Source organism: Hippopotamus amphibius, chromosome 7 (assembly GCF_030028045.1).
Source record: "Hippopotamus amphibius kiboko isolate mHipAmp2 chromosome 7, mHipAmp2.hap2, whole genome shotgun sequence".
Classification (NCBI taxonomy): Eukaryota; Metazoa; Chordata; class Mammalia; order Artiodactyla; family Hippopotamidae; genus Hippopotamus; species Hippopotamus amphibius.
This window is the reverse complement of record NC_080192.1, coordinates 147,465,331-147,535,357: the sequence shown is the minus strand read 5'-3', so window position 1 is coordinate 147,535,357 and position 70,027 is coordinate 147,465,331. Positions and strand designations below refer to the sequence as shown.

Genomic DNA, 70,027 nt, shown 5'->3' with positions numbered 1-70,027 from the left:
CACCCTCCCTTCCTTTCAATCTTTGGGACTAAGGAACTAAAATCTGAGGCCTTAAACATTATTAATTAGTCTGTTTAATTATCACATTAACATGTGTCACTTTTTATAAAACTATGTTAGTTTTTATCATCTTTTATGATGTTGCTCCAATTAATTGTGTTGAAAAAAACATTGAACCTGAGCTTCAGAGAATAAAGTGCTAGTTTTTGAAGTAAGTGTGTTTGATAATGGGGTCTTCTCAGATTTCAGCATCTGGACATGGGCTGGTGCATCATTTTACGTGTTTACACGTGTATAACAATATAGATCTGTATTATACACGTAGACAGATGGACACAACACATACTGTCATCTTACTACCAGCTGACATCTGGAGTAGCCATTGGTATATAGTCTATATTTCTTTCCTTCAGTTGGCCTCGAGACACTATTTTTATCACTTCTCTTGAGCAAACATCGTAAGATTGAGACTTCACTGGAGTCTCCTTCTGAGATCACTTGGCATCATGGAGCGAAGCTAGGAACTACTTAATGAAACAAAAAAACCACCAGCAGCAACACGGCTCAAACACAGTGCAAGTTTACCTCTCACCACGTAACAGCATGGAGAGCTCGGCCATCAGGAGTCCCAGGCTGGGGCGACGCTGCCGTCTTCCGCAGGAGGCCCCCGAGGCTGTCCAGGCCTGTCTCCATGCTGGTGGGAGGATAGGGCCGTGCGTGGAGCTTTCCCTGGACCAGGCCCAGAAGTGGCCCAAGCACTGGTGCTCACATCTTGTGAACTAACCTTAAGTCTTGTTGTCACACCCCATTGCCAAGGAGGCTGGGAAAGCCCATCCGCTGTGCGCCCGCGAAGGAGAAAACGTGAACGTTGTGAGAGCCGGAAATGTCTGCCGTCGCTGCTCAGACACTGGGGAGACAGAAGCCCTCCGTGAATCTAACCACGGGTGGAAATGAATATTTTCATGATGTGGAGAAGAGCTTCATGAACATGCAAACAGCCTTATGAGACGTGTAAATCAGTAGTGGTGTTTTTGCTGGGGGTGAATTGGGGATTGCGAGCCCATAAATACGGGGGCTCCATGGTGCTTCAAGGTCCCTGCAGACAGTAGTGAGGCTGAAACTCCTGGATGGAACCCACCCCTTTATCCCTGCAGACGTGGACCGGCGGTCTCAGCGTTCGACCTTGATCTCCGTGGGGAGGATAGAGGACCCACCCTTCTTATACTGAGAGGACTTGGGTCACGCAGACCCACAGGCCAACGGCAAGCCCTGTTCATGGACGCCAGGACACGCAGCACCTTTAAGGTAGCTGCAAGCTCAGAGGGAGAATCTGACTTTGGGGAGTTTCACACCCGAGGCGGGAGATGCGGTGGGGAGAGGAAGAGGAACTTGGGCCTGAATCCGAGTTCTGCTGTTGCATTTCTTCCATCATTCATTCATTTAACGAGCATTTGTTGTCAACTGTATCCTGCAGTGCTTCAGAAATAAAATCAAGACCTCTGTTCTGTTGGGCTTATGTTCCAATGCGGAGACACCCGGTAATAAGTAAAGCAAACAAGGCGGGAACGGCCAACTTGTGGCCGGAGCAAAGGCTGAGCCGGCTGACGCGGAGCCAGGTGCTGAGTGTCCACAGCCCCTGCGGGCCCAGCGCCCGCTCATCAGTGTCCTCGCTCTCTTCCCTTTAGAGACCATCCCTCCTGAGCTCTTGCTCCGAGCAGCTCGGGGGCAGGGGGCCCTCACTCGGCTCTGAGGTGGGCACGCGCCCCAGTGTGGACGCTCAGTGCTCAGCCAGGAGCTCGGCTCCAGGGCAGCCCAGGCTGGCGGCCGGGCCAGGCGGCTCCTCCCAGGACCTTTCCCTAGGAGACCAGGAAAAGAGCCACCTCTACGGCAGCTGCAAAGCAGGGCCACACACGCCTGAAGCCATGCCAGCCCCAGTCCTGAGCACACGGAGGAGACCCCCCGGGCCCCCACCCCAAAACAGGAGGCGTTGAGGCCCCCTGCAGACAGCCAGGAGGAGGGCTCTCAGGCAGGAGGAGGTGCCTTCTGATGGGTCCCTCCGTGCGCCCGGGTTCAAACCCAGCCTCCTCTGACTCCCCAGTTACAGGAGCCAGTGATTCCCATTTCCCTCAAGTCAGGTTGAGCTGTGGTTTTGTTTTGGTTTTTTGGTTTTTTGTTTTTTTTTTGAAGAACTGTGGTTTTGTAATTTGCAAGGAAGACGCTTCTAATATCGCAGCAAGGGTGGGGGGGTGGGGAGGGCAGGCGGCAGAGACACAGCGTCAGGAGGGGACAGCTGCTCTGGGCACACGGATAACAATGACACAGCCGCGTGATGAGCTGGAGGAAGCAAATTCCAGGAAGGAGCAGCAGAGGCGAACCCCAGGAACTGGAGAGCACCTGGGGTGTTTGGGGCTCAGAACAGAGCCCCTGGCAGCCGAGCAAAGGAGCCGGGAGGAGCCAGGTGCCCACGTTTCATCCTGGGGGTGATGGGCTGTCACCAGGGGGTTGGGGGCAGAGAAGTGACAGGATCTCATTTATGTCACGAAAGCACCCCTCTGGTGAGCAGAAACAGAGAAATGGCTTCAAAGACTAGACCGCCGCTCAGGAGGGCTGGCCCAGCCTGGGTCAGGTGGGGGCGGGCACGGGGGTGGGGGGGCTTGAGAGTATTGAAGCCTCCCTGGCAGGTAGAGCCTACGGGACCTGCTGGTGGCTGTGATGCGGTGAGGGGGGAGGGAGAGGTGACCCCAAGTCTCTGGCTGGCGGGCGCAGTGGGCTGGTGTGCCTTCTCCTGGGAAGAGATGGCAGCGGAGAGAAAGGGCTTGGGAGGTCTGCGGTGGCCACGTGGATTGCGATTCTGATTCTCAGGCTGCAAACGTGATCGCTGAATGATCACTCTGAACCTTAGTTCTCCGAGAATGAACACACAAGCTCTCTCATGACAATTAGGTTGGGGCAGCAAATGTAAGTGTGACAGAGGCCGTGCCCGCCTACAGCAGGGGCTCAGGGAACACTGATGGACTGCGTGTGATGGGGCTTGCAGAGGCGGGCGGCCCCGTGACGGCCGCAGACCCCCAGCACGACCACAGTGGTCCACGCTGAGCTGGCCCAGGACTCAGACACATCTGGGCGCATGGGGCTGCCCAGCGAGCGGCCTGATTCTATTTGCCGGAGGACCTGAGCTGCCCCCAGGGAGAGGGCTCACGCTGAGAAGAGGGAGTTCAAGCCGACAGTCAGATGACACTGCTGCTCAAGTTCATCTCACAGACCGAGACAAGAGGCTCAGGGTGGGGCGAGGACAGGGAAGGAGAAACGCAAGAGCCGTCTCCCGACACCTGGGCTCCCCGCAGGGGCACCCCCTGGCTCTCGCAGCCTGAGGGCCCTGGAGCATCCGTGGGCCCCCGCCAGCTGGGTGAGCTGCCCGGACGCAGGTGCCCAGCAGAGGTGGCAGCACCGGGCCTCTCAGGCAGAATCCGGGTGGATTCCGGGAAAGGAGCGGCCCCACCCCAAGCCCGGTAAAGCCTTGGAGGGGCACTCCGTGCAGGGTGAGTGGGGGAGGAGAGAGCAGCTGCGGCCCCCGGGCGCCCAGAAGACGTTGTTTCAGATGAGACGCCTCGTGGAACCCAAAAGAAGAGGAAATGCGCGGGAGACTGTGCCGGGGGCAGAAACTGAGCACCTCACCAAGCTGCACCCGCCGTCAGCCCGCTCCACCGGGGGCGCCGGCCCCGTGCCGCCCCTCGGTCCTGCGGGGCCCCGCTTCTGAAGGTGGCCAGCCTTCCACGGGTGCTGCCTCCCTCCCCGCGCTGCTGGAAGTTGCCGTTGTTCTCACTCAACAATGTCGCATCGAATCCCAAAAACAAAATAATCAGGGTGCCCCCACAGCTTTGCAGAAGCGTGTAATTAACCACTTCCGCGAGTATCTTTCCTTTACAGACGTCTTAAAACTTTCACAGATTTTTTTTTAAGTTCCTTTGTAATAAAGAAGCTATTTTTAACCAAACATAAATACTGGTCATTTTACTGGTTTGGACAGAGTGGTTTTAAACGAGGCGTAATGATTTGCCTCTAGAAGTGCCTCAGCTGAACGCCGGGACCAAGACGGAGCCTGACCGTGCTGAGATGCACCAGCCCTTAACCAGGGGCCCGGCGCCCCGTCTCCCACTCTCCTCACCCCCCCAGCACTCTCCCCAGGAGCCATCTCCTGAATCATCTGCCCCCCACCCTGGGAACCCCTCAAGGAGCTGTGATGGAGGACCAGCTACCTCGATCAAGCTTTGTTTTTGTAAAAGCCAGATATGCTCATAGCAGAAAACTTAGGAAATATAGAAAGAAGAAAAAAGCTCGAAGGAAACAAAAATTTCCCATCACCCCAAACCCAAACATAACCTTGGCCTACCTGAGCCTCAGTTTCCCTGACTAAAAGAGGCATACTGTGTCAGGATACATCATAGTAAATGGGGGGCTGTGCACACGGGAAGCCCACCTCTCCCAGGGTGAGGGCCCAGCTCCCAGGGGCGCCCTTTCCTGAGACCCGTCTTCCCCACTCAGGGATGCATCGGACACACGCCTGCACCAGCGGCCTGTGGCCCCGGCCCTGCTGGGCGGATGGGAGTGGAGGGGCAGCTCTCTTCCCCCGCCACGTCACAGAGCATTGGAGGAGCTGTGTCCAGGGCCGAGACGGGCAACAGACAGAACAAGGAGCGAGAGATGAGAGACGGTGCCGCTGGGAGGCCGTCTGTCCCAGCCTGGTCCTGCCTGTGCTGCCCCGGGAGCCCGTGCAAGCCTCAGTCCGCTCTCCTCAGCTGCCGTTAAGGCCCCCGCAGCCCGGCCAGGGTCCAGCTGTGCCCTGCGTGACGCCCCATGCCGTCAGGATGGACACCGTTCCCGAGAGCTTCCCTGTGGGGCGCTCACCCAGGCTCCAGCGCAGGAGCGCGACCAAGTCCTCCCACATCCCCGCAGGGGGGTCTTCTCCATCTCCACGTCCCCGCAGAGGAGGGACCGCAGTCCAAGGTCACCGCCAGGAGTGACTGGCCTGGGATCCGCGGTCTGGGACCCGGGGCCCATCCACTCCATCACCAACAGCAGCAGTCCAAGGCTGGCAGACAGCAGAGTTCTGTGTTCTAGAACATTCTCTGCCTCCTCCCTCTTCTAGAGGTTAGAGGGGCTGCCCGGTCGAAAGCTCTCGGTGCATTTTGACGCGTAAGCACTCTGTACCAGGCACCGTCCCAGACCCAGGAAATCAGAGACAGAGGAGATGGTGTCCCCTCGGCCCAGGGGCAGGCGGGGTCCGGGGGAGGGGCCCGCTGGCGAGCACGGCGGGGAGGGGCGGGAGTGGGGGTTGGCGGGGGGCCCAGGGACCAGGGCTCAGGCGAGATGGCGTCCCCACCCACGCACGCGAGCCCGGGATGCCCCTCCTTTCCGGCCTCGGGCTGTTCCCGCAGATGCTGCGCGTGGAGTGGCCACCAGCCCCGGGGCCTGAACTGACCTCGGAGGTGCTTCCCTCCCGCTCTGCCGACCCGAATCCCACCGCTCACCCCCCACGTCCCGCCCCAGCCGGGCTGCCGACCCCCCCCCCCCGCCCCGTCTATCAGCCCGCCCAGCCTCCGGCGGGCCCTGCCCGTTCAGTCAGGGACACCCCGGAGGCCCGAGGCGATGCTCGCTAGAACAGGGCTTCTCGCCGTGTGAGTGTCTTCAGGACACAGCCCCCTGCTTGTGTGCTCTAGGACTGTGGGAGACAGAACTTCCTTCACGTGCTCGACATTCGACGTTGACGTTCAATATCGACGTTGCGGTCGAGGGACCTGGCACTCAGCTACACTGCCCTCAGCCACCTGTCGGGGCATTTGGAGGGAACATGCAGGCATTTCCGGGAAGGAAAGGAGCCCCATAACCTTTGCAGCCGCCAGCTGGGCCGGGCTACACACACCTTGGCCGTGGTATGTCTCTCCAGGATCGGGGAGGGGATTTCCTCTTCAAACGTCAGTTCATGCGTCACCTCCTCCAGGAAGCCCTCCTTGCCTTCTCGCTCTTGGCCCTTACCAACAGAGCTGCGTCATTCTTTCTCTGAGCTACCATTATTCCTCTTCAATATTTGTGTTATTTTGCTCGTAATACTATACCAAAATGACTGTTTATATATCTGCTTCTCATACTAAATTATAACGTCCTTGAGGCCAGAAACGAATCTCACCCATCTTTGCAACCCACACCGCTGGAAGCCTGCATGGCACCAAGTAAGCACCCCTGGCCGGCAGGCTCTAAACTGGCCCCAACACCCCCTGGTACTCACACCCCTGCATAACCCCCTCGCCTTGCTGCAGTCTGGACTTAGGGATGCTTTTGTGATCAAGAGAACAGAGCAGGAAGTGATCGATGTCACTTCTGAGATTCAGTGACAAAAGGTAATGACTGGTCTTCCTCGCTAGTGCACCGTGGCCCTCAGACCTCGGCCCCGGGGAAGCCACTGCTGTCTCGTCAGCCCACGGGCAGGGACCCTGGGCAGCTGGCCAGACTGCAGGCCTGCCTGGAGCCCTTTGAGGTGACCTGGAAGGAGCTGCTCCCCAGTCCTGCCCAAGATGGCTACAGAGGCCCCAAGAGAGGCCCCCTGGCCCCCCAAAACTGGCAGACACGCGTGCTTTTCTTTTCAAGCCACCAAGTTTTGGACTAATTTATTACATAGCAATAGCGCCCAACCATTCATTCAATAATCAATAGTGAATTAAATTGAACGGAACCCCTTCCGTGTGTGAGGCAGACAGAGGGTGACAGGGAACTCTGCCTGTCCACCAGTTTCCAAGACCACGGAGACCCCGCAGGGAATGCACTCCTGGGAACCCAGAGGACGTTGCTTCAGGACAAACAAAACCAACCTCTCATTGCATACGATGCGACGAGCCTGACCCGTGGCAGGAGCTCCCACCCGAGTCCTGCCGCACGAGGTCGTGGGGCCCAGAGCCCTGTCTACTCAGCGCACCTTCGGGGCAGCATGGTGAGACTCGCTCTAGTCAATACTTAAGAGATATTCACTAATAATCACTGCTGTGCAGGCTCTCTGCTAGGAGCTGGGGACCCGAACACACGTGCACAGCACGCCCTGCACTCAAACCTCACATGAACATGGTCACAAAGGCGCCACGTCGTCTCCGAGACCCAACAACGGTGCATCCTGCTTCTCTCTGTGTTTGCTCTTTGGCTCATAAGAGGTTATAGGGGACAAAATTGTTTTTTAATAAAATAAATTTCTGTTTGCCATGGTCCTTGATTAATGTGGGTGGGAGGCCTGGACCACTCTGGCAGCTACCTCACCCTTTGAGGGGGTGCTGATGAGGGGCCGCGGGGATGAGAAGTGGGGTGGGATGCTGGGCCCTAAAGCAGAGCAGCGTTCCAGAAGGAATCCGCCTCTGTGAGCCCCAGGGTCAGGAGGGAAGCCGGAAGAAGCCGTCTACTCAAACCTCCCTTCCGCGAGTTCACTGTCGGCCGCCACGTCCCTGAGGAGCAGCCCCTGCGCGCCCGCAGCGCCGGGGTGGCCCCCTCTCCCTGCAGCCCCGGCAGCTGGACACCCTCCCCCAGCTCCCCGGGTCTCTCCTGCCTCTCCCACGGGCCCTCAGTGGAAAGAGACGCCTAGGACCCAGCATGATGCCAGTCTCCGGATGAAACGCCCTTCTCTCAAATATTCAGACGAACTTAAAGCTTGGAAGCGGGACCGTGCTCTCCCATGAACAACCGCGTCTGTCTTGTGAGACTCTGTAGCGTCTATCCTGATGGGAGCCGGGACAGGGCCATCCCAGAGCGGAAGCCCCACCCACATCATCTCACGTGCTTTGTTGCATTCGATTTCAACCGTGTAATGAACATGATACCTGAGAAGACTTTTGATTATTTCATCTACAATGAATAGTGTGACAGACAGAGAGACAATGACCTTCTCTTCCACATCAAGCAAGACCTGAGTGTCAGGCTGTACCCAGAACTGAGCCAGGGAGTGGGCTTGGGGCTCAATGGGCTGAGCCTGTCCCATAAGGGGGACAGCGACGACTCCGCAGGCAAACAGCTCGGTGCCGCCCCAGCGCTGCCGCCCTTCTCCCCGGGCAGCAGCGAGTTCCGCTGGGAGGGGATTCAGGCAGGGCAGGGGCGGGCGGACAGGGCCCAGCTGCCTGGCTATGCCGCCTCCCTCCCACGCCGCTGCCACCTGGTTGGGAAGAACAGTGAGAACAGAGCCTCAGGCTTCCTCTAAGACAGAGCTGGGGACCAGCGGCACCAGGGAACAGGGAGGTGGGGGAGGCTGCGCCTCCCCAGGGCCCAGGCAAAGCCCCCGCCCTCCAGACTCTGCAGGAAAGTCAGCGGGGAACCTTGGGGGAGCAGTCCAGCCCCCAGAGCGCCTGCCCAGCCAGGAGCAGCCCTCTCACTGCTGAAGAACCAGGCGGGCGCACAGGCTGGCCCTCCACTTCCAAGGCAGAGTCTCTGGCGGGGACTCACCCTCCCGTTCCCTCCTTTGCTGCCAACATCGCAGCGTATCACCCAATAGTCACGACAACACCTCCCAGCTTTGCAGCACGCTGACCTCGGGTGTCTTTTCGCAGGGACAGCGGGACGCGGAAGCACAGCACGGGAGGGGCCGCCCCGGCCGCTCCCCAGCTGCCCTCCCGCCCTGCCCAGGGCTCCGCACGGTCCGTGGCCGGAGAGACCGCAGGCGGCCGTGGGAACGGGGGCGAGACCCTGCCTCAGACAGCGTGTGTGGAGCAGGAGGGGGCTGGGCGCCAAGGGCCTTCACGTCCGCCTGGGAGCCACGACCCCCTGCCCCGCGGGACAGAGTCCACAGGCTTCCCGTCCCACAAGGAATGAGGCCGCACGCACAGACCGCCTCTCTTTCTCAAAACCGCACTGCCCCCGTGGAAGTTCAAAGGGAAGGGAGGCGGGAGACATCCGCGGACAAGAGGTTTCGAGGAACCTCTGGAAACCGCAGCCCAGGGAAGGAGCTGCTTGACCGAGAAGAGAAGGAAAGAAGGGACACTTGGCGCCCCGGACCTGAGAGAGATGCAGCGCGAGCCCAGCCCGTCGGCCCGGAGCCCTGGGAGGCCCAGCCAGGGAGGCGGCAGGTGGAGATGGGGCGTGAGGGCAGGATTCGTGCAGAGGCCACGTCTGCCGTCTTCCGGCTCCACCTCCATGCTGGCCTCGTCAGGGAGCACAGACAGCCTCGCCATCACCAAGCTTGCAGCCCAGCTGGGAAAACCAGGTAACAAACGAGCAAATAAACATCTAGATAAAATGGGATGGGAAAGGCATAGATGGCGCTCATGCCGGGTGGAGATTTCAAAGAGAGGGCTGAGTGGGGCCGGGTTCAGGGAGAGAGTGACCCACCAGTTGGCCGGAGCAGGACCGGGGTCCGGCCCCCGAGGGGAGCATGGGCGTTTGTTCTACATCAACGGTCAGGGGAGGCTCTCCACCACGGGGACATCTGGGCCGAGAGCAGCGGGAAGGAAGAGGCCAGTGGGTGGAAATCGGGGAGGAGAGTCATCCAGGAAGCAGGGGCAGGAAGCAAAGACCCAAGAATGTGAAGCAAGACGAGCTCGGTGGGCTCTTGGGGCCCGGCGTCCAGGAGCATCTCAACACATTTTACTTAACAAATACCTTCCGAGACTGCGGGCACGGCCACGGTGCCACACGGGAGGCCAGGCATGTGGGCTCTGCGAACCAGGGTGTGCAGGCCTCACCCCCATCACAGATCAAATGGGCAGAAGCCACCATCCTCACTGTGACAGAGACTCAAGGTCACGGGTGGACACGGGGCGTGGCTGCACCAGGGGAATACACACTCTGGGCCCTGCTACGCTACGCCTCTCCCAGAGACCTCTCCCAGAGACAACGAGAGAGGGAGATCGCGTCTCCTGTCCCGCTTGCTGGGCACACTCTGCTCTGGTTCTCGCTACACCTGCAGCCCCCGGGCAGCTGCTCCAGGACATTTGGGACAAACCAGGCACGGCTGGAAGGACGTCGCTCTGGGGCACACGGCTCAGGGGGAACTTGGCCTGACTGTGGCCCCACGAGAAGCCCTTGGCAAACAGATCTACTGCCAAATCCAACAGTTCAGCTGCCACCAGTAAGACAAGTGATTTTTGCCTCCATTTCACGTATTTATTTTTCCCTTGTGTTTAGAATCTAGATGGAGAAGACAGGCACCATGTATTGGAGATTCCTTCAGAAATGCCGACAGAAGTAAAAGGACCACAGCATAAAGACATATCCAACCGTAGATGCTTCTTGAATGAATTAATAATGTACGAAGTTCTCATTGTCGTTGTTTTGACCGGGAATTGGAAGGAAACTGAATGTGCATCAATTAGAGAGAAGCCGAGAGGATCTATTACAACGGCGGCGGCGGCCATGACACAGCCATTAAAAATAATCCGCTCTACGGGATAATTTAGGGAGATTTCCACAAGTTGTTTCTCCATGAGAAAACAAGAGGTTGAAACTATATATTAGTGATACTATTTTCATAAATAAAGGTTGAAAATATGTTGTATGTGTATTATAGGTGAGGAAACATGAAAAGGCAAGTCAGGTTATTTAATACGGCCTCTGGCTTGGGGAAGCAGATTCACTGATTTTCTCATTTGTTTTGTTTTGATAGATGGGGAGTCAGAAGTCATCAGTTAGGTAGATAATCAAATATCAGAGACAAAACTATATTTAAAGATATAAAAGTAAATAGAGGAAAACAAGAAAATAAAAATGTGATGATGATAAGACATAGAGAAGAAGAGAGGAAAAATATTTTGAAAATAAACTGTAATCATTTCATTGCTTATGGTAGGAGATCAGTAGATTCAATCAAAGAAGTAGAAGATGAGAATTTTCTATTAAGTTACATTAAAGAGTCGCTATTGGGATAGAAATACACACCTTAAAATATCAGAATGCAATTCAACAGTAAAAAGACAGATAACCCAATTATAAAGTGGACAAAGAATTTGAATAGACATTTTTCCAAGGAAAATACATGAAGGGCAAGTAAGCCAAGGAAAGACGCTTTAGGGAGATGCAAATCAAAGCACCGTGAGATCCCACTTCGCTCCACGAGGATGGCCAAAATCGAAGAGGCAGATAACAGCACGTGTTGGTGAAGATGTGAAGAAATCAGGACCTCACGCACCCCTGGTGGGAATGTAAAATTGTGCAGCTGTGCTGGAAAGGTCTCGCGGGTCCTCGACAGGTTACACTGGAGTCACCACACGGCCCAGCAGCTCTGCACCCAGGTGTCCACCCAAGAGAAAGGAAACACTTGTCCACACGGAAGCTTGTACGTGAGTCCTTATTCATAACAGGTAAAAAGTAGAAACAACCTAAACGTCCAACGGAAGAACTGACGTGGTTGATCCGTACAGTGGGATGTTATTCAGCCGTGAGAAGAGGTGAAGTTTGAGGTGACATGCAGGAGCCCTGAGCACGTGATGCTAAGAAAAGAGGCAGACAGGAAAGGCCACGTGCTGACGATCACCTTTACATGAAACGTCCAGGACAGGCGAGTCCACAGACGGACCGTGTCCTGGCGGTCGCCAGGGGCTGTGGAGGGCAGGGAGGTGAGGTGTCATGAGTACAGGCTTCTTTTTGTGGTCATGAGTGATTCTAAAATTAGGTGGTGGTAGGAGTTCACCGCTCTGCACACAAGCTAGAAACCACTGAACTGTATGCAGGTGACCATCGCGGTGTGTGACTAGTACCTCAATAAAGCTGTTGTTAAAAATCAGAACATATGTTACACACACCCACGGGTGTGCACACCTGGTGACCGTGTGGCACCAACCAGGGCGCAGCTGCAGGAAATATCCCACTTTGGCCATTTTAAGGAGAAAGAGTTTTACAACAGAGACAGAGAGGCTCACGGATGCCCGGACCCCGGAGAGGTGGGCTTGGGTCCTTTGCTCCCACAGTCACATACACGTCTGAGGATGTGAGCAGCAGGTAAAGTGCGGAAGTGACTATACAAGCACGTGCCCCGTGGCACTGTCTGTCTGAGCAGGAGCTGGACCCCTGCGCACCCATCCACGGGGGACCGTCCACTGCAGGACTTTCCCACAGCAGGTGTTTATGCAAGAGTAAAATACGAGGCAGCTTAATCTATACATACGTGGATTGATCTCCAAGATATATTTTTAAATTTTAAAACTATCAGGATAACTTCCTGTCTCTAGTATGCAGCCACGTGCTCGCACGACGGCACCTGCAGGTGCATAAGAGGCCCAGGGGCAGCGGTGTCCCCCGAGCCGGGGGAGGGAGGCTGGCCACAGGGAGGGGGCCCGGCCACTGGCAGGACCTGTAGAATGTTCCGGCGTGTGTGTGCGTGTGTGTGTGTGTGTGTGTGTGTGTGTGTGTGTGTGCGCACACGTGTGCAGGTTACGGAGGGGCATGATGCTGACACATCAGGTAAGAACAGATCCAATGTGGGGACATACAGCACAGAGGCCAGACACGTGACGTGGGGGGTCCTTGTCCAAAGCTGGTTCAGAAGCCGGAGGAGGTGGCCTAGAGAGGAGGCGGGATGGGGAAGACCGGGCTGGACGCGCTGCCTGCGTCGGCCCTGACGGGGCGCCGCTCCCCCCACACCCCTCTCCACGCGCCCCACGCGCTGGCCTTTGGGAGGCCCTCTGAGGAGTAGAGCGGCAGGGAGGAGGGCCGCACCGAGGCTCAGGGCCGGGCGGGGGGCAGCCGGCCACACCCTCCCCCCGCAACCCTGCCGGCACCGCACACAGAAACCTCTGAAGAAACCCCACGTTCTCCGAAGAAGGACCTCTAGGGACCGGCACTTGGAGCGGCCCCTGCAGACGGGACGGCCGACACCCCCGCGGACCTGCCTCCGTACAGTCACCCAGGGGAGGATCTGTGTAGACGCACGGAGCCCGCGCGGGACAGAGCGTCCGGGGCGCCCGGAGCTCAGGTCAACAGTCCTGCGGCGCCTGGCGATGCTCTTCCCTTCTGCGCAGCAGCCTGGACAGGACAGAGAGGGAGGCCTGAGAAGACAGCCCTCCTGTGGACCACGTGGCAGGTCCACACCTCACTCCGTGGTGTCTAAGACCAGGAACACGTTCTTAGGGACATAAAGTTAAACATAAAAAATTCTAGGAGAGGCGGGAAATGACGGCCCACAGAAACTGCTGTTTCCGTAAGAAGCCGCCTGACACCATGGGGGCTGCCGGGGGTGCCCAGCGGTCAGCACCCTTCCTCCCACCAGAGCTCTGGGCCAACGGGCACCCAGCAGACCGCGGACAGACCCTGGACAGGCGGGAGGAAGAGGATCCAGAGTGCAGAGCAGGCCTCCGGTTCCCAGCCCCAGACGTAGATGGACAGACAGCCCCGCACAGCGAGCTGCTCCCACACAGCCCACGGCAGGGACACCAGCCAGGTGTGCTCCCCCCAGGAGGGCGGCAGAGGGCCGCCCCAGCCTCCGGGCACAGTCACCCCTTCAGAGAGCCGAGAGCCGGGGTGACGGGTGCGGGAAGGCCTCTCCGGACAGACCTCCGAGGTGGTAGCAGGAGTGGGACCCCACGTTTTCCCCAAAACACACAGCCAAGGGGGGGCAGCACTGTCCTGCCGCAGACCCTGCCTCCCACCGCCCGACCGCGTGCCCCTCGGTCCCCTGGGCCGGGCCGCTCGGACGGCCCTGGCAGGGACCTGCTGCGTCGCGGGGAAGCCGGGCTTGGAACTCAGTGTCCCTGCCGATGGAAAGTCGTGAGCTGAGCCCACTCGCCAGGGCCAGAGGGATCTGAAATGACCCCCAGGCTGGCCGCCCGCCGCCTCGGCCACCTCCCACCGCGAGGGTGCCCGCGCTCCCCGGCCCCGAGACGAAGCGTGGTGAGCCTGCAGTGTGAGAATCTTGGCGGAATCTCCGCTAATTAAAAAGCAGATGGAGATTTAAGAAAAAACTACCCAGGCTGCAGGCTTCAGATGATTATAAACCCGGGTGCGTGTATATGACCCAGAGAGAAGCTGAACATAAAGGAGAACAGAGCCTCCTTCACCGTCAGGAGGGGCGAACACCTGGCACTGGCCCAGCCCGCGGTGGGCGCGTGATGCCCCTGCCCTTGGCGGGCGGCCGCCCTCAGCCCCGCTGGCCGAGCTGGGCGGGACCCCGGGGCAGCGGGCTCCGCGGGGTGGGAAGGAGGGCGCGCCCGTGCAGGACCTCCGCGGGACGGCTGCCCGAGGCACGGAATCCAGCTGCACATTGGACACGGCTTCCTAAAAGGAGACCTGCCACCCGCAAAGGTGTCGCCTCACCGCTAATCGGCCACCAGCCCTGGAAGACATCCAGGCCGCGGTGGGGACCCCACAGGATGACTCCTGAGCCGGCGGGGAGGCAGGACGCCTGCCCCTTCCAGCAGCGTGGCCCCAGCCTCTGTGTCCCCCGATCACGGATCACTGCGTTCTTCCTCTGGACTGAACACCTCACATCCGGGCTTTTCTTTCCCTCAGTAAGCTTCTCGTTCCTCCCCGGAGGCCACAGCCTGCGTGGGGGGCACGCGCCTGCCCTCCAGTGACAACTTCCTATGTTACCTTGTGCCCAGGGTTGAGTAGGGCACCCCCAAGTGCACCCAGACCTTGGGGTCGGCCAGGGCCCTTGGGTCCCCAGAGAGAGCGGCACGTGGCCGTCCCCCGTCCTCAGACCCCCCCGGGCAGGGAAGCTCACAGGGCAGCGCGTGAGGCATCTCCAAACACCCCAGGTGCCGTCAGAGGAGAGAGACGGATTCTCCAGAGCAGGGATCCCGGCGGAAAGGACAGGAGAGGTTATTTGGAGTCAATGAAGGCAGCCTGTCGAGCTTAGAAACTGCCCAGTCTCCGGCAGGCGGCCCGGGGAAGGGTCTCCCTCCCTGCTGGGGTCCTTCCATCCACAGTGAGCGGTCAGGAGGGACCAGACCTAAACGCTGCCCCACCGCCCAAGCTCCTTGACCTCCACTTGCCATGAATCTTTCCTCTCTCATCTGACCCTCCTCTGAGCAGCGATGTGCTGCTCTGCAAGGATTTTTAATGCCTCTGAACAGACCACGTGCACATTTTCACAGCTCCCTGGTAAAAGATGTACGGGCAGACCCCAAAATGACCTGGGGGCGGGGGAGGGGAGACATCCTCAGAATTCCTGGGTTCCATAAAATTGTGTGGTCGCCTCTCAGCATCCGACACTCCTGGCTCTGCCCTGGGGTTTAAGAAGGCTCCAGGTCCCGGAGGTGCGCGGCGGGGTCCCCCGGGGCCAGGTCGCCCACTGGTCAGAGCCATCTGCGTCAGCCCCAAGTCTCCTATGTACTGCGTGCCTGCAGGCCCCACGCGCCCTCTCTGGTCTGTTTCCTCTTCTGCGGTGGGGGCCGAGGCGCTGACCCTGCACCCCCTGTGAAGCCGTGATGGGCACATGCCAAGCGCCGGGCTGGAGTCAGGGCTGCCGTTCCTTCCAGCCTCGCTGCCTGCAGACCGTGGCGCCCACGCGTCCCTTCCCGGAGAGCGCGCACATCCTGCGCCTCCGCCCCCACCCCCGCCGTTGCCATGGAGAGAGGAGTGCGGAAAGCGGGCTTAGCACAGCAGCTCCGGCTCTCCTCCCCCAGGAGGCCCCCTGTCAGCTCCGGGCAGCAAAGGCTCATTAGCACAGGGAGCCCGCAGGCCGTCCGCCCCCGCGGCTTCCCGGGGCCCAGCCCCCGCCCCCTCTGGCGCAGCCCTGCTGCAGAGCTGGAGGTCACCCAGACACTCTGCTTTCCATTTCTCTGTGCACGTCTCTCCCAGAAGAGCCCCTGCCTGAGTCTGAGGTTGGCCTGACGTACAGCTAAACCAGCCAGGGCACCTCTAAGGGGGGCCTTGAGCAGCCGGGGCTCAGATCTGCCCAGGCGTGTGTGTGCATGTGCGTGTGTGTGTGCGCGCACCTCTCTACCAGACACCTGACATGCGCGCTCTCGTAAAACCCAGATGACACACCCAGGACACAGGGCGGGGTCACCCCCCACGTGGATGAGTAAGCAGAGGCTTGAGAGCCCAGAGACGTCCCTGGTCACACAGCTAGTGTTCCCGGTCCAATTCCATCAGCCCGGGGACACAGTTCCAACTTGAACTCTGACTGCAAACTCAAGCCTTCTGTTCTTAGCACAGTCTCCGCAGGCCTCTGTTTTGCAGTGAGCCGAACAATGGCTCCCAGAGACAGCAGGTCCCAATCCCGGAAACTGTGGATGTGACCTTGCAGGGAGGAAGGGTCTTTGGAGACAACGAAGGACCCTGACGTGGAGAGATTATGCTGGACCAGCAGGATGGGGCCTAAATCCAGCCACACGTGCTTGGAAAAGAGAAGCAGACGATTTGAAGATGCTCATAACAGAGAAGAAGGTGACGTGAAGACAGAGGCAGAGACGGGGGAGGCGGCCACCAGCCAAGAGTGCCTGGGGCCTGAGAAGCTGGGGAGGCAGGAAGAACCCTCCCCCACGGCCCCCCAACACCTGGCTTGTGGACCTCTGGCCTCCAGAGCCATGGGAGGACACGTTCTTGCTGCTCTCAGCCACCCAGCTTGCGGCCACGTGTCGCAGCAGCCACAGGGCAGCGACGTGGAGGATAAAGGTGCAGACCCTGAGAAGCAGGGCAGGGCGTCCGTCCCGCTCTGTCGCCTCCCCCGATGAGACTCGCAGGGGCCGCTTGCACCCTAACACGACCTCCCGCTGAGGAGCCCCACTTCTGCCCAGTTCAGAGCGTTCCTCTGAGCTCCAGGTGCAAATACCCCAAACCAGCTCAGTACTCCCGCTGAGATGCGTCAAGGACATCCCACGCGTGACACGTCCTTCCCCCACCCCCACCCCTCGGAAACCACCGTTTCCCAGGTGGTACGGGCTCCCTCCCCTCTCCTCACCCCCAGCAGTCATTCTGGGAACAAATCACAGTGACTCCAACTCCAAAGGGTCTTAGCTCCTACCCGCACCTTCGTGCAGCCATGTCCTCTCTGAGCCACCCTGAGACACCCCCAAATGCAGCTGGTATCCCTTTCGGCGTCTTCTCCACCTGGCAGCCGGAAGGCCACCCTAAAGCAGAGATCTGGGCAGGCACCCCTCTGCACCGTTCACAGCTCTGCCGGCTCCCTGACGGCCTCCCTCCTTCCCCGCCACCCCCGTGACCCCTCAGGGAGGGGACAGCACCTCCTCCTCCCAGTCAGGGCCCCGAGCGCCTCCTCCTCACTGCTCTGCTCACAGGGCGGGGGTGAGACCCTCACCTGGGATGCTGATAAAACCCGTGCAGGATGGTGCCGCCCGGGGTGAGGGCCCTGACCCCCAGGGCCTGGGGGACCTCGGAAGGATGACAGCGGAGGCAGGGTGACCAGAGCTCCCAGGCAATGCCCGTCAGAGAGGCCACTGCCCGTTCGGTTAGGGACGGAGAGGACGCCACTGCCTGCCCGCCCAGACCCTCGTGGCAGAGCTCGAGGACCCCGAAGGGAGGGGCCTCCACGTGCACACCGGCTGGAGGCCCCGCAGTAGACGACCCCGCCCCCTGTGTTTCGGGAACATTCCCTCGGCTTGGCAAAGCCGGCACCTGGGCAGCGTCTGGCCAACACTATCTTCTCAACACATCCTGCTGCGTGACCGAACGGGGAGGGCCATCGAGGGGGTCAGCGCACCCTCTGCTCCAGGACAAGCAGCCCGACGTTGGAGGGGAAAGCAAGCCCCAATTTACCAAGCTCGGGACCGATCCCGCAGGCCGGGCGTCTGGACCCGGCACAGCCGGGGGCCCGGCCGGCCTCTGTCCCGGAGGACTCAGCCAGCCGGGAGGGACCAGAACGGCCAGGAGCTGGGATGTGCTGGAGGCTTCCTGCCTCAGCTCTGGCACCTGAGCCGGGATGACTCAACACGGGGGCTGGGCCCGCCTGCTGACCCAGTGTCCACACGTGGCCTTTCTCTGGGGCCCAGGCTCCCCCAGCAGGCGGCTGGGTCCACACGCGCATCTCCAAACCCCGGCAGAGCACCGCCTTGGAAGGTCACCTCACTCCCCTTCCTCTGTTGGTCGAGCAGTCCCACACCCACCTGGATGTGAGGCAAGAGGCCACAGGCCCCACTGCTGGAAGAGAGACAAAGGCCGTCATTTTACACTGCCGGTACCAGGAACCACAGAGGTGGGGGCACGGAGGCCCCTGTCCTCTGACGTCTACGGCTGGGAAATGGACAGGCGGGGTGGGGGGGGGACGCCGGAGCAGAGAGCATAGGACCACAGGAAGCGGCTCCCTCCCCCCACACAGAAGCTAAGCATTTCTCAAGGCCGGGGCTCCCCAGCAGCTCAGCGGCGTGTGGGAGCAGAACCAGCCTCCCAGGCGGTGCTTTCCTGGCGTCCCGGGCTGCAGTGCCGAGGCTGGGCAGGGCTGAATCCATCCCTTAGCTCCCCCTTCGTTTCCCCCACGAAATGGTCACCACGGTTTGACTGGACATCTGGATATCTTCAGGGCAGGAACACAGAGGTGGACCTCACGTTGGCTGGCACAGTCCGAGAAGCAACAGGATTCGGACTCTGGCTTCCAGACCCAGGACCCTTGCTTTGCTTTGACCGATCGTCCGCTGACCGGCTTTCCTGGTTCCCAAAAGCTACATGTGAAAAGAGGGACCGCAAGTCAGCAGTACAGCCTGGAAAGATGCTCAGCCGTGAGCACTGAATGTTTTAAATACTCATCCCCAGAATCTTAAAACGCAGGCTCCTCTGAAAGACATAAGCGCAGCCTGACGGTTGGTCTCTTTTTAGATCCACGCGCACATGGCAGATTGACACGCCCGCATCTGAGAGCAAGCGCTCCGGGCAGCTGGCCTCCGCGCTGGGCGGGCTGGCAGGGCCGGACGGCAAACAGATGCGCGCCAGGCCCGGCGCAGGGCGCCTGTCAAACTGTCCGCCGAGCTCAGGCTCGCGGAGAGGCGGCTTCTGCTCTGCGGCGGGGGAGCTGCTGGCAGCGCCGTCCTGTGTCCCGTGCGAGACCGTGGCACCCTCCACAGGCCGGGCTTCGCGCCTGGGCCACACGCCCGCGCTGCCGCCCACTCCCTAAGGGCCGAATTTTCCCTGGTTTGCCAGTCCTCCTCCTCAAAATCACCACGGCTTGAGGGAATCCGTGACTGCTTGCCAGAGTCACAGAGGTCACTCTTAAAACCTTAATTTAAAGCTCTAAATGATCTGCTAAATTTAGACACAGTTCCAACGAGCACCTGATTTCACTCTCAGAACATCACGGGCTGTCGTCGGAGAAGAAGGCGCAGAGGCTGGTGATTTGCACGTGGGGAGCTCAGGGCCAGCGGGAGCCTATCAGGAGCCGCGCTCCGTCTCAGGTTGGGAAGATGCCCCCACGAGCGGGAATCCCAGGTCAGTAACTGGGTGACAGTACTTTAGACACATTGGAAAGCACATTGGGTGGTTCTGCTTGATGGGGAAGGGGATGCCTTCCCGGCTCTGCGGGAGGGGGGGTTCTGCACACCTCCCCGCCCCCCACTCCCAGGCAGCGCGCCAGCGACCGTGTGCACGCCAGTCTCAGACGGAGACGTACGAGGCAAGCGAGGCCCAGGGGTGGTGAGGAGACGGCCGGGGCAGCCCCGCGAGGCAGGGAGCCGGGGGACGGCTGGACAGCCGGACCCTGGGCATCTCCCGGGCAGCTGGGGCTCCACGCCAAGGCCCATGTGCCCCTGTGGCGGCCTGGGTGTTGGGTGCAGCGCAGAGACAGAGGCAGAGCCCAGGGTCCTGTCGCCCTGCTTCAGGGAAGGAGGGAGTGGGAAGCAGATCTCGGTAACCAGTGGAGGTCGACATTCAGAAGATTCAGGTCGGTGGGGACGGGGAGGCAGGAAACAGGCGTCCACGTGCACTGAGGGCAGTGCTCAGGCGCCGCCGTGGGAGAGGCTTACCAGGTGAGCACACAGGTGGGGCCTTCTCAGAAGAGGCCCCGGACGTCAAGGCGGGAGCAGAGGCTGGCACCCCCCACGGTGCCGGGCAGACCACCTGGTAGGTTCTCCTAGGGAGGTGGGTCGGCAGAGGGAGGGAGGGAGGGGCAGAGGGAGTGGGGGCGGGAGGGGGACACACCTTGGACAAAGGCGCAGGGGTCTCTGCACTGGGACTAGAGATGCTCCTCAGAGACAGGGAACTAAGGGAGACCCTGGAGACGCCCCAGCTCCCTGCCACCACAGCGTGCCTGTGGGAAGTGCAGGCTCCCACGCCCACCCAGCTCTGCCTTTGGAGAGGATGCCCAGCGGGTTCATACGCACTTCAAGGTGTAAGAAGCACAGACCCAGGTCAGCCTCTGGGTAAGAGGTAGGGTACCATGCCTGTGGCCTGGAAGAGAGGGGAAGGCGGGCCCCGGCCACCCAGCAGGGTGTGAATCCCAGCCTGCGTCTCCCTCTGTGACGGGAGCTCGGCTGCAAGAACACTCAAGGAGACACCACAGGGCTGTTCAGCAGAAAAGGAGCTGGACACAGTGCCTCAAGGCAGGTGACAGGGACACAGACCTGTCTATGGGGAGAAGTTCCGACAGCCAGAGCCGCGGTGGAGCGAGCCGCCTCTGCACGGGGCTAGAGCCCTGAGCCTCCTGGCAGGGCACGCGAGGGGCTGGTCCTGCCTTTCTTCCAATCACGGGGCAGGGATACGGGGCGGGAGTGGTCGTCTCACCCAGTCACAGGTCAGGGACAGGGAGGGCACGGAGCCCGCAGAGGACGGGGTCAGGGAGATGAAACCTTCTCCCAGAGCGCGCTGGTGGGGTGTGGGGAGGGTGGCAGGGCGCATGGAGGCCCTGCAGAGCCTGAGGGTGTATCTGAAGGTCGAGGGGAGCCCAGGAAGGATTCCGAGCGAGGAGCAGAGGGGCCCTAAGGGCGCGAGGAGAGGGAGGCTCCAAGGAGGCCGTGTGGAGCAGGGACGAGAACATGTGTGTTAGTGGGGAGGGGGCTGCAAGATGGGGGGGCGCAGGCTGGAGGCAGAGACCAGTCCAGGGATTTTGGAAGCGGTCCAGGCCCAGGGTGGTGAGAGCCGGAGGCTGGAGGGGACGGGTACCGTCAGGAAAGCAGATCGGGGGGCCGGGCGTCCGGACTGCAGCAGGGGAGGGGGCCTCCCCAGGACGCAGTGCCGGTGGGGAGGGGGCAGGGGAGGGGTGAAGCCAGGATGCGCTCGGCCCCCTCTTGCCTGCTCTGGGGCGCCTGCAGGTCTTCCCAGTGGAGAGGTCCGGGGCGGCTGGAGTGCAGATCCGGGACTCTGCAGAGACGTCGGGGGCTAGAAACAGAGGTGGGGTCTTCACACCCGGGCGACTGCAGCCGGGGGTGGAGCGGAGACCCCCAGACGGTGCCCCGGGCGCAGAGAGCCTGGGACCCCAGGAGCAGCGAGGGTGGAGGGCGGGGAGGAGGGTGACCGAAGCCGGAAGCCAGGAGGTCTGTCCCCAAGGACGGAGTGGGCGGACCCGACCCTGCAGGTCCCTTAAGATCAAGGGTCCACTGGCCGTCGGGCAACCCTGAGGCTGGTCCTAAGCTCCCCCCACTCACAACAGGGCCAGCGCCTCCTCCCACCTCATCCCGCGCCCCCAGCCCGACGTCCGCACTCGCGGGACGGCACGCCTGGAGACGGTCACGGCACGGGGGCTGCGTCTACCCATCGCTTCCTCCCCGGGGAGCCCCGCTCCCGCTGTGCACAACCCGCTTGCCGGGCCCAGGTGCGGCCCAGCTCGCCTGCGGGCAGAGCAGGGGAAGGGCGGGAGCGGGTTTCCGACGCCAAGGCCGAGGCAGCTACCGGCACCACGGGACAGCCACAGGGACTCCGGGTAGCCCAGGAGCGCTCAGGTGCCACAGCAGGCCCCCTGGCATACGCACGCACAGATGCCCGTGAACACACACATGTGCACACGGGAACACACTCACACGCGTGTGTGCGCGTGCACTCGCTGGCCGGGTGTCCCCCAGGCACGGGGACGTCCCCCCGCACACAGCCCCTCACAGCCTGGGGGAGCCTCCTGGCCGCCGGCCCCCTTCCCGGGTGCCACTGCTGTGCGCTCCGGACGCACAGCCCGTCCTGGCTCAGGGCCGCTCCCCTGTCATCTGGTCAGAGAAGCTGACGCGCGAGGGCAGGCGGCCAGCTTGGCCTCAGCGCCACCGGAGGCTGGGCTGGCAGACGGATGGGTCCGAGGGGTTGAGGACCGGCACGCGTGAGGCGCCCGCAGGGGAGGCTGCAGGTTCGTTGTTCGGCTCACCAGGCGCGCACTCCCCGAGGCTCACAGCTGCAGCCGGGGAGGCGGACAGGGTGCCCGCCGGGAGCGGGCAGATGGTGCAGGAGGGGCCGGGGCCCCGCCAAGATGGGGAGGAAGCCGTGGCTCTGCAGGAACGGGCTGGGCGCCGGCCTCAGAGCATCTCAAGGCCTTCCGGCTCACTCCGGCTCGTTCCGGGGCCCTGAGAGCCAGAGGCCAGCATCGCAGCCAGCCTGGGAGCAATCGCCCTCTCAGCCTTGTTGCTGCTGGAGGGAGAATGGGTCCGTGGCCTCTCGGACTGGCTCAGAGGGCCTCCCTGACCCCCGGCCCTTGATGAGCTGGCGCCCGTGTGGTCCCTTATAACCCGTGCAGGAACTCAGACCACACAGAGAGGACAGTTCCTGAGAGCACTTCCTGCTGCCGATGGAGCTCAGAGGCCGCGCCAGGCCCTGGTGGGGAGGTCGGCGGGGGCTCCCGCACGCCTGTCGCTGGGCCGGGCGGTCACGTGCGCACCGCTCTCCCTCCACGGAGCGACGTCGGTCACTCCCTCTTCATCCTCTTCTTGTTTCATTAAGTCCCAAGATGAACACGCAGGACCCCTGCAGGAATGGCTGTATCCAGACGCCTGGACTGGCAGGGCATCACGGGACGATCGCCGGCGGTGACTCCCGACGAGTGAACGGGGCCAGCCGCCACGGCTCCCGGCGCTGAGCCTCCCGTGTCCCCCGGGGGGTGGCCGGCTCTGCAGGCCCTGGGACCCCAGGGCTAGGGGAAGCGTGCCGTTCCGGGACAGGCGTGGGGGGTCCCGCGGGTGCACGGGCCGGGGTGAGGACAGCCTGTTTCCGCGTCCCGCCTTCCTGTCAGTGCGGCCCCGTCCTCGGCCCGCGCGGCCGCCTCTCCCGGACGTCCTGCCAGCTTCAGGGCCGGCCACGTATTTGCGCGTCTTCAGCCTCTCGTCTCGTAGCTCCCAGACAGCGCCCGGCGGCCAGGAGACGGCGGGGTGGAGGGGGCGGGGCTGTGGCTGCCATCAAGACAGACACTGCACAGACGGTGACAGAAAACCCTGTGTCTGGGGGGGGGTGTGTGTGTGTGTGTCTGGGTGTGTGTCTGTGTGTGTGTGTGTGTGTGTGTGCCTGTGTGTGTCTGTGTGTGTATCTGTGTATGTGTGTGCCTGTGTGTGTGTCTGTGTGTGTGTGTGTGTGTGTGTGGGGTCCAGGTGCAGGCTGGGGGGAGCGGAGGTCTGCGTGTACCAGGAGGCACCTCGAGTTTCTTTGAGCAAAACCCCTGGAGACGGAGCCTGAGACGCCTGGGCGTCCCCCCCCAGCAGCACGGCCCCCAGGGAAGGATCCGCCCGCAGGAAGCGCCCGGGAGCAGGCGGACAGCGGAGAGACACCCCCCGCAACGCGCTGGGGCCCGGGGTGTGCGGAGCAGGAACGTGAGGACGCACCAGCCCCAAAGCACACCGCCTTCCTGACCGGCTGTGTTTTCACCTTGACCTCCTCCTGGTCCCGAAGGCGTCAAGACCCTTCTGAAAGGTCGAATCCTTTGGGCCGTCACCTCCTTCCTGAAATGAACGTTGCAGGTGGCGAGGGCGTCACGTGGGTAAAACCGCGTCCCCCCAAGAGTCGCCTTGACGTGCTAACCCCCGTGCCTGCGCCCCTGACCTGTGGGGAGTGGGGGCTTGCGGATGGTCTCTGGGGCGGCCCTGACCCCCGACAACTGGGTCCTGGGAGACGAGCAGACGCGGAGGACGGAGATTCCTTCCTCGGCTCTCTCGACCCTTTGTCCTCTACGGGCCGCTCGGGCGGGGGGGCCGCTCGGGCGGGGAGTCCGCGGGGCCGCGCTCCCGGGTCCCCAGATCAGAGCCGCTCCTTCTTCTGCACGGAAGCCCCTCCGACCACCCTCAGAGCAGCACGGCCACTCCCTCCTGCCGAGTGGACACCAAGCGGAGTGGCCTTACGCTCGGAGGGTGGGGTGTCGACCCGTCCACACGCGCACCCACGGCTCTGTGCCGCACGCACCGCGAGCCACACGTGGGAGGCGGAGCGGACGGGGCAGCAGCATGACCGCGTCTGTCTGCCCGTGTCTGTCCGTCCATCCTCTCATGTCATAGACGGGCAGTGTGGCCTCCAGACACGGGGCGGGCGCCCCGCAACACCATGAAATGCTCTCCCCTTCCCTGTCTCTCCCTGCCTCCATCTGCCTCCGTCTGTCTCTCTCACACACACGCTCACACACACCACACGTGTACACACGTGTGCAAGCACACGTGTGGTCAGTCCCTGGAGGTTACTTCTGCGTGACCACCACGCACGCTTCGGCAGAGCTGAGGGGAACACACCTGTCTTCCCAAAGCTTTGATCCACTTTCCTTATTTTGAGAGCATCTCACACAAAACCCCCAGAGATCTTCCCTCTTCTGCATTCACTGCCCCTTTTCCTCTCCAGGCAGCAAGATTCAAAGGAAAGAATCGGGGTGAAGAAGAAGCCAGCGGGGGGCCTGGGGGCCGACACCACCCCCCACAGCCCACGTCAGGGCCCCTCTCCTGGGGGGTCCGGCACGGCTCCCTGCCCAGATCCTTCTCCGAATGGGGGGGCTGTGCCCGGCGTGCCCCCGGCAGCCTGTCCCCAGGCTCCGCGCCCGGTCTCTCAGCCTCCAGAGCCAGTCAGGACCTGGAGTCCACCCTGACCGTGGTTCCCCTGCTCCTGCCGGGACTCCTCCCTGATGTGGGGCCGGGAGCCCCTCCTGCAGAGCCACGGGAGGACAGACGGGTCCCGGGTGGGAGGGCAGCTGGTCGCTTCCCTCCTGTGGGCACGCACAGCACGGCGACGGAACGCGCAGGTTTTCTGCTCCGGCCCCACTGGTGCCTCTGGTCCTTAGGCAGCATCTCTGCCCCGGAGGCCGATGAGACCCACCCCCTGCCCTGCTCCCGGCGCCCTGCCCAGGAGCCCATCTGGGAGGCCCCCTCAGGGGACGCGCGGCCCCAGGACGCGTCCAAGACAGCGGCTTCATGCAGAGCTGCTGGGGCTGGGGGGAGGGGGGAGGCAGAGGCCCCTCCAGGCTTGCGGAGCTGAGATGCAGCTGCGGCAGCTGCCGTCCCGCCAGAGGGAGGTCTGCTGGGTTCCCACAGGTGACCCACAGGGCAGGGACGGCGGGCCAGGGACTCCTGCCAGAGACGGTGCGGGGCGAGAGGCCACGATGCTCTCGGCGGGCTCAGGTCTCAGCCCGGGGCGCCTGGCAGGGGCAGCGACGCCGGAAGCTGTTCCAGCGTCTTCTCGCGTCCCACACGGGAGACCCGCGGCAGCGGGGTCGGAGCTGGGCCGAGGGCCGGGTCCGCGGGTCGGGGGGCCGGGGGCGGAGCGCCGAGTGGGGCCGACCGTGGTGCTGACCTGCTGTCCTGGCGAGCGCGGGAGAGCCACCCGGGGGCCGAGACTGGGCCCAGCCCGGACTTGGTCCTACTCATGCTGACCTGTCGTGATCCTATTCCCCACCCCACACGCACAGTCACAGGGACACACGTGCACACACGCACATGCGCACACACGCGCACACAGACACACACGCACACGTGTGCGCACACACACGCAGTGGGGGCTGGAGCTTCCGGACCTGCCACGTTTCCTCGGCCGTCAGGTTGGCTTGCGCCCTCCGGCTCCCCGGGGTCCAGACACGGAGGTGAGTCGGGGGGTCCCCAGTCCCTCCACAGCCCTCCCCGAGGGGTCACCCCAGCCCAGCCCCCGACCGAAGGCACAGGCCGGGCGGAGGCCAGCACCCCGGGCTGCCAGCTCCCCGGGGAACCGCCCGCAGGCGTGGGGGGCGGAGGCCTGGCCCGCAGCCCCCCCCCACCCTCCAGGACGGCACCCTCCGGCCCCGCGGGGGCGGCTCTGCGACGCCCGTGTCTGCGGCTGCTGGAGCCCTCGCGGACACGACCCCCTGCTCACCCCTTTGCTTGTGTGCTGTTGGGACCCCGGATCCTGGGGAGGTCAAAGGGCCCACCCAGCTCACAAAGCCCCCCAGACAGGCACGGCGCTGCCCGCGCACGGCGTGACTCAGGGACTGGCCTCCTCGCACCGTGCTGAGTCCCGGGTCTGTGTGTGTGCGTGAGAGTGTGTGTGTGCGAGAGTGTGTGTGTGCGTGAGAGTGTGTGTGTGCGAGAGAGTGTGTGTGTGTGTGCGAGTGTGTGTGTGTGTGAGAGTGTGTGTGTGTGTGCGTGAGAGTGTGTGTGTGCGTGAGACTGTGTGAGTGTGTGTGTGCGAGAGTGTGTGTGTGCGCGAGTGTGTGTGCGTGAGTGTGTGTGTGAGTGTGTGTGCGAGAGTGTGTGTGTGAGAGTGTGTGTGTGTGCGAGAGTGTGTGTGCGTGAGTGTGTGTGCATGAGTGTGTGCGTGAGAGTGTGTGTGCGCGAGAGTGTGTGTGCGAGAGTGTGTGTGTGAGAGTGTGTGTGCGCGAGTGTGTGTGCGTGAGAGTGTGTGTGCATGAGAGTGTGTGTGTGCGAGAGTGTGTGTGTGCGAGAGTGTGTGTGCGTGAGAGTGTGTGTGTGCGAGTGTGTGTGCGTGAGAGTGTGTGTGTGCGAGAGAGTGTGTGTGTGTGCGAGTGTGTGTGTGTGTGAGAGTGTGTGTGTGTGTGCGTGAGTGTGTGTGCGTGAGACTGTGTGTGTGAGTGTGTGTGTGCGAGAGTGTGTGTGTGCGCGAGAGTGTGTGTGCGTGAGTGTGTGAGAGTGTGTGTGCGAGTGTGTGTGAGAGTGTGTGTGTGTGTGCGAGAGTGTGTGTGCGTGAGTGTGTGTGTGTGAGAGTGTGTGCGTGAGAGTGTGTGTGCGTGAGAGTGTGTGTGCATGAGAGTGTGTGTGTGCGAGAGTGTGTGTGTGTGAGAGAGTGTGTGTGCACGAGAGTGTGTGTGCGTGAGAGTGTGTGTGTGCGTGAGTGTGTGTGTGTGAGTGTGTGTGTGTGAGAGAGTGTGTGTGCACGAGAGTGTGTGTGAGTGAGAGTGTGTGTGCGCGAGAGTGTGTGTCCCCAAGAGTGTGTGTGTGCGTGAGAGTGTGTGTGTGTGAGAGTGTGTGTGTGTGCGTGAATCGGAGGGGTGGCTGAGGGACCAGGCTTGTCCAAGATCAGGAATTCTGGGCACAGAGTAAGGGTGCCTCGGGGGCCCAGCGCTCCGCCGGGTGAGACGTGGGGACCCGCACTGGCGCCCGGGCCTCCCCCTCCATCACAGGAGCGTTTGTCACGTGCGGAGACAATCACGTCCCACTTGATCCTCAGCAAGGTTATCAAAGAGAAGTGTTCTCGCCCTCATTTTAGAGATGATCCAACAAGCCCAGAGAGCACCTGCCTGGGGTCCCCCGTCAATGAAGAAGGAAGCGGGGGGGGGGTGCCTCCTGTTGGAGCCCAGCTGACTCAGGAGGGATGCGGTCCCCGGGGGGCCGGGTGTGGGATGGGTTCGCGCAGACAGCTCCCTCGGGCGTCAGCTGAGGGGCAGATCCAGGGATCTCCACGGCATCTCCCCCATCAAAGATGACTGCAGAGCCGGCGCAAACCAGCAGGAGGAGACTGGCAGGAGCTCTCTCTGGGCATCCGTCCTTGTCACCACAGAGCGGCTCCAAGCTCTCCTCCTCTGCCTGGACCAGGGCCGGGGGGAGCCTGGTACCCTGTGCGCCTGGCGGTCCAGCCTGACGGCCGGCTGGCTACAGGGCACGTGGTCTCGGCCCCAAGGCTGCGGTCTCACATGCGACGGGCGTTTGGGAAATGTGCCCTCCCCAGTCCATCATGGAAGAGGCTTCTGAGAAGGAGACGGCGTAAAACCAGGGTGGACAGCACCCCAGGGCCTCAGGGGAGGACGGCTGCTCAGCTTTCCTCCGTCCACAGCACAGGGCCCTGGCCAGGCCACGCACACGGCCGCCCCCTCGCCCTCCAGCAGCCTGCCTGGGCTCAGCCCCGACCCCCCAGGCAGAACCTGGGCGGGAAGAGAAAGAAGCCGAGGAGAGACTCAAAGGGGAGAAACTCACGAGCGATTCCCCAAGATGACGCTGAGCCGTCAACCACGGAAAAGAAAGAAAACGCAGAACACAGTGCGCTGGAGCACGACCTCAAACCCAAAGCCGTCTCCAGGGGAGGCTTCCTCTGTATCATAAGAGGACATAGCAGGTTTCACTTCATAATTTCAAACACTCAAGCTCGTCTTCCAGGAAGGTGTTCACAAAGCTGGGTGTTTCGATTCAGAACGTGTCCCGTGAAAGCCAGGGAGCCTGGTGGGTCGGCCGGGGTGGGCGCTGGGATTCAGGACGTGGCACCTCCCCCGGGGGAGGGCAGGGCAGGAACCACCCCGCCCGCATCCCTGCCCCTCCGCTGCCCCGGCCCTGCCCACAGGCTTCGGCCCCGTGCCTGCTCTCTGCGGCCACCCTGCAGACGTGAGAGGCGGCCGGCGCCCGAGAGAGGCACTGAGCCGGGCACGGACCGCGGCGTCGCTGCTGCCCCGGCCCTGCCGCTTTTACGCTCGGGGCCCCGAGGAGGACGATGCCACAGCACCGTGGCAGCGGGCAGGTGCTCCCACAGCTCAAGCCCCCGGTGGTCCCCTGGGAAGGGACCTCACATCCTCAGGAGGCCCCTCTCTGGGCCACTGGTGGGGGGGCCCTCGCGGCTCGGTGCCCCGAGGAGGGCCTGCGAGGTCTGGGTACCGTGTGGCCAGGCTGTCTCCGCGCCCGTCCTGCGCCGGGCACGTGGTCTTCACCAGGGCGCCTCACCCTCACGGCAGCAAGAGGAGATGAGACCTCGCACCCGTCCTGGAGATGAGGGTGCCAGGGCGCGGACAGGTCCCCGGTCCCCACTCCCGGGAGGGGTGTGAGCCCAGGGGTCTCTCCCCGGCCACCGGGCGGCAGGTCCTGCTCTGAGGACTGCCTCCGCCCCGGGGGAACACCCTGTGACTCACGGTCCCTCCGTGGCCCCTGGGGTGATGGTGCCGGACCGGCCGCCTTCATTCCAAAGTAAGTCCAGTGGCAGCTAGAACCCGGCCGCGTAGCGGAGCCCTCGGGGGGTGAACAGCAAGGATCTGCCCAGAGAAACACGAGCGCTGACAAAATCGCAAGGAGAAGGAGAAGTAAGAAGGGGGAGGCCTGCCCCTGAGCAACTTCCCTCCGAGGTTTCTTCTTCCCGGGACGCAGGTCGCACGGGTATTTCCCGGAGTCTTTGTCTTCCTCCAGGGCAGGCCCCCGGGGCCGATTTGAGTGGAGGTCCGAGAACGGGGGTGGGGGGGCATCCCCGGATCCACCACAAGCCCACCGCGCGGCCATCGCTCCCGGACCCGCAGCGATACCAGCGGGACGACGCCCCACCCCCGTGTCTGTTCAGAAATTCTATCTGCCCACTCCCCTGCGGCCCGCGGGAACAGCGGGCGGTGATGCAGCGGGAGCGCCCCCGACTCTGTTGGGAGAGGGAGGCCCCGCCCACAGAAGCATCTGGAAGGTCATCCTCTGACCTCCCGGGAACGCAGGGCCTCCTGGAGGACGGGCCCAGGCCACCCCCCGCCTGGCCACCCTCAGCACCCGGCCTTGAGTGTCACCGAGAGTCCCCTGGAGCAGGGCCTGACCGCCAGGGGTGACCCTGCCTCGGGGAGACAGCACCGCCTGTGGGACACGGGGGACAGGTGACCCGGCCAGGCCCTCGTCCCTGGGAGCTCCCCCGGGCCCTGGGCCACCGACCCCTGTGCCCGCCAGCCCGGCAGCCAGGACCCCGCTGTACAGACAGGCAGGTTCACGCAGGGCCGCCCTCACCACACAGCCACGCCACACCAGGGTCACGCATGCTCACGTGGGCCACGGCACAGTTCACGCGCAGCCACGCCCCGCTCCACACCAGCCTCACGCCACACACACTGCGCACATGCCACACTGGGGTCACACGGGCATACATGCGCCTGGTGCCCACCACAGCCGAGCGCCCACGTGCACCGTCCAGGACACGGCCCTCGGTTAGAGGAGCGGATGGGGCTCACGTGCCGCCTCGGAAGCCTCAGCACCGGAGCCCCGCCCTGCCTCCCCCGCTGCCTGCAGCTGAGGCTCCAGCCTCCTGCCTCTCTCCTCCGGGCTCCAGCCTCCTGCCTCTCTCCTCCGGGCGGGCTCAGAGCAGGCGGGAGACCCCGGGAGGGAGGGCGGGAGAGCAGGAGGAAGGCAGAGGAAAGGGTCGGTTTCGGAGACAGGAGCTGCGCGCCTGGAGACGGCACAGCGGGGGCTGCCTCTGAGCGGGGGCTGGGGCACAGCGGTGGGGGGGGGAGGGAGGGAAGCAGAGGGGAGAGGGGTGGCAGGGGGAGAGCCGGGGGGAGCAGGGGCCAGGAGGGGAGGGGGGCCTAGGAGGGCACCCAGGGGACGTCGCCCAGGCCACAGCCCCGGCAGGCGCGCACCCAGGCTGCACGTGTGCCTCACCCAGAGAGCACCCTGAAGGACCCCGCGAGGCCTCCCAGCACAGGCGGCGCCCTGGCCACCCGCCGGGCCTGGACCCTCCCCGGGGCGCATCCCTGGGTCTAGCACGGCCACGAGGCAAGCCCCCCCGCCCCCCCGGGGCCTGCGGGGCCCGCAGAGCCGTCCTGCAGCACGGCCTCCCCCCGGAGGGTCTTTCCCAGATGCCTGCTTACTTTTTAAAGACTTGGCCTTTCAGAGCCGTTTCAGGTTCACGGCAAAATAGGGGGCAGGTGCTGAGGGTGCCCGCCGCCCGGCCCCGACACGGGCAGGCTCTCCCTTGTCAGGTCCCCCCCCCCCCCCCCCGCCGTCAGACGGTGCATTGGATGCGGGCGGTGAATGGCGCTGAGGCGCCGTGGTCGCCCAGGGCCCCGGGCAGGCCAGGTTGGCTCCCGGGCCGCACCTGCCGCCGGGGCGGGCACGCACAGTCACCTGCACCACTCAGCACCTGCCGTATTTCCTCCCTCTTTCTCCTGGAAGTGTTGCTCCTGCTTCAGACCCTAGCTGGCCACCTCTAGCTCAGGAGGCCCCCAGGGCCCTTCAGGGTCGTGCCCGGGGCCGTACCAGCCTCCTGTGTCTCCACGCTCCCTGAAAAGCAGGTTGTTCAACTTCTGCCACAAACAGGGATGCTTTCGAGAGAGAACGGAGGGCCGGCTGCTGTGCGTCGTCGTCCTGAAGCAACAGGCAGTCGGGGCTGCGGACGGGTGTCGGGAGGCAGTCTGGCCGCCCTCGTGGCGGGAGCCGAGGCAGCCGCCACCCGCCTGGGTCTCACGGCGTGGTCCTGGCATCGGGCTCCAGCTGCGGGCGCCCCCCACGCCCCGCGGGGGTCCCCACTGCACCCGTCAGCACGACGCCCGCGGGGGGAGGGGCTGCTCGGCCCCCGGGGTCTCGTTGACTGTTTCAGGGGGTCTGCCGTACACAGAGCCGCGCAGCGCAGTGCGGCGTGGCGGGAACTGGAGACCCGCCTCTGGCGCAGGACCCTGAAGCCAGCGGGCACGCGGATGAGCCTTGGCGCCCGTGGCGACGGCCCCGGCACCTGCCCCCAGGGCCTCCTGTCCCTCCGCGGCCTAAACGCCTGCCCCAGCCACTGGGCGATGCCCGCGGGGGCCTGCATTTTAAAGAGCGGAGGCTTTGCTGGTAAGAAGACGTTCCTCCTGTGGGACTGCGCGCCGCCCTCGTTCGCTGCGGGGAAGGCACGTTTAAAGGGGCAGCTCCCCACGCCGAGTCGCACCCCTCAGGCGGGCCCCTGGTCCTCACCCTGACCACGCGGCGGGCAGGGGGACATGGCCAGGGATCCGCTTCCCCGACCCCAGACCCACCTGTGACGGGCCCTCGGGGGCTGAGGTGCCCACGTCTCACGCTGGGGTCACTTCTCATGTCAGTGGGGGCAGCCTCCTGACTGGTTGGTCTCGCCTTTGGCTGACGTGCTCATCTACAGACAGAACGATTTTTCAACACAGACCGGATTGTCCTTCCTCTGCTCCGGTTCCTTCAGTGACTCCCCATGGCTGACGCAAAACAGAAAGTTCCCCGAACGTGGCATTGGAGGCCGAGAGAAATGGCTCTTTCCTGGGTCCCAGCCAGGGTCCCCCATGTCCCCCCGCTGCCCTGACAAACCCCGCAGTCCTCAGGGCCCTGGCTGCACACAGGAGCCTCCTGGAGCTGCCCCTGGAGCACGGAGCAGGAGCAGACGCCGAGACAGCGTCCTGGGGGAGGAGGTGGTAGAGGGCACTGGGGGCGAGGCGGGCGTGTGGACGGAGGACAGTCCGGGAAGGGTCAGTATCAGAGGAGGGCAGAGCCGGAAGGGTGGACATCCCCGAGGGCAGGAAGCCCCGACCTCCAACGGAGGCCTGAGTCCTGGTCCAGGCGTCCCTCCTGGAAGCCATGTCTGGGCCGCTCCAGGGCCGTGCTGGTCACTGACCAGACAGAAGGCCCGTGAGGCCACGGGTGTAGACAGGAAAGAAGTAGAAGCAGAGGGCAGCTCGGGCATCGCCGGGTCAGGACCCCCGCTGAGAGGGAGACGCAGCAACTGCTCTGAGGTCATGGACGCGGCAGTGACCACGCGCTGAGCAGCGGCGGGGCCCCAGCGGGGGAGGGCCCCAGCGGGTCTTCAGGGGGTGGAAGAAGGGGAAGGAGTGGGAGACTGGGTGAAGGGACCACACAACAGGGCAGAGAGGACCCCGAGGTCAGCAGGAAAGGAAGGGTGAGGGGCCCTGCCCCGAGCACTGCCCTCCTGGGAGGAAGAGCATCAGTTATCGCGGCCGCAGTGATGCTGCCGGACACACGGCCGTCACCCCGGCCCGCACACGGCTCAGCTGGGCCCCTGCTCAGTGCACCACCCTCCTCCTTGAGCCGGGCTGGGGGAGAGGCAGCTGCTCTGCTGCTAAAGGACGTGTCGACGTCCTAACGCCCGCGCCTGCGCACCTGACCTTGTGGGGAGTGGGGGTTTTGCGGATGGTCCCTGCGGTGGCCCTGACCCGCTACGACTGGGCCCCTGGGAGATGAGCAGACGCGGAGGACGGAGATTCCATGCGAGGACACAGACTCGGATGGAAGAGACTGGAGAGATGCTGGGGCCTCCAGAAGCTGGAGGGGGCAGGAAGGACTTTCCCCAGAGGGAGACGGCCAGGCCCTGGGGAAACCTTGATCTTGGACTTCAGCCTCCAGATCTTCAAGAGCATACATTTCTCTTGTCTTAAGCTGCCCCCCCCACCCCGCCCCCGCCAGTTCACGGCGCTTCTGGTGGCTGCACTTCCCATTCCTGTGGCTGGAGAGGACGTGGAAACCCGGGGTTCTGAAGGTGTGGCCTGGAGCCAGGACCCAGTTGCTTCCACCCACAAGCCACCGGGCAAAGCCATCCTGCCCACAGAGACAGAGCACGGATGCAGATGGCGAACGACGGGACCAGCCACATCTCGGGGGCTGCTCGTGGCCTGCAGGAGGGCCACGTTAGAGGCCATTTGCACCTCTACATCTCTACAGACACACATGCACACACATGCACACACACACAGGCGCACACACACATGCCCGAGTTACACAGAAAAGAGAACCCTGAGTAGCATCACGGGTTTCTAGGATGGCTGCCTTCTCGATACAGAGGACGCGCTCCAGGGCCCCCTGGGTGGGCCCGGGGCAGCCCCTAAGCGTCTCTTTCTTATCCCGTTGCTTTGCCCCACCGCTCTCACGGCCCTCCCTCCTGGCCTCCCCCTCACCTCCAAGCAGAACCCACCTCCCACCGCCCAGCACCTCCTGTGTCATTGCCACACTTGCCCGATTTTGCTGCAAGCTCTCTGTGACGTGGGTCTTCCCAGCCACAAGATGGCCCAGAGGCCACGGGGGGAGCCCCCCCTTCTGTGTTCCCAGTGCTTCACACAGAATAAGACCCGAAAAACATGTCGTCACTGAAATACTGTACCAGATACATGAAATAAAGAAGGAGAAATGGATGAATAAATGAATTAAATATAAACTGAGACCATATCATAAACAAAGAGTAAAGGAAACCTTTGTAAGATAAGGAATTCTGGAAAATAGATTATTTAAACTAGATCTGGGAAAGGTGCTTGGAAAGGGGACGGTTTTGCGGAAAGAGAGCAAATGAGTTCCCAGAGGAGACGCGCGCCCCGCAAGGACTGAGGCGGGCGGGGGCCGACGTGGGCCCGCAGGCCACGGGCTCCGCCTGTGGAGGGTCAGGCGTGAAGGGGACACGATGGAGGCCTGGGGACGGTCACCAGGTGAACGAGGAACAGACGGAGCCCGGGCCTCGGTGGCTGAGCACCCTGAGCCATCGCTGGACACGCGTGCGGCTGAGAGCAAGTCACGTGCCCCACGCCAGCCCCAGTCCCAGGCTCTGAGCCACAGCGCAGGCCTGCGGACGCGCTCCAGCGTGGCCAGAGAGCCACTGAGACATCAGCTGAGCGCACACGCCACGCCGGTCTCAGGGGAGATGCGCCCGCCTCCCACTCCGGCTTCTCCCCGGGAACTCAGGGGACACCTCAGCACACGCTTCCGGCCCTCGCGCCGCCTGGACGACTGCAGGGCAATCACAGGTTCCAGCCCCTTCTCTCGGCTCCGGTCCCAGGAACGGAATATGGAACCGGACGGACCTCACGGCTGCTCTCTGCAGTTTACGTCTCCGTGACTCCGTCCAATGCCCGGCCACAGGGCAGGGTCTACGATATTATTTTGTCAGACATTCCTAAGAGGTTGATGGGGGTTTCAACCAGGGGGCGACTGTGGTTTAAGCCTGAGAGGGTGAGGACCAGGCAGGAGGGAGGCAGGGACGGGCCCGAGACGCTCAGACGCTTGTCTGATTTTCAGCTTTACTTCTAACGCGCTACTGTGCTCCCCGGACCACAGCTGTGAAAACTGCAAGGACTTACACCCGTACGCTTCTCTGCGTGCAGACCCAGCCATGACAACTCTCAACGTTTTCCGCTTCCACATGAGAAAGCCAATCTCCATGTATCTTGAGCTCACAATTCATGTTATCGCTGGTGTTGCCATGATTACCAATTACACTCAATTTCCACCACCGTGAACATCAACAGCGCTCTAGGTGACTTTGTCTTTGATAAGTGGAAAATAATTCCTCTGTTATTCTCACTATTTTGTAAAGCGATTGCACAAAAATTCTTGGGGGCACACCACATCTGACCCACTTGAAACCAGAACTGTGGACAGAGGGCTGTGACGTGCCTAAGAAGAGAAACAGAAGAGGAGGCAGAGGACCGGGTCATGGCCCTGCTGTTTCCTGGCCTCTGACCCAAAGTCTCTGGGCTCTGGTTTCCTCGTCTGTAAAACAGAAGGAGTCGTCACGGGCCAGCGGTGGACAGAGCACACGATCGTGCTGTGTAAACGGTCCAACTGTAGGAAGAGACTGGTAATTCCTACAAAACTCTGGTGGGTGGACAGTCACCTTGTTGCTAAGCTCAGCTACTCAGTGAATTCTGCACCGGCATCTCTCTCCACAAGCTCTCCCCGGCCCATCTCATCACTCTCACGACCCCCACCTGCAAGGACACGCAGAAGACAACCCGCTCCACTGTGGGAGTCCTGCCCTCCCTGAACATGAGCCAGGCTGCCAGGCTCAACTGCCAAGGCCCCCGAACGGCCCACAGACAAGCCCCAAACGCACGTCACTGTCTTTCTCACCCCTTCTCTAGGCTGTCAGTGCCACTGACTCAATCAAGCCAGAAGCCAAAGGGTCCGCGTCAACACCTCCCCTCCTCACCCCACCCCCGCCAACCCTGGAAATTCACGCCCAAGTGTTTAAGGGCACCCTCTCTCCATGCCACCATCCAAGGCCCGGTCTTCACCATCTTTTGCCAGAACTGCTGGTTTCGGCGGTTCCAGTCCGTTCCTCCGGAAAGCCGGCTTTCCCACAGAAGCTAGAGGCAGCATCCGGAAAACCCAGCTCCAACCTCCACCTGTCTGCCATGAGGGCCCCCTGCCCAGGAGGCCAGCCGCACCCTGTGGGAAGCCCCGGCTTGGACGCGGGTCTTCTGTGCAGGGTGCCCCGTGCACACGTCTCTCCTTGCACCTGTGCTTGACCCGAAGCAGCTCCCCGTCCCAGAACCGTGCTACCTGCTGTACACCGATGTCACTACGACCCTCCCACCCGCCCAGACTCTCTTGCGAGTCAGGACCCAACGAAAGGCACGCACGTGAATCTGGACGACAGAAAAGGAAAAGCAGTATTTTTTCCAGCCACCTTGGTGGACAGGCATGTATCACAGTGTCAGCAGGCAGACGCAGGGTCTTCCTGGCGACCCAGGGCCCCAGGTCACCAGGTACTGGTGCAGGCTTTGCTATAAATCCTACGGCCTCTTGATCTCCTGAAAGCCTTCCATGAATTCACACACGTCTGGGTGTCCTGAGAGCTGCCCTCACCCCTAAGAACTCCCCCCGGGCCTGTACACACCGAATCCCCCCGTGTGTCAGCCCTGCCTGCCTGAGACTCCGGTGGGGTCTGCTCTCCTGATGTCCAGTCCTAGTGTGTTCCCACCACTCCTGCTCGTGTGGACAGCGCCCCGGCCGGAGAAGGACCCAGCGGGTTTCCTAACCTGGACAGCATGCCCGTGTTCACCCACCTCCCCAGAGCTTTCCAGAAACAGGCAAGCGCTCGGCCGCATCTCTGATTCTAGGCTTAAGGGTGACGTGGGGTTGAACACGGTGAAACCAGGAGGCACAGCCCTGTGGGATCATTACCGACCCTTCGCCATGTCGGGGTCAAAGCCGTTCAGGGCGCCTTCAGTGGCCTCAGCTCCCCGAGGGGCGTGTTCCTCCCACGCTACCAGGATGGCGAGGACCTTGTGCAGGGACACGGCCTGGAGGGGTCTCCCTGCGGGTCAGCAATGTCCGCTCACAGTGGCAGTGTCGGACCAGGACCTTGAGCTCCCACCAGTGTCACGTCTCCTCCGCTGCCAGCCATGGAAACGTGCCGTCACGAGAGAGGGACACACACGCGTAACCAACATACACAGAAAGGTCCCGCCACTGATACAGAAAGCGTCCTAAGACAAAAATATGTGTTCTTAATACTTGATTGCCAATGTTAATACATGCGTATGGAAACAAATTTTCCCCAGTGCTCTCTCAGATCCTTCTGGAAGATCTGTGTTTTTTACAACCTTCCGGAAAGCAATGCCCTTGTACTTATCAAGAGCTTTTAAAACAGTCGTATTCTTTGATCAAAGGTGAGAACATAAAAAGCAAACAGAGGTTTCCCCACAAATCTGTCTGGTGTAACTATGTTTTTGAAGCACAGGGATTCTGTTTTGCAAACAGAAAGCACTTTATCTTTTATGCCACTTTCTTAGAGACCTGCTCTCTCGACGACCGTCCCCCACCCCTGAACAAAATCGCAGGCAGGTCCCGTCATTCCTCAGGGACGCGGTCACAAGAAGCCCTCTGATCCGTTTCAGAGGCCAGTTTCCAGGCAGATGCGCCCTCACAACCCCAGCGCAGACCCTGCTCACAGCTCCTTCCTCCGGGGTGGTGCCCATCCCCTGGCGGCAGGACCTGCAGCCAGAAGGCAGCGTCTGCACAGAAGAGGGGGGCTGCTGGGGGCGGGGGCCACTGTAGCTGGCGACGCGCGCCGTCAGAGTCCAGGGGCTGACTCCGCTCTGGAGATAAAGGCAGATGTCCAGCGCGACGGGTGATCTAGGAAGCTGTGGTCTGGATGTCACTGGACGTCACTCTTCACCACCATTAAAGATGTTACTTTTTGAAGTTTTTAATTTCTTGAAGAAGCGCTCATGCTAAAATGCGGCGCATAAAAGTAGTGTACCAAACTGTACGTACCACCCCATGTGGAGAAAATTCTCACACAGGAAAGACTTGATAGGCTATAGGAAATGGTAAGACTGTTTATACCCGTGTAGGTGGCTAAGGATGGTTGGTTTTTACCTGCCTTTCTTTCCGTCTCTGGAAGAGTCGCGTGTGCCAATGAGGATGTCCTGGTTAGGGGACCAGAAAGCGAAAGTCAATCAAGGTCTAAAGAAGCAGCACATGAGCGCTGCCCTTCTGGCCCGGCGGTCCGGCAGCCTCGTCCTGACTCTGACTTGTCCCTCAGTCCCTAAGTCTTTCCTCCTAAGGGAGCGAGGCTTTAACCCCTAAGAAATGCAGCCCAGGCGCAGATGTCAGCAGCATCAAGCAGGCCTAGGAGAGGCCCCGGCCGCACAGAGAAGGGTGTGCAGGAAGCTCAGGGAGGCCGGCCCGTGGGAAGGGGACACGGTGGAAGCCAAGGCCCTCTGGGCAGATCGCAGGCCAGGCCCCACGTCTGCGGCGGGGCGGGAGTGTGAGCTCCCTGCTCTGGGCTGTCCCCGCCACCTGCCTCTGGTCCTGCTCTCCTGGTTGCAATGTCCCTGCCCCAGCCTGGCAGCAGGAAGCCCGGCTTCCTGCCTGACGCATCCTTCCTGCTGTTGAGGGGAGACGGGCCCCTTAGGTGTGATCTCTCCTGGGTCCCCAGCGGGCCTCTCCCAACCGCAGGACCCCCTTCACCAGGCCTCTGCACCAGCCCTGCTCCCCGGTGACGTCACCCACTGGGCTTCCCCTCTCTCTGCCGGGAGGACCCAGCCCATCCAGCCCCAGCCCTCACACTCTCCCGGGCCCCAGACTCCTCTACCCGGCGCCACCCACGCTCTTCACCAGAACACTGCACAGGCATCTCAACATCAGAATTTAAAAAATAATTAAAAGACTTGGTTTCCCCCAGATCCATTCCCCTTTCTGTCTCGCGCTGCTCCGAGCAGTTTCTGTGCGATACCCCCGTTGGTAGAACACCCTCCCCGCCGCACAGGCCGAACGCGTCGACCATCATTCCCGCTGCTCTGTCCCCACCTCCTGCTTCCTCTCCAGCCGCTAACCCCGTGGCCTCAACCTCCGTCTGAGATGTCCCTCCAACGAGAAAGGCTCACCTGGGTGGAGCGTCTCCCGTCAGAATCCCTGCCACCGTCTGCAGACGGGGACACGGAGGCGCCGGCCCCGGGTCCCACGGCCAGGTGACCTCCGGCGATGAGGCGGAGGTCCGCCCGGGCAGCAGGCTGGGACCTGCGGGTGCCCGGGTGCAGGCCCAGGGCCGGGACACGGTGGCCCCGAGCGCAGCCCTGGGCAGCGGCCCTCCCCCCCCAGGCGAAGGCCGCCGGGCTGAGGGGCAGAGCTGCAGAGGCCCGGCCCTCCCCTCAGGTTTCAGCCTTCTCCCCCTTCCCAGGCCGCGCCGTGTTTCCGTACCTGGGCACGCCTCCCCTCTTCACACTCTACGTGTCCTGGCAAAACTGCAAACAGTAAGGCCTCTCCCGGCTTTCGAGCCCCGACGCTGCTGGCTCAGCTCACGGCCACGGTCAGCCGCAGAAGGGGGCACCAGCCGTCCCACCCCCGCCTCCGCCGGAGAGGAAGAGCGCGAGGTGTGCGCGACCCCGCCGGGCCCCTCGCACCCTCCCCGTCCCCTCCTCCACACGGATGAACACGGATGCGCGGCTTGAGAAGGCGGCAGGAGGAGAGACGTGCCCCGCGGGGGCCCGCGCGTGCGTGAGCAGGAAAGACGGTCGCCTGTGGGCCGTGCCGTGCCCGCTCTGCACGTCCCGAGTGAACTCCATCCACAGGCTGTGTTGCGATGGCATCAGCCATCTGCATCCTGCTTCCCAGCCAGACCCGTCTGCATCCTGCTTCCCAGCCAGACCCCAGCGGGAGCCGCCCGCCGGAGCTCGCCGGTGAAGGGGCCACGCCCCGCGCGCTCCTCACCCCGGCGGAAAGGCATCTGCTCCCCCAGGACCAGGCTCTGTGAGCCTCCCCACGTCAGAGGCTTGAAACCTGAGGTCGACACCGCAAACCCGCCCAGCGATGGCCCGCGTGCACAGCTGGCGGACAGCTCCCTGCGCTCCGCTTGGAACCCGCCGCAGGCGGGGGGGAGACGCCGGCCCGGCGCACCCCGCGGCTGCCCTCGAACCGTCGGGCACCTGTGTCACGGCACCCCGCCCCCTACGCTATGCTGTTTCATCCTTAGAGCGATCCTTTACAGGTGACGCACTGCTGCCCGCTTCACACACAAGGACCTGCGGGCGCAGGAGGTGATGGGAGTGAACTCGACGGTGGAGGTGGGACGGGGACTTGCACAGTGCCAGCCGCTGCCTCTCCGCTGCGCGGACGGTGCCGGCCCGTGGTCTCTGCCCCAGGCGACTTACGGCACCTGAGCTTGAAACAACCCAGTTAGCTATGGCTTGTGGCAGAGGTGGTGGCCCGTCCACCAACATTGGTGGTTGTTTCCCACGAGGTGGAATTAGACACGGAGGGGCCGCCCGCCCATCGGGGATGACACACCCTGTGCCCTTACTCCTCAGAGGGCCGTCAGGCTCATTCTGGCCCATAGAAAGTGAGCAGAGCTTTAGGGGGAGTGGGTCTCCCTTAAGAGGGGCGGGGTCCCCCCTTAGAGGAGGTGAGCCTCCCCTTAGAAGGAGCGGGTTTCCCCTTAGACGGGGGGGGGGGGGGGGCGGGGAGGGCTCTCCCTTTAGAGGGGTGGGTCTCCCCTCTCCACACCCTCTTCCTCTCTCCACGTCCACAAGCAGAGGCCTTGGAGACCCTGGGGTGGCAGAGCCACTGGACAGAGGCCTCGGTCCTCAAATTACTACGCGAGAGAAGACCACTTCCCCCTGGTAAGCCAAAGCCAAACTGACAGAATTCAGAGCTTCTATAGCAGCGGTTTTGCTAATTAATCCAATATCATTGTTCCCATGTAACACAGGACAAAACTGAGGCTGGAAGAGGCCAATTAAACTGCCAGGGTCCCACACAGGGTGGGTCGCCCACGGTTCCACCAGGACCTTCCCCCTCCCCCAGCCCACGCTGCCAACCCTGCACCCTGTGCCCGGGGGCGGGGGCGGGCTCTCCATCTTTTCCACATTCCAGAACCCTAGAGTACGGGCAGAACACAGTCAGGGTCCTCCAGAGACACAGAACCAATAGGATGAATGGATGGATGGATAGATGATTGATAGATAGATGATAGATAGATAGATAGATAGACAGACAGATAGATAGATAGATAGATAATAGACAGATAGATAGATGATAGATAGAGATGACAGATGATAGATAGATATGACAGTTAGATGATAGATAGATAGAGATGAGAGATAGATGATAGATAGATAGATAGATAGATAGAGATGAGAGATAGATGATAGATAGATAGATAGACGATAGGTAGATGATAGATAGATAGATAGATAGATATAGATGACAGATAGATGATAGATAGATGATAGATAGATGATAGATAGATGATAGATAGATGATAGATAAATAGATAGAGATAGATGACAGATAGATGATAGATAGATAGATGATAGATAGATGATAGATAGATGATAGATAAATAGATAGAGATAGATGACAGATAGATGATAGATAGATGATAGATAGATAGATAGATAGATAGATAGATAGATGATAGACAGATAGATGATAGATAGATAGATGATAGATAGATAGAAATGACAGTTAGATGATCGATAGATAGATAGATAGATAGATGATAGATAGATAGAGATGACAGATAGATGATAGATAGATAGATAGATAGATAGATAGATAGATAGATAGAGATAGATGAGAGATAGATGATAGATAGATAGATGATAGATAGATAGATAGATAGATGATAGATGATAGAGAGATAGATAGGTGATAGATAGATGGTAGATAGATAGATGATAGATAGATGATAGAGGATAGATAGATAATAGATAGATGCTAGATGGATAGACGGATAAATAATAGATGATAGATAGATAATAGATAGGTAGATGCTAGGTGAATAGATGGATGGATGGATGGATGGGTGGATGGATGGATGGGTGGATGGATGGATGGGTGGGTGGTTGAATGGGTGGGTGGATGGATGGGTGGATGGATGGGTGGATGGATGGATGGATGATAGACAGACCGAAGGAGTGGCTCACGCCATTATGGAGGCTGACGAGTCCCGCCATCTGCAGTGTGTGACCTGGAGACCGAGGAGAGCGGATGGTGTAAATGCAAGGCTGGGTCCAGACACAGGAGAAGCCTGATGTCCCGGCCCTGTCCCGGCCGGGCAGAGAGCACAACCCCCCCACCTTCTATTCTATTCGGGCCTCACAGGTCAGACGAGGGCCCCCCGCCCTGGGGAGGACCACCTGCTTTACTCAGCCAGCAGTTTCAGGAGCTAATCTCTTCCAGATACACCCAGAAATGGTGTCTGACTGAACGCCTGGACCTCCCACAGCCCACAGCCCAGTCACACTGACACACACCAGCAACAATCGCAGGCAGGGACCCCGAGCCCCCACCTGGAGTGCCTAAGTGGACCCCACAGGCTGAACACGACCTTGATGCTGGAGTGAATGGAGCTGCAATGGGTCCCCAGGAACAGGGGAGAGACCCCTCACCCCCAAATCACCTGAGGATGAGCTGGTGCAGGACGAGAGCGATGGGGCCTGAGTGTCCCCAAAGTTTCTCTAATTCTGACATTAGTCAGATGGTTACGGCCCTCCCTTCATGAGGAGACTCACTTCATCACCCCAAACGGTGTTTGCAAATTTCCATCTGGTCACAGAATCTCCTACAGAGAAAGTTAAACCAGGGTAGGCGTACCCCTCCCAGAATCCCTTAGGGACCAGAATAGCTGAGATGCCGAGGAGAATGTGCCCCAGGATGCGACCCTTTCCGTGTTCGGCTCAAGAGCAACCTCAGCAACACAGAGGCTGCCTCCACCTGAGTGCCCAGCGGGGCTGAGGAGGGCACAGCGCACACGCCACGTGGAGGATGCGCCCCTCCCATCTCCGTGCCCTTCAATGCTCCTGCCATCTCTCAGGGGGACAGAGACCCCCGGCCCCTCGCAGTCAGGTCGCGCTGTGGGGTTCTTGCCCGTAGCCTTGAAGCAGAGGTGGCTTCTGGCCGGAGCGCCGGGGCTGCACCTTCTCCACGGACATCTCTCTTCTCTGCCGCCCGACTCGAGACCACAGGTGCCCCACAGCCCAGCTACAGCCGGGTCCCTGAAACTCCTGCAGGAAGCCCGCCAGGGGCCTAGTGTCACACTGGGACGTGGGGGCCAATATACACGTCTCACTGTGCCTCTGAGACCTTAGTGTCCATCACTCTAAACCACACGTCAGATAGAACAATGTCAGATGAAGCCGCCCCTTTGTTCGAAACAGGCTCCCGTTCCATCAGGCAAAGGCCAAAGTCCTAAGGGTCCGAGGAGGCCCTGTGACCCCTCATCCCTCTTCTGACCTCGTCTTTCACCCTCTCTGCAGGCTTCCAGCTCCCCTCACAGGCGCCACGCATGTCCCTGCCCCAGGGCCTTTGCACCTGCTGTGAACCCTTTCCCCAGGTGTCCTTCTGCGTGACCTACTCGTCTGTTCTAGGGCTTTATTCAAATGTCATCTTCTAGTAAAGCTGCTATAAATATACCCCCTTCCCCTGTCCCTGAGGAGTCTCTCTCTTAACCCCCATAGGCATCCAATATGGTATGCTGTTTACTTATTTTACCTCACGTCTTCCCCCAGTGGAAGGCCGGCTCCGTGAGAGCAGTGACGTGAGTGTGTGTGTGTGTGTGTGTGTGTGTGTGTACGTGTGTTCTCCTATCTTCTTAGTGCCTAGAACCATCTCTGGGACATAAAAGGGCCTCAATAAGCACCTGCTGAATGACTGAGCTGGAATACATGTTGGTATAAACAGAGGAGACAGGAAACAGGAAAAAATCAGGAAACCCTTATGATAAAAGGACAGTGTTCGAGCTAAGCTTGAAACCGAGGTCCCAGCAGAGCAGGGAACTCCAGGTGCTGCTTGCAGAGCAGCGTGCTCCCAGCCTGGGGACTCAGGAACTTTGTCTCCCAAATTCCAATACCGCGCCCAGGTGAGGAAGGGAAAGGGCGCTCCGGGGACAGGACACACACACGCAAAGGCGGGAGGCGGGGAACCCCGTGACTTACCTGTGCCGGACGGGGGTTCAGGCCCCGCCACTAACTTGCTTGGCCGTTACTCCAGGTCCAGCCGGGCGGTGGGTGGTTTCAGAGCAGAGCTGAAGCCCGGAGCAGAGGGAGGGGCAGGCGGGGCCCCGGCGAAGACCCGCTCCCAGCCCAGGGAGGGAGCAGCGGCTGCCGGCTCCCAGCCAGCCCGGGATCCAGTGGGGAGGCCGGGTGGCACCCCAGCGGGGCCGGGGGCACCGTGGAGGAGGCCTAGGCTGGGCGCCTCCAGCCGTGTATCCCCCTGCTGAGCTGGGCCAGCTCATGGAGGGGCGAGCAGAGGGACAGATGGCCAAGGTCTGCTGCCTGCCGGTGGGGGCGGCGTTTGAGGTCCTCTCTGAGTCTCACATCCGCTCCCCCCCACCCCCCTCTCCTCTCCTTTCACTACCTGGCTCTGGGTGGGGGGAGGGTCAGAAAAGCACCTCGTGACCCGACCCGCAAGGGTTATTGATCCTGGATGCCTACATGGCCCGAGCTCTTTGCCATATGCTTATTAACGACCCTAAAAATCAAATACAAAGTTGGAGCTTTCCTTGGCGGGGGTGGGGGCGCTGGGGGGTGGAACATGCTGGAGCCCTGTCACCTCTGCGTCACAGTCCCGCGTGGCCCCGGAGACACAGGGCCTCCCAGGGCCCGGAGCACGGCCCCTTCCCCCGCCTCCCTCTCTGGAGGGAAATGAAAGACCTCGCTCCGTGCCACTGGGCATGGAATTGGCTTCTTTGTGTTATTTGTTTCTTTTCCTACCAGAAGGAGTTCAAAAGTTGAGAGCTGATTGGTATTCCAGGCACCAGAACTGCTGCAAACCAGCTCCAGGCAGGCGATGGAAGCCTGGGCTCACCCCCCGCCCACCCCGCTGGAGACCCCGCTCCCTCCCGGAACTGGAAGCGCTTTCCCGCCGCCCCCCGCCCTCCCGCCTCTGTAATCATCCCACCCGCCTGCCCTTCCTCCTGGTGATGAGACCAGCCATCCGGGCAGCGGGCAGCAGTGGGGTCCAGGGGAGTCTCCCAGGGATCTCGCCGGCTGCCTTTGCAGGCAGGGCGGGCGCGGTATTTGCATACATTTGTATAAGTTATGCATCAGATACACTCCTCTTTAACACTGCAACCTAATGAAATCACTCAGGCTGCACATTAAAAACAGGGCTTACTCTGGGAAGCCTGACCCTTTTCGTGTTAAATCATTTGAATGATCATTTGAATATATTTGCACAAGCGGCGTGTTAAAACAGCCCTCACCCGGGTTTTCAGAGTTAATGAGGCACTTGGGCCACCTTTGGGGGCTGGGGGACGTGTCCACCGTTTGCCCGAGGCTGCCCAGGGTGCCTGGAACTCGGGGGCCACCGGCATCCCCAGCAGGATGCCGGACGCTCCCAGACACCAGGAAATGAGCCCAGGGAGTCCTCACGAACCGAATTCATTTCACAAGCCCTCGGGGTGGAAAATGAATCTGCGCCTTTGCAGGGATGTGGGCCTTGGAGAGGAGTTCAAACCAGTAGAGCAGGTGCCAGCCCCCGCCAGGGGGAATCCCGGGGTCAGAGGGTGTCAGGGAGCGGAGCCAGGACCCCCCAACAGCAGGGCTGGGCTCAGAGCCCCGTGAGCGTGTCCCACCTCCAGGGCTGAGGCATCCGGCCGGGCCGGGAGCACAGGGCTCTCCCTGGAGGATGTAGATGTGGCCTTGCCGGAGGAGGCTGACAGCTTCTCAAGGTCAAGCCGCTCAGGCCCATCCAGCTCCCGGGAAACCCACGGGATCAGGGCAGCACGCCGCCGAGCCGGGTCCTGGCGGGAGGGACCGGGGCGAAGGGCCCTAGAACCCTTGCCACACTTGCTATTTTGCAAGGTGCCTCTTTCACAGAAACTGTTTTCATTTGCTTTTTCATGAAAACCTTCAAATACCAGAGAGAGAAGCTAGGCCACAGTGTAGGTGACCTGCTTGCGGCACTCAGCACACGGCTCCCAGGCGGCCCCTCTCCCTTCCCAGAAGCCCCCATCCCCCGAGGACCCCTCCCTGGCCCCGCACATCCCCAGCCCAGCATCCGCTCAGGGAGCAGCCGCCTTTCCTCAAGCCCTTCTCCCAGGGTCCCTTGTCCACAGCAGGAGCTGTGTGGTTGGGCCCCGGCGCCTGGTAAGAATTGCTTCTTCCCTCGGAGTACAATGGGGAGCTGGCCCCGAGGCCCACGCCCCTCAGACCACCCGCTTCCTCAGAAGAGCCAGCTTTAGTCCTTCAATTGCGCGGCTCCCAGATCCCTAGAGCCCCGGGAAGGCCCAGCGAGCCACGCCTGTGTCCACACTGAGATGGAGTGGGTTCCTTGACCTCCCCCCATCCGGGCCTGGATGACCAGATCTCCGCCCTCGCTGGTTCCCGCAGAGCAGATGTCTGTGCCTCTCTAGAACCATCACTCTGACGACTCCGCAGACCCGCCGGCTTCTCTGGAAGCAACGCCCTTGCCATCTGGACCTCAGCATCCTAGCCCTCAGTCTGCACCGCCCCGTCTGGCTCACTCATCCCACTCAAGTCAGCAAAGATTTATGGGCCCGCGCGGCGCACAAGCCACCGTCAGGATCCGTGCCGGGCACCGGCCAGGGGACCAGCGGTGCGGGCTGTCGATCAGCCTGTCCGGCCGGTGGGATTCTTCCTCGCTGGGCTTCCTGCCAGGATGGGCAGACGTTTCCCAGCAACTCCAGCCAGAAGTGAGTATTTCCTTTGGCCAAATGTTCTCGCCGTGGCTGTGTCAGCCAGGCAAGGCTGTGTTTCAAGGAAGAACGAGAAACTGTTCTCTTCATCTTTGGCTCACCTGTCAAGCATGCTTCCATCTAGCCTTTTTTTAATATAAAGGGACAACACGTTTGGGGTTAAAATTACGCATTCTTCTTTACGAGCAAAAGCTCAAGGTGTGGGGAGGTGAGGTCAGAGGCTGCCAGGGTCATTGTGTCCCTGTGTTTCACGCACGGTCGCTGTCCCGGAACGCGGACGTCACGCCAGGGGCTCCTGCTCAGCCTTGACGGGATGGACGCCCAGGTGCCGCGGGTCGCCCACTCCTGAGGCACAGCTTTCCAAGGCCGAGGGGGCTCACCCCCCGCACCCAAGAACAGGCTGTCAAAGTGCACCCACTCTTCCACACTCAGTGAAGCGGTTTTATTTACCACACGGAAATGCAGCCTTTCTGCCAAATCTAACTGCTCCGTCGTCATTATAGGATTACACAATTGACAGCACTTTTTGCAAACGTGCGTATACCAGGCATTGTATCACAGAAATAGCACTGCTGCAGATAAAATGACACGTAACTAATTTCTGCTGCTGGGATGGAAGTTGATTTCCTCCATGTGAACTGAGTTGGGATTCCCTGAGTCGCTTCTTTTGGTGACGTGTTCCCCAAACTCGGGTGTTGATGGCGCGCCCTGCGTGCGGGGGCCTGACACCGCGCACGGTCCAGTGCTGGCAGAGGCACCGGCGCGGAGGAGCTGGCCCGGGAGCGAGGCAGCCGTCCGGGCCGAGCGCCGTGATGAGCTCTGCCTCTGACCTTGTGAGCCCCAGCCCGACCTCCCGGTGGCTGACCAGCGTCCAGGGTGCCCGGGTGTCCCAGGACCCACTCTCAGTCTTGCCCTGCTCCTCCCATCGCCGCTCCACTGCTAACTGTGGGGTATGTGATTTCGTGGAGGATTTATTAGAAATCACCGATTTTTAAATTGCTTTAGAAAAACCCTGAAACAGGCAAGATTTCTCCCGTCGTCTCAGCTCCTACAAGGTATGATGTGTGCGTACCACGTCTTTTTCACTTGACGTGCTCTTTAGTCTACATCCTCACTCCCAGCAGTCTGCTCTTGGTTATGAAAAAGGTGCTTCCGATTATGGAATAAAGGCAGTGACACTAAACACGGGGCTCCCGCCTCCTCCATGCCGCGCTGCCCTGACCCCCAAGGCTGCGTGCTGCCCATAGATGGTGTCGTCCGTGCGGCCCGCGTGTCCCCCGCCCACTGTGACCCGCCAACTGGCCGGCCCTCCTTTACCTTCCACTACTGTTTACCTGGGGAATTAACCCCCTCCGTGCCGCCAGAGCTGTTTTCCTGCTTCACTGCCGGCCTCCCACGGCTGCACGGCCGACATCAGAATTAGACGCCCACCCACCCTGCACACTCTGCTGTCCTCCAGCTCCCGGCTTCTCCGACACCGCACACCCGCCAGCATGTGGGCCCCTGTCCCCCTCGGTGCCTTTGAAATCCTAGTCCAGCCGCTGGAGGCCTGTCCGGGTCCTGCCCAGGGTCGGTGTCATGCTTCCTCCTCTGAGCTACCGCCCAGCGACCACGCTTCTCTTGATCACCGAGTCCTTCCTCTTGTTTCTACATCATGAGGGAACATATCTGGGTTAGTGGGAAACCAATGACTTTGGGAGTCTAGCAGACCCAGCATGCGTCAGGCCAACACAGCTGGCCCGTCAGGCATGGGGAGCAGGGCCCCCTCTGGGTCACAAACCCACACTCGGCCTCAGGCGCGGGCATCCGTCTCTCACAACGTGTCTCTCGCGGTCCTATGCACTCTCCAGGGACCCGGCTGTCCGGCGTGCAGACATCACCATAGCACTTCGCCTAACCCCCTGCCTCTGCTTTATTGTGTTTGTAAACAACTTATTTATTGCTTATTTTTCTGGCGCGTCCACCCATGTTCACCACCCAGCCCTCTCCCCTGCCCGCCCCACTCTGGGAAGCCACTCCACGGGTCTGGTTTCTGTCTCTGAGTAAGTTCTGCGCGTGAAGAGCTGTGTGACCAGGCCACCGAGATGCCGGTGCTCTTGCTCCGTGCACCCCTCCCGACCAGGGCCTGCTTCACCTGCGCCTGGGTCACACGGCTGGCCTCGCTGGGTACCCGCCCCAGGCCCCAGCTGGCGGCTGTTCTTATCAAAGGGGCAGTGCCAGCCTGATGTCACTTCCCCTGTGACTGGGAATCCCCCCCGTCCCCCGGGGGCAAACACTGCCTCCGCGTCCTGCCCACCCACTGCTGCACACGGTGGGCTGTCACCCCAGGACGCTGCGTCAGACGTGGAAGCTCCCCGTCCATCAAACCACTGAGGTCTCTGTCGCTGACTCTGGGCTCTCGCTTCCGTCTTAAAGCGGGGCGGGCACAGGGCTTGCCGCCCAGCAAGAATGCAGAGTAGAACCTGCCCGTTTATGTTTTTATTGACCAGCTGGCATTGGGCTGGGCCCTGGCGCTGCTTCCTACGTCCTGCACTCAAGGCGTCCCGTGTCTGCCGGGCAGCTGCAGGCTGGTCTAGTCCACGGCTGATGCCCGGGGTCCCCCCCACCTGTGTCTCCGCCGCGTTCACCCCTGTTCTTCTAAGTCACACACTTTTGGTGCCGAATCCCTTTGCCACCACACGTTCTGTTCTCGCTGCACCGGACGCTGTTTATACATCACTAGTGCCCCCGGGCCGCTGTCAAAGCCGGCATCCAGGCCCACCCTCACCCCACCACCTGCACCCAGTGATCTCCATTTCTCTCCATCCTTTACCAGCAATTGGATTGATCAGGCTTTTTGATTTTGAAAGTCCAATGTGTATAAAACGAAGGAGCGATGCAGATTAATTTGGCATCTCTCTGACTGCACGTGTGCTGCGACTTCTTGGCATGGGGGGTCCTCCTCTTCTGAACTGTTGACTCTGTCTTGGCACGTTTTTCTTGAGTTTTCTCCTTTTCTCCTTCTTAATTTTAAGAAGTATCGCCCATACTCTGGCTGGCCACCACTTGTCGGTTTTAGATGCTGACAATCTCTACTAATCCATCACCCATGTCCTCACCATACAGTGTCTTCTGATGAACAGAAATACAACATTTTGAGTCATCAGATCCATCCCTTTTCATGATGGGTTGTGCTTTTGAAGTACGGTTTAAGAACTCCCTCCCCACCCAAGATGATTAAGGCCGTCCCACATTTTCCTCAGCTGCCTTTACAGCTGTATCTACTGCATCTGCGTCTGCAGTCCTCCAGGGATGACTTTTGTTTGGCCTGAGGCTGCTGTCCAAGGATACTTTTCTCCGCAGACTGTGTCACCTCCTTGCTGTCACAAGGTCACTTGTCCTCTCCTCACTGATGTGTGCTGTCACAGGCAGGGTTCCCAAATTCCCGAACATGTTGCTGAAATCTATTTTCTATCTCTTCGGTCTATAAGTCAGTTCTTCTTCCAGACGCAGAATTTTCCTTACCACCTCTTTCCGGTGTGTCTTAATATCTGATGGTCTAATTCCCCCTCTTTTTACTTTTTCAAAAGTGTCTTCTTTATTCTGGACATCTATTGTTCCATAAATTTAAAATGGTCTGATTTTTTTAAGCGATCGCACTAGAATTTTTATTGGGAGAGCATCACATGGGTAGGTTTACAAGTGAGAACAGACTTCGCAGAACCAAGTGGCTTCATCCATGAACATGGTATATGCCTTGCCCTGTCTCACACCTGTGTCATGTCCTTAATAGATTTTTAAAAATATTTTCATAAGGGTCTTAGATATTTAGTGTTAATTCTTTGATCATTTGTAGCTACGACTGCTTCTGTGAATGACATTTCACCTTTTGCTTTATTTCCTCGTTGGGCGTTGCTGGTTGACATTATTTTTATAGAGTTGACACACGTGGAGAAGCGTCTCAGGAGATATAACTCAACAGACACTCTTCAGCTTGCCTGGGTCATGGGACTGAGCTTTTAACCACGCAGACTGGCGGCGAGCGCAGCTGACCCTGGGAGCAGACCTGCCCGGGGGGAACGACCTCCGTGAGCAAGCTGATGACCCCGCCGTCGACAGCAACGCACCACGGGCGCACACTCGGACTTTGTCCCCGGCTGCCTGAGCCGCTCCGCTTATTCCTGTGTCTCCTTGAGAAAGCGTCTTACCCTCCTGAGCGGTTTCCTCCTCTGTAAATGGGAACTCGGGTACAACAGGCCCTGCGAGGCTGATCTGATGATCAAAGAACATGGTGCACATGAAGCTCTCAAGAGAGCCCGGCCTACGGTCAGTTCTCAGGACAGGCCAACGTTACCACCACCAGCTGTGTGACCGCAGGAAAGTTATTCAGTCAGTTTGGGCTTCACGTTCTTCATCAAGAAATACAAATAAAGACCTTGAGTTTCCTTTTCCCACATGCCTCAGAGTCCCGTCACAAGGATGACATGGGAAAATGGAAAAATCACTTTATAAGCTGTCAAGTGCTGTGCACGTCTACAGCAATGACAACCAATGACACCCCTGTCTGTTTCGTTTCCCTTTCTCTTCAGAACCACTGTGTCCACCGTGCTTTTGCGTACATCTGTCCACTGTCAGCGAATGGTAGTTCAGACACACGGGCTGGGTGTCTCCTGTCTGCCCTGCGCGCTGCGAAGGGATTCCCAGTTTACAAATGCCCCCGTCCTGCTCGTCCTGACGACCCCATGAAGTGTTACAGCGCGGGTTCCACGTGGACTCTTAGATGACCAGTGGACCAAGACCCAGCCTGCTTGATTTTCTGAATAGTCGCTAAGAAAATGACTTGCCCAGGAACATAGATTTTCCTCCTGAAAACAAAGCAAAACCGAAAAGCCTTGCTTAAGGAGTTTTGATCCTGTGGCTAAAAGTTCCCAGGACTGATGTCAAACGCCTGCTGGAGATTGGACATGTTGGAAAAAATGTGTGATTCAAAGGAAGGAGAGAGGACGTGGGGAAGGGGTGAAGCACCGTCGGTCGTCTCTGCGTGTGAGCGTGGTGGTGTTGCTGCTACGTGCAGTCTCTTCTTCGATGACACCCACGACCCTACACACATGCACACACGCATTATCTTTGATGACACCCACGACCCTACACACATGCACACACGCATTATCTTTGATGACACCCACAACCCTACACACATGCACACACGCATTATCTTTGATGACACCTACGACCCTACACACATGCACACACATATTATCTGCCTGTAACCTCATTTTACAGAAGAGAAAACTCAGAGTCAGACATACTCAGTCATTTTCCTTAAGTCACAGAGCCAGAAATGTACGGTGCGATTTTGCTGCAAAGCCTGTAGGACTCCCCAAGTTATACAGTCATACTTGGGAAGAGGAGAATTTAATTAAATGGTTGTATTAGTTTAGAAACCTTCAGAGGCCACTCCAGATAGTTCGCCCAGAGAGAGGTTTTAACAGAGGGAGTTGTTTACAAACCTTTTTGGAAGAAGCGAAGGAACGAGGTGGTGGTACCCAGCGCCAGGAAGCCCCTGTTTCCCCGGGGATGGCGCCCGGGTCCCAGAAGCGCTGAGCCGCCCCCCTGCTGCCGCTGCCGGGGCCCAGGGGCCTGCAGCCCCCACCCTCGCCAGCTGATGAGTAATTTCCCCGTCCCTGCTTTCCGTGGGGAGAACGTAACCAGACCCCAGCAAGCAGACCAGAGTGGGGCTGTGGTTTCCAGGCTTCCAGGCCCCGCCTGCGGAGGAGACCACAGCAGGACGCGCACAGAGCTGCGGGCTTGTCGGGGGTGCTGCTGCCATCAAGAATTTACCTGCAAAATTCATAGGACTTTGCTTAGGAACAAAGCACCAAAGAAAGCGGGGCTTTGATTCACATGTTAGTGTGTGTGTCCCTGTGTGCGCATGCCTGAAATGTGTCCACACACCTCGAATCCTGGCTTCAGGAAGCGACCAGATTATCGTTATGTTTATTTCTTCTGCGACCTCCAGGAGCACAAGCACAGCTAACATGATCAGGTAGAGCTGGCTGAGCTGACTCTAAGGGCAGGAACCTTATCTTTCCGTGAAACAAGCTACGAGACACAAGGAGAAACTAGAACGGGAAGTAAACCCCCAGCTGCTGAGATCTCACAGGCGGAGGAAAAGCTCGGAACCACGGGCCACAGTGAGACACGTGTGTGCCCCAGACTGGAGGCCACCACACGGCTCTGGAGGCCACAGCCTGAAATGCAGACATGGGCAGGGCTGGTCCTCCGTCCCGGCTCTGAGGAGGCTCTGACCCAGGGTGTCCTCAGCTCCTGGCCAAGGCCGGCAAGCCCTGGTATTGGCTCCAGTATCGGCTCCCTGGTATCGGTTCCCTGGTATCAGCTCTAGTATCAGCTCCCTGGTATCAGCTCTGGTATCGGCTCCCTGGTTTGGATTCACCACGTCAGGCTCTGCCTCTGTCATCACAGGGCCTCTCCCTGTGTCTCTTTGCGCGTGTCTGTGTCCAAACATCCCTCTTCTTCTAAGGACACCAGTGGTATTGAACTAGGGGCCACCATCCCCGTGATGACCCAACAGCCCTATTTCCAGATAAGTTCCTGTTCTCAGCACGGAGGATCAGAACTTCCACACGGCCTTGGGGGACAGGGTTCCCCCCCGGGCTCTCGGGAAGCATGTGAGTACCTGCGTTGGAGTCCCTCCATGGGCACCACGTCTATAAATCGTCCAGGTGATTAGGATTCTCTTTCTGGGGGACTAGCTCCCAATGGCCCAGACATTCTGGGAATAGCTAAAGTGATAAGTTTTATGTAACGACAAAATTAAAATGTGTTTATTAACAGGAAACATTGCAAAAATAACTTCTAGTTTTTTAATGCCTACTTTCTCCAGCAATCAAGTGGGATGCTTTATATATGTTATTTCACCTTCATCATCAAAACCACTCCCCAAATAGCTACGAGCACCTCCCTTTCAGAGTGCAAGAAACTGAGGCCCGGGTAGCTGCTGGAGGGGGCAGTCTGGTAAGCAGAGGAGCTACATTTCAAGCCCAGTCTGCCTGGCTTGGAGACAGAGCCCTTCCCCGCCACTGTCCGTCAAACGCAGACGCTAAGAGCTCCTGTGGCCCCCGCCTGTCGTTCCCCCCCTCCCTGCCCACCAGTGGAGGCCCCCGATTTCAAAGCTGCCCGCCCCCGGTCCTTAAAGCCTCATGCCTCTGCGTCTGGCCTCCCAGCACTGAGTCTCGGAATCAGACAGAAAGTCTCATCCCTGCCTCAGTCAATCCACAAACACCAGGAACCATACTGGCAGCCTGGCCTCCCCGGTTGCTTGGGTACCAACACGCCACCCCCCCCCCAACCCCCATCACCTTTTGGAAAAGCCACAGGCAACATGGAACAGGGCTCATGCCCACCTGGGCACAAATCATGGAAATTGTTGTGGATGTTGTCAAAGAGAAGAGAACTTAACTCTCGTTTGCTGCGGTCACCATCTTGGCCTACAACGTGAGATGAGGCCTAGTAAGAGCCCCACCTGCTCTCTGAGAGCTTTTGTGCCCACTCGTTCCAGAAACTGCAGGCTCTCAATACCACACGCCCGTATGTCATGGCAGCTCAGTGTGCAAGCAGCACACGGGTGAGAGGGGAGAGGTGTGACCCGTCCTTAGCGCTACCCCTAAACCCCGAAGCTTCCACACGCACCAGACGAGCCGCTGAGGCCCAGCGACTCCCTTCTGCTTTTCATGCAAAGACTCAAAATATTGGACGACTTTATGGATAACATTTGGAGGTGATACATTTCTTGGATGAGAACAGGGCAAGAATACTGACTAGATTTCACCTTCTATTTTTGTTTAAGGAATTGTCGAAAGATCTACCCCCTTTCCAAGATGCCCCAACCCCAAATTCTAGAAAGTCTCCTTCATCCTTCTTCCCTGGTGAGCAAGGGATGTGGGAGGTCTTTATGAAAAGTCATACATAAAAGAAGCGAAAAGGAAAATATCCTATATGGTGCTTTTAGGAATACCTATGTTAATTTCACAGTTAAGGCCAGTAATGATAGAAATCACTTTTGCAAATTAAAGATCAGGTAAAGTAAAAATTATGAAGGTGCATTCACAGCATAAACAAATGAAAGATGCCAGAGACACTGGGGGAGGGAGGGGGCTGTGTGTCCTGTGATGGGGACAAGGTGCTTTGTCTTATGCATCTGAGACGCATCAGTCCCCTGCCCGAGAGGCAAACCGAAAATTGCCTTTTTCAGTCTTTGCAATCCAGTGTGAAGGCTGCAAATGTACCCACCTTTCATTTTATTTCAATAACCTACTCTATTATTTACAGACAGCTGGACCATGTGGGGTTTTTTCCCTTGCATTGAATCTAAGAAAAAATGAACTTTTGCATCGCAAAGTTTCCTTACCAAATGGTCCTCATGGGAAAAGGAAACCCAGGTGTTAGCATCCTGAGGTCTGTTTGGTTGGAAGGAATAGTGGAGAGAGGAGACTGAAAACAGCATCACAAGACATGTGACCCACTGAGCCCACCGCCCCATCCTTGCAGCACCCAGTGACAAACTGGCCACTCACCCAGCACCTCTCTCCACCCTCACAACAACCCTGGGAGCCGGGGTTATGGAGAAGCCAGGACTCAGACCCGGGTCTCCGGCACCCACTCGGGAGGCCCTGCCTCGGTAGCTCAGCGTCCTGATTCCTTCTGTATTTGGACATCTGTCACCACATCTCCGAGGACCTTGTCTTCACTCAAACCATCTGACCAGGATGCATTTAAAAAGGAAAACAAAGCTCAATCCAAACAAGAGACTTCAGTTTTTAAAACTGGGTGTGTTTCCCCTGTGCAGCTGAACAACCAACTTCTGCCGCGTCCCCTCCCGAAGCCAGGGCTGTGACCGCGCAGAGAACCCAGGGGCCAGCTCAGACAGGAGGACGTCTACAAGACACAGGAGGTGGGAGCAGGCTTGGGGAGAGACGCCCCTCTGCCACTGACTGCCGGCGATGCTAGATTCACAGGCCGGCAGAAAATGCTTATCAGAGAGAATTTTCCCCAATCTGATCATAATTGATGCAATGTTCTGTGTCGAATCACTTCCTGTTTCCTGATTGCGGATAAGAAAAATGTGATTTAATCAGAGCATTTGCCACAGTTCAGAGCCCCTGCAGCCAAAACCAGGTGCAGCCCTCCCACCCCACTTCTCAGAAACACCAGGGCGGCCCAGGATGCAAGACTCCCGCTCTCAACCACAGCCACAGCCACAGCCACAGCCACAGTCACAGCCACAGCCATCACCACAACCACAGCCACAGCCACAACCATAGCCACAGCCACAGCCACAGCCACAACCACAGCCACAGCCACAGCCACAGCCATCACAACAACCACAGCCACAGCCACAGCCACAACCATAGCCACAGCCACAGCCATCACAACAACCACAACCACAGCCACAGCCACAGCCATCACAACAACCACAGCCACAGCCACAGCCACAACCATAGCCACAGCCACAGCCACAGCCATCACAACAACCACAACCACAGCCACAGCCACAGCCATCACAACCACAGCCACAGCCACAGCCACAGTCATCACCACAACCACAGCCACAGCCATCAAAACAACCACAGCCACAGCCACAACCACAGCCACAGCCACAGCCACAGCCACAACCACAGCCACAACGGCAACCTCAACCATGGCTACGACCACAACAACAGCCACGGCCACGACCACAGCCACAATCACAGCCACAGCCACAGCCATGGGAGGAAAGACCGCAGACACTCCCGGAGGAAAGGGAGAAGGGCTGCACAGCAGATGCTCAGGCTTGTCAGAAGTCAGCTCCTCAAGCCACCAGTTCCTAAGAGGCGGGGCTGCATTCTCCCTGGATGGAGATGGTTCAGGACCCCCTGCCCCGGGATGACCCCCCGCCAGGTCCCACCCATCTCACCGTCCTCACTCATGAATGTCAACCACAACCCACACTCATGCGGGGGAAGCGGCTTGTTTCACACACACTCTTTTATCCCCATTTCACACCTGGACACATCAAGGATCAGAGAGAAGGGACCTGCAGGACGTCACGTGGCCCGAGGTCTTGGGGTCCAGCCCCTCCAGCAGTGCCATCGGACCCAAGGTAAACAGCAGGAAAGGGCCCTTCACCTACAAGCCGTTTCCTAAACCTCCAGTGTCTTCCACGCCTTCTGAAACGTCCCCTGAATCCCTCATAGGTCCGAGGAGTTGTTACAAGCGCTAAAGATACGGACGTTTTAAAAGACGAGCAAGGTCTCTGCTCTTATGTAACTTCTATTCTAATGAATAGAAATCGATAATAAAACAATAATAGCTAAGGAACACGGGATGGGGTGAACGTGACAGAGGTAACGTGGAAATGTAATAGCTCTGGGTGTGGGGGGACCGCCTCAGGATGGGGGGTCAGGGCGGGCCCCCCCACGAGGAGGGACCCACAAAGACGCCTGGAGAACAGCCTATGGGGCAAGAGAGACAAGCCCGCGCCAGTCCCCTGCGCGAGGGCCGGATGCTGGGCCGCGTGAGGGAGGGCAGTGCAGCGGGTGGTGGCCGGACCTCGGGCATCGGGGACCACGTAAGGGCTGCGGGCTTCTCCCTAAGTGGGGTGGGAGCTGCTGGAAGGTTTTGAGCCGGAGGTGACGGTACCCGGCTGAGCCCACAGCAGACCCGTCTAGGTACTGAGGGTGAGGGCAGCGGGGGGACCCCGGGGGAGGCCGTGGCCATAACGCAGAGGAGAGATGCTGATGGCCGGACCAGGCGGCGAGAAGCAAATTCTGGGCATATTTAAAGGTAGAACCTGCAGGATTTGCTGGGTTTGGGAGTGAGGGGGACGGTCAAGGTGGGCCCCAGGGTTTTGACCTGAAGCTGCGGGGAGCACGGAGGGACCAGGAAGCAAGACGAGGAAGGCTCTGGGAGAACCTCCTCCTCCGCAGACGACGCGTGGCTTCCGTCGTCCCCGCATCACGTCTGTGCACGTTCGCAGGACTCACACCACACTCATCACCACGGTGTGCGAAGCAGGAACACCCTTTAAAAGGCCTGTGTTCTTATTCCCTCAGGAAAAATAAAAAGGTGTCTTTTGGCTGAAAAATCACTCATAGTTATTTACCGTGAGCACATGCCAATGGAAACCGCCAGGTAATACCAGGAAAACACACTGTGCTCGTGGAAAACATACATTCTGTTCTCCGTATAATCTAGAAATACAAAGTATTCACTTCTACCGATAGTCATAAATTCTACTTCTTATTTCTGTGTAAACATGAGAAGGACCAAAAGCCAGCAGTTTTGGGTAGAGACGCCCAAGTCCCTAAAAGCAAAGTGTGAGCCTCCCAGAAGACAGGGGAAGCCCGGCAGAGCCAGCCCTCGACGCGAATGTCGCTGTCACCCATCTCTCTGCTCTGAATCCAGCCTCACCCGCTGCTTCTCACCAGGACCACGGCAGCCACCTTAGAAGTCTGTGGGCCCAAGTCTCTCTCTCTCCCCATTTTAATCCAGCCTGACACTGCACCACACGTGTCTTTTTTAAATGCAAGCTTGGTAACTAAGCTCTTCTATCACGTCCCGTTGCCTGTGAACCAGGGTCCTGACCCCTGAAGTGGAATGTGAGTTCTACCCTCTCCGTTCCAGCTCTCTCCCCACATGGCTTGACCTCATCTCCTCTTGCCAGTGCTACGCTGAGCCTCAGTAGACTCTGTCCTCTTTCCTGAACACAACGCAGCAGCCGGTGAGCCTCCCCACCCTCCGATGCCGGCGCACTGTACCGTCACCCCTTCCTCATCCTTCAAGACCCGTCTCCTGCGATGCAGTCCCGAGAAGCCTTCTGGGATCCCCCGCAGAGCTGGGCGCTCCCCACAGGCACGCCTCCACCACCACCCTTAGCTCAGCTCCATCAAGTGTGCCCTTGGCCCTGACTCCCACCACCCCAGGCTCCAGCCCGATGCACCTGCTGCCTTTCCATGGTGTGGGCTTCCCGCCTGGAAGCACAGGGCCCTTGAATGTCTCTACCTTGTGGTCTCAGTAAAATTCAAAGAGCTGGTTACCCTCAGACCTAGAGCCATGATCCGAAATCCGAAATCAGGAAAGAATACGTAAAATACGTAAAAGGAGCACCTCAAATGAAAGACTGCAATGTAGGCAGAGGGGCAGACTGAAATCTTCAGAAAACTGAACCAACGATTAAAAACACGAAGGAGAACAAGATAAGGAGATGTGAATTATGAGATGGAATCTAAGAGCAGGCAGGCCTCAGAGCCCCAATTAGGATTCCAGAAGTAATCGGAACGTAGCAATTCAAGGCTGAACACATCCCGGGCCAAGGGGGAGACTCAGATCTTAAGCTCAAGAAGGGTCATTAAACATCACGGGAAAATTATTAAAAATCTTGGCGATATGGTGACTTCATACACACATATATATACACTTAAAAACTATGCCACATTGGCAGTGAGGTCATAGATTACCTACTAATGAAAAAAATCAGGTCACCATTAAATATGATATAAAAAATTTTCAAAGGTTATTACTTATAAAAGGTTATATTCAAGTTCAAAGCTGACAAAACGACCTGGCCAGAAAAGCAAAGAAATTGTAGGAGTTATGAAAGAACTTTTTTGAAAACAATTAACTCGGAGTAGAATTTAAAAGTACAAGAATGAGGTGAACAGAGTACTAAAAAAAAATGAAAGAAAACAATGTAACAAGTAAAGCCCAAGATTGGCCTAATTATTAAAAAGTAATAGAAACCATATAGCCACTCATTAATGACATATTGACCAACAGCACTGCCAATAGTCAGGGTCTGAAATGATGGTGTCGCTGACTGAACGATTTATTAGAAAGTGCTACGTGCCTCACCTTAGGCCAGGCATAGAGATGCTCTTGATGTTGACGTGCTCTGAAAAAAACAGGTTCTCTCTCCAGGATAAAAGTGCGTTGTACTATTTAAATGTAAAAAGAAAACTCTAAAACAATCATGAAAACATTAAAAAAAAAAAAACCAGAACAACAAAAAGCACAAGGATAACAAAGACATTTAGAGTAAAAAAATAACCAGTGAGTGCAGTGCCAAAGAGACAGGTCTCGACAAAAACGACGAGGCCATGGTTCAAAATTAAGACATCAGCAAAGAAATATCAAGTAAATATAAACAACAACGTGGGGGAAGAACCACTAGGAGTGGCAGACAATGAAGAGGTGAGAATCACATTAAAAGGAACGGGAGGAGAATTATCATTTCATAAAAGGCGCAGCCCACAGTGAAGACACGTGCAGCCCAGGCTACATCCTCTGCCTCAGCGCAGCAAAATGAAAAGAACCTCTGAATAAACCAGAAGCAGAGTGAATTTGAAAAAAATTCTAAATAACTTTTAAGTAAGAACATAAAGCAGAACTACCGTTGCCAACAGCTTAGAAATTAATGGTGATAAGACTACAGATGAGACTTTATGGACTGTAATCAGAAGAAACTCGTAGCAAAACTAAAAGAACTTCCAAATAAACAAAAAAAGGAATTTGAGGAAAATTCTAAATAATTTTTAAGTTAAAGAAACAAAGTGTCAGGGTTTCACACGCAGTAGAACAGCTCCTTCGCTGCGACCTCCTGAAGGTCAGCCCTCGACGCAGGGTTTGTAAAGACGAAGAAATAAAGGTAAAGTTTGAAAAAACAGTAAAATTTTAAAAAGAGAAAAAAAAAAAGAAATAAAGGGAAACTACGACTGCAAACAACTTAGAATTTAATAGTGCTAAAGCTACCGATGCCAATTTACAGACTGTAGTCAAAAGAATGCCTGCATGATTGTCAAAACGGAAATTTTTAAAAAATGGAACTCAAAACAACAAAATGGGCCAACGTTCGTTTAATAATAATGAAGTTGAGGAGACTGTGGGGAAGGGGTCCGTCCTATCTCACTAGTGGAAGCTTTCAGAGGAGACGTTTGTCAATACGGACCCAAAGCCCTTAAAGTGTACGTTCCCTTTGTGACCCAGCAGTTCCACTTTTAAGAATTTACACTAAGGAGACAAATCATCCTAAAAGTATAAAAAGATTTATCTCCAAGAACTTTCATCACAGCAACATTTATAATAGAAACTACTGGAAATGTCCTGAAGCAAGCCGTGGGGGTACCTGAGCGATCCAGTCCTTCAGGGAAGGCCCACGTCCCCTCACAGTGGCCACATGACACCCCGCACAGCGAGGCGACGGGCTGTCGGTGCCGTGCAGGCGAGTGGGAGAGGCAGCTGGAAAGCAGGGGCCGCGGGCGATGCCAGGTTCATCATAAACAGATGCACACAGACACATGTGTCTGTCCCATCATCACCTTGATCTACTTCCTCCAAAAACCTGTTTCTACAGAGCAGGAGTGAGAGAGTTTTCAGTGTTTGGACTTCTTCTCTTCTCTGACTTTCTATCATTCATGTTAGCGATTTGCAGTCCTACTGGTGAAAGTTATTAGACACAGATAGAACAACTTGGCTGAAGGTGGTAACTATCAGTAATCGGTCGACACGGGTGACCTTGTGTGACGTCCCTCTTCTGTACCCAGCAGAGCTCGTCCCTTCCAGAAACACCAGAGAGACAGGTAATGGGCTGAGAACGCATTTGGACAAGTCGCTCCTTTAATTGATGAGAAGAGGGGTCTCAGAGAAGGCAAGTGGCTCGAGGGGCTCACTCGGGTGCTGGAACAGAGCGAGGGCAGAATCTCCACCTCCTGACTCAGCCCAGTGCCTTGAAAGACCCCTGCTCTGCGGAACATGCATTCTATCCTGTATAACGAAAAAGAGAAGGAGGGAATTCGGTAGCACAGCTTTTACCAGCGTGAAAACATGTCCTGGTCCTCTCTCCCATCACGGAATAGGACGCAACGGGAGGAGTGCCCGTGCATCACCTCTGACTCGATGTGATCCTAAAGCCGCCGCGGAGCTGGGCCTGGAGACAAGTGTCTCTGCTGTCCCCAGCCGCACGCGCGTCTGGCTCTGGCCGCACAGCAGGGGAGCCGCTGTGTGCATGTTGCAACCCCCGAGGAACGCGCTATTGAGGCCCCGACTTGAGACTTGTCTTTACATCCCACTCGGCTGCAGAGCGTACCTGACTCTCTGGGGTGGGGCCCGCAGTTTGGATGCCTGTCAAGGGGCTTGGGGGAAGCGGCGGTGGCCCCCCAGCGAAAGAGGAATTGTACTCAAGGTTTTGGCCTGACATCTCCCGCTTGTGGGGTTTTGAAAGTGGTTATGAAATGAGAAGACTTGAAAGGGAAAAGGAAAGTCAGACTTCCCAGAACGGCTTTGGTGGGAGCTCCATCAGGATGCTGTCTCCATGGAGAGAAAGGTCAGCTCTGCAGCCGGAGAGGCGGCTCACCCCCTGGTGCTCACAGGGGACAGGGGCTGCCAGATATCCACACGGGGGACAAAGAGGCCGAGAAACCTCCCACGAGTGTTCTCAACCGCCTGACGCCACGGCGAGGTCTGAGCAAGCCTCGCAGAACAGGATGTGACTCAGCTCACGGAATACAGTTCTCCAGGGAGGAGGGAGATGCGGGCCTCTCCTCCGGGGGCGGGAGGCTCCCGGAAGATCAAGGCTCCAGAAGCATCTGGCCAAGAGCTGTCAGAGACGGGAAGATCAAAGGTGTCCCTGCATTCAGTATTTATTCAACAAATACAGAGATTCAAGAACCAAACTGAGCGCTGAGTTGTCTCAACAGGTCACCAAAATCAAAGAGGAGGGAGAGGGGCCGGGACCAGGACGCAGAGGACGCAGGTGCCGAAGCCAAGGCAGGAAGGCAGGGGTGACCAGGCACCGCTGCCCAAGGCCGGGACCTGCCTCCAGGGGTGTGGGCAGGGGAGGGCCAGGGCCAGGGCGTGCGGAGGCGTGTCCTCCTCATGGGCGCTCACAGCTCCACGTGCTCCCTCCAGGGTGAGGCCACCCGCGCGCAGCCTGGCCGGGAGGAGAGGTGACAAAGGCCGTGGGGAGTCAAAGCCAGCCCCGCCTCCAGGGAGGAAGACGTGGAGGTGGAGACGCTTCTAGTCCGCGGGAAGCCGTCCGCCCCCCAGACCGTGCTCAGCCCTGTCTGTCCAGCACACACGTTACAGGCCTTCGTGGAATCATCTGGAAGTCGGCCCCGAGCTCCAGCCCTGCCCTGGCCTCCATGGCCCAGAGTGGATGCCAAGAACGCCTCCCAGGCTTCCCACCCAGCCTCCAGCCCCATGTCCAAAATGTTTAGGCTTCGAATGTGCTGCTCCCCGTGCCGCGCATCCAAATCCCACTCCTCATCCTCGTGCCAGCTTCAGGCCCTGGACGAGCCCGCCCCTCCTCTCGGGGTCTTTTCCCGCCCACCCCCGAGGCTGGATGCCCCCCTTCTGTGGTCACTGCATCCCTGCACAGACCTCAGCTGTGCATCTTTCTTCCCCACCCGCTGGGACGGCCCTAAGGGCAGTTTCTGTCTGTGTCCCCAAACCTCGTAGGGGCCTGCGTGCCGTGCGTGCTCAGCTCTCTGTGGCCGCAGCTCACGCCGCAACCGCGCTGAGCACAGCCCAAGCTGTCCCCACTGGCTTTTGTCCCCTGCATGGTGACACCCCACCCAAGGCAGACAGGCTCCCCAGGAACGCCTTCTGCCCTCGACAGTCTCCCTGGCTGCCTGCACAGCCAGCGCGTGCAGACAGACGAAGTGAGACACACACGCCGCAGGGCAGCCACCCTGTCCCTCCTCCCCGCTCACTGATTCAGCCACCAGGCCGGTGCTCGCTCACTGGAGAGGCGCAGAGGGAGTTTGCGGCGTGAATAAGGGATGTGAGCGCCCAGCCTCTCGCCAGCAGTCAGCACGACCGGGAGGCCAGGAGACCCGGTCCAGGCTTGGTCCTGCTGCCCTGAGCTCTGAGCTCTGGTCTGAGGACCTGGGCCGCTCACGTAGCATTTCCACGTCTCAGTTTTCTCACCCAAAGTGGGATAATTACCAACACACACCTCGTTTTTACGGTTTTGCGTGAATTGTAAGACCACACGTGTGACACATCGTTACAGGGCTCCAGAGCCCTTCATTCATTCACATCCGTTCATTCACTCAGCACATGTTTGTTGGGTGCTCACGACGTGATGGAGAAACTTCAGAGACAGTAGTTTCCAAAAAGCCCTGCAGACACCCCTCCCTGTGAGCCTTTTTGTAGAGCAAACCCTGCTCAGCGTCCTACGTCGCTTTATAGTAAGCACATAAATTGCGTTCATTAAATATTTGCTGAGAAATCAACGTATGCTCGCAACGGGTTCTTTTACAATGCATTTATCTTCTCAACAAAAGCGTTTTCCTTATCTAAAGTCACAAAGAAGTCACCCTGTTCACCAAACGTCCATTGAGTACCTACTCTTCGTCAAGAGCCTCTAGCAGCGGAGGTGAGATGAGAAGCCCGAAGCTCTCCTGGTCCCATCCATGGTACCATCTGTCAGGGGAGGTGGACAGGTCGGCGGAAAACAACCCTAGGCCGTGAAGTGCTGGAAACACCGCAGCAAGGCCGGGGGTCAGGGGAAGCTTCCGAGAGGAGAGGATGACCCTTGAGCCAAGGCTTGAAGGATGAATTTGAGTGTTTTCAGAAACGAGGGCAGGGCAGACCCCAGTGTGAGGGAAGGCACTGAGGTAAGACAAGGGGGGACGTGGCTGCGGTCCAGGCATCAGAGAGCAGGCTGCAGAAGCCAGCCCTGGGCTGGTACCCACTTTACCCAGGGGGCCGTGGGGCCAGTGACAGATGCGAGCAAAAGAGGAGCCGCGTCAAGTTCGTAGATGAGGAAACACCCCTGACAACTGTAAAGGATGGTCTCATGGGCACGGTGGGGAGGCAGGTCTAGAGGCGAAGATATGTAGAAGTGCGGTAATTGGAAAGGAGCCGGTTCCTTCCATATTGACAAATTCTGACCTAAACTCAGCTCTTTCCATTTCTTTACCTCCTTCTTCAAGAAGAGACCCCTTATTCAGCGCCTCCTCAAGTCTTCAACACGCAACCGTTTCAACTGTCGACACAGCAAATTATTGTCAGGCCAGAATACGTTACATGGAAAGCGTCTGGGGCCCCCAGAGGGGAGAGCAGAGACGGCGGGTGAGGGACGCGGCGTCCACACCACGCCCTCAGCTCTGTCTCCTGCTGCCTGGTCTTGGTCACACCCGGCTGGGCTCCCTGCATCCTTGCTGCCCGTTTTCCACGCTCTAAGGTGGTATGAGGCAGTGTCTGATGTAACAGAAAATTACAGATCACAGCAATTTCAAAGCTCACTGCTGTGGGGTATGTCTTCCCTTGGGGACACTGCGACCTCAACGCTGCATGTCCTAGAGCAACGTGAAGCCTCGTTCTGAGTGAGAAAAACACACTTACAGGATAACACAGCAGAACTTCGCTCTCACAACAGATTTGTTCCGAGAGACTGGATTAAGTGCGTTTCGTGTGACACCACGTCCTCCTCCCAAGGAGCACCGGGAGACACGTGCTCCCAGCCTCCGCTCCCAGGTCACGCTGAACGCTGCTGGGGTCCCCTCACGGCAGCGGAGCTCTCCATCCCCTTGGTCTAGAACAAGCTCTGTCCCCCCGGCCCGTCCGTGCTAGCCTGCCCGTCCCTGCACGCTCAGCCCTCAGCCGCCTGCAGCCTTCCCATTCCCCTGCGCTGCGTAGAAGTGCTTCCCCACCAGTGAGCGCCCTCGGAGTGAGCGAGCGTGGGCTTTGACTTGAGTCTGTACGTTTGCCCAAAGGAAAGTCACTTGACGCGCAAGCTCCTCCAATCACGGGTGCCCACAGAGAAGTCAAAGTGTTCAAACCCGAAGCTCAGACTCGTGTGAAGTGGAGACCACGGCCTTGGGAACATCCCTCCAAAGACCTGAGAAACCCCCCACGACTTTCAGAGCCTCCCCGGGAACCACACGCTGCCACCTCCTGACCTCCTGACGTGCCCCCAAGAGAGCTCCCGGGTCCACCATCTCCGCAAGGTCACGGTCAGGACACTTGAGCCCACCCTCTGCTGGGCAATTCCTGAGCTGAATCTCAGGCCTTCCCTCTGGACCCTCTCGAGGGTCCCCTGTAGGAGACGGCAGAGCCTCTGAGCGACCTGCTGGCCCGGCCCTCGGGACGGCTGTTCCTGACGCAGCACAGAAGCCAGTTTCCAGGTTAGTGCAAACAGGGAGCCCACGTCCTGAGACTCCCTGAGCAAACCCGGGGCCCTCCCTTTACTGTGAGCGCCAGCCCTCTGTACATCAGGAACATCAGGCCCAGACACGGAAAATCCCTGCCCCAAAGCCACGTCCATACTCCACTGACTTCCACCGCCAGAGAGCTTGGCCTGGCAGGAAGAAGTCCCCCTCCGCACCGACAGGCTGTGAGAGCTTGGGAAGCTCCTCTCCGGCCGCTTCACCCTGGAGGAGGTGAGGGGACAGCCACGCATCCTTGCAGCCGCAGAAGTGGACAGTGCGCTGCAGGCTCAGACCTGGACAAGGGTCATCACTCCTCTGAGAAAACCAAGCCCAGCACACGCACCCGTGACCCCATCTCCTGGCCCCGAGGGCTGTCTTCCTCTCATGGTGGTTGGTGTGGGGGTGTGGCCGGCGGCCCCAGCCAGGACAGGTGCACATGTCTGCTTAGCCTGCCTGGTTGAGCGAAGGTATGAAGGAGGCAGGGAGCACCCCAGCGTCCGGGCTCCGGGCCCCAGCACGTGACGCAGGTTCGGGCGGACGCCTACCGAGAGCGGTTTGCCTTCCGCTGACCAGGGTCCTGGGGTCAGTCCGTGGCTGTTCCTCCCGCCTGTGTCTTGTGCACGTCTCTCTCGTTTTCTCTCATCCGTTCCTTCCCAAAACTTGGGTCCACCGTAAGCACGGCTCCACGTAGGCCTGGCTGCCTGGCGTGGCTGAGCCCTCCACTGTGGGGACGGGGATGCCCTCGGAGTTAAAAGTGGGGCCCACGCTGAGGGTGGGTGTTTGTCCTTCCTGCAACCCAAGTGTCCTCCCCGCCTCTGCCTCCAGCGAGGAGGCTGGCGGCAGGCGGGATGAGCTTAGCCGTGCACCGCGCACCTGCAGCGACGACTCCTGTGTCCAGACAGCCCACTGCACAGGGCCAGGTTGAGTTCCCAGCAGGGAGCTGCACCCACCTGCACGCGGTTTTGCCGGGCGAACGCTCCCTTCGTCCTCGTGTTAGTTATAGCCTCTCTGCTCCAGCAGAGAGTGGCACGCGTGACAGCCACTGGTTGGAACAGCCCAGCTGGCATCGTCCTCTGCCTTTAATGGCCAGGCTCAGGGGGTACCACACAGAGCTCTTTCCAGAACAGGGGTTGGCGGTCATGGCAGGGTGGGCGTGAAACCAGGGACTTGCAAAGTAGACCCCCACAGTCGACGCAACCCCCACCCCCCTTGACCTCCTTCACCGCAATCCACACGTCTTTCCTGAGCACGTCTGTTTTAGAGACGGGCGCTCCAAACACTTGGTGGGGGGGAGGCAGGAGGGGGAGGACGAGGCTGCAGGGAGGACCCTGTGCTCCAGGAGCCGTGACCGGGAGGGGAGATGCTGCCCAGAGTAGCTGCTGACCACGGACGAGCAGGGCACCGGACATGCAGGGGGGACCCCAGACGCCCCTCGGAGCCGAGCTCACCGGACGTCGTCTAAGAGGATGGGTAGGGTTTGAAGGGCATCCCGCTAGATGGAGCCCAGAAAGGCGGGGCCGGGGGGAGTGGAATCAGGACAAGGGCTGAGGCAGAGACGCACAGGGGGAGACATGCCTGCTCCACCTGCCTGAGGCCAAGCACAGAGCGCATCTGGAGAAGGTGGAGCCCAGCTCACCGTGAATGGCGGGCCCCCATTCCTTGTTGACATTCTGGCGGGGGTGTGAGGTGAGCAAGACCGTTTTAAGAAGATTCATCCTCGTGGCGAGATTCAGAACGCATTGAAGAAACATCAGGAGTCTCGGACGAGACCTCAGGTCTGAAACGCTAAGTCCGAGAGCTGGGGCGACGCCATGGACGCAGCTCGGGACGCAAGCTGACCGTCCACGTCCGGCTCGCCTGCCTACGAATGTCGCCCCCGGAGGAGGCTCACAACCACCTCTCGGGTGTCGCCGGCAGAGAAAGGAAAAGGCGAAGAGCCGCTGAGAGCCACCAACGCAGAAGTCAGAGGAACAGGGCAAAATTACTTCTCTGCTGAGCTTTAAGTGCAGCCTCCTAAGGAACTAAGTGGACGGAAAAAAACTCACCATGTGAAAAAGACACCACCGTCTTGTATACATTTAAGACGGTGCAAAAATAGGACAGACGTGGCCCTGAAGTTGCACATCGATAAATTTTTAAACCTGATGGGAGAAAGCACATGGAGTTTAGAAATGCCATCTCAGCTGCTTTCATGCCCTCAGCCCCGGGCAGGCATCTGGGACCTCTCAGTGCCGACTAAATGGCTGGTGAGGGGATGGGAGCGGGTATTGTGAATTCCCGCCACACGATGCTAACAGCCGTCATTGGCCGAGCAGCTACCAGGAGCCGGCACATCATCTGCTGTGATCCCTGGAGCACCTAACAGGGCAGACAGTATCCCCGTCACACGGACAGGAGAATGAGTCTCCGAGAATTAGGTCTCACGGCCGGGGAGGCAGGGGCTGACACGCAGCCCACGGGTTTGGGAGAAGTCCAGGTGCACGATGTTCACCAGGCAGCTGGCCCAGCGCGCTGATTCAGAAAGCGGCCGGGGTGGTGGTGGGCGTGATGTCATGACACACGTTGAGGCAGCACCGAAGTGTGCAGGCCTGTGTCCTTGCCACGGCCAAGTGCTGGCCCTGGGCTCCTGCCGGCGGCACCGGAGGCCTCCTCCTGACACAGGCCCACAGATCAGGGCCGCGGCTCAGGCCCTTCTCGCTCTGGCCGTCCTGAGAGGGGTGCCATCCAGCCAGCAGCTCAAGACGAAGGCCTTGCTTCCCCCCTCATACCAAGCAGACTGTCGCCCCTCCACCTGTCACCCCTCCAGTGCAGTCTCAGGTAAACCCTGGAGCTTAACCGGGCACATCTCCATCCAAGAGCCCCGTTAAATCTTTAACTGCCCCGCCGGAATGACCATGAATGACTAGCCTGTGGCGTCTGTAGGTGACGTGCAGTCCCCAGCTGACCTTGGCACCGAGGGCGGCTGCAGGGTCCCATGACTCACGGGATCCCCGAGGCTGAGACCCCGCACGCGGGCCTCCCGGGGGCGCAACCCCCAGCCTTGGGTGCACCTGCTGGGAGGCTGCCCTCCCTCCCACCTCGGCTCCGGACCCCCAGACGCAGCAGGCCGGCCTGGCCTGGGAGGAAGGGCCGCTCCCTCACCGCCGGTCCCGAAGCCGCCAGTGTTCACGGGGATGGGGGGGACCCAGGGCCCCCTCACCCAGCAGGGGTCCGTGAGGGGCAGGCGTGCGGGGCTCCTGGCCCCCTGGGAAGGAGCTGAACCTCTGCCTGCTCCGCAGGGGCCCTGTGCCTGAGCGCACGACCTCACCATCCCTCAAAGGCCGCGGACACGTGTCAGCCGCAACGGGCCCGTCCGCACACAGGACGGGGACGCGCGAGCGTGCCGGCTCTTCCCTGGCGCGCGGTCCCGCCCTCCCGCCAGCGCCTCTGGAGGCTCACACACCAGCCCTCCTGCCCTGTTCCCTCCCGTCAGCTCCTGGGGGCGGGAAAGCCGGTCCCGGTGCCAACGCGACGCGTCCCCAGGGTCCCAGCGACGCCTCTCCCCACCCCCGCCTCGCAGGGAACGAATGCACCGCTCCGCGAACGTAACAGCTAACCTCGCAGGTACAGATGCGGTTAAGGGCCGTGCGCCCTCCCACTGTTCCATGACCCGAGAACGCAGAAACGTTAAAAAATAAGCTCCGCTACATTACTGTGGGCCAGAATACCGCACCGTGTGGGCGCAGCTCGGTGCTGGCTGTCACCCCTGAGGGTTGCAGAGCTGCCTGTCCCAGCGACGGCCACAGACCGTGTGCTGTTGGCGTCTGTGTCCGGCCGCCGCTCGTCAGTGGGCACCAGGGCTGCCTAGTCTTGGCCCTAGAAGCTGTCCCCGGACAGGGCCACGGCGCTCCGCAACTGCCCGCTGTCACTGCCGCTGGCTCCACGCAGACGGGCTGCACGTGGGCGGGTAGGACCGCGGGGCATAGGCAGACCCGGCCTCCAAGCAGGTCCGGAGCTCTCGGCCCCCGGGTGCCTTCATCAGCGTGTGCTCA

General features: G+C 59.4%; 1 protein-coding gene across 1 annotated transcript; it reads left to right on the top strand.

The window, feature by feature from the left end:
* Positions 1–22,759: 22,759 nt before the first annotated feature.
* On the top strand, positions 22,760–29,761 carry LOC130857701 (collagen alpha-1(I) chain-like). The gene is made up of 10 exons (XM_057743405.1): positions 22,760–22,838; positions 23,042–23,137; positions 23,502–24,265; positions 24,625–24,955; positions 25,058–25,203; positions 25,308–25,543; positions 25,845–26,128; positions 28,534–28,707; positions 29,043–29,147; positions 29,364–29,761. The coding sequence occupies exons 1-10, from the start codon at positions 22,760–22,762 to the stop codon at positions 29,759–29,761; spliced, it is 2,613 nt and encodes an 870-aa protein (XP_057599388.1).
* Positions 29,762–70,027: the final 40,266 nt, after the last annotated feature.

Coding starts and splice junctions, on each gene's coding strand:
- LOC130857701 (XM_057743405.1), top strand. CDS start 22,760: ATGAACACGCAGGACCCCTGCAGGAATGGCTGTATCCAGACGCCTGGA. Junction 25,544..25,844: donor GGCCGGGGGCGGAGCGCCGA/GTGGGGCCGACC, acceptor CCCGGGGTCCAG/ACACGGAGGTGAGTCGGGGG. Junction 29,148..29,363: donor CCGGCCGCCTTCATTCCAAA/GTAAGTCCAGTG, acceptor GTCTTCCTCCAG/GGCAGGCCCCCGGGGCCGAT.